Below are 72,089 nucleotides of genomic sequence, written 5' to 3' on the forward strand. Positions count from 1 at the left end.
ATATGTATATGTTATATAGATCTCTCTCTCTCTCTCTCTCACACACACACACACACACACACACACACACACACACAAACACATACATATGACATATATAAAACTCCACTCAGTGTGGCTCATGGGTATTTAGGGCTGCTCTCCTAGGATTGGACAACCTATCAGAACTCATCCCTGGAGAAGACTTGTTCTCCCTCCCCCAGCAACCATTAATTGCCTACAGCTGTTCATCTAGGGATGGAGTCTTGCAAGTGTTACCCCATCTGTGTTTGTATATCACTTGGTGATGTAATGTTTCAGGTTTTGTTTAGGCAACCATACTTTTGAGATTTCATGTCATCTGTAGAAGACTCTGTCTCCCATATATGTGATTTGAAGGTGGATGGAAGATTTTATGGGGCATATAAGTGGGACTAGCATGAGTGGGAGAAAAAAATGGGGATAAAATACATTATATACTTGAATAAAAATGTCCTTATGAAACCCATCATTATATTCAATGTCTGTAAAGTGATAATATATTTAGAAGACCAGTTTGAAGGATCACATGTATTTCTAAAATTGTCAAGTAACACATTTAATTAATAATAAAATAAGTAACAAATATATCCTTTAAATCTCTCTTCAAAATGTTTATATAGATATTAACTTTTAACACCCAAGTTATTAGAACCATTAGACATTTTAGCCCTAGATTTCATTTATATGTTGGGTGAGCATAGTTTGAATTAGTTTTTCTCCTTTTGTGTATTAAGCCAGAAGGCCTAACCATCAAGCATAGACACAGGGTAAGGACAATGACAGTTGCTTTGTTTTCATTTTTACTACTTTTTTGTTTGTTTATTTCCTTTAAGGTGAATGAAGTAAGCCATGCATAGCTACAAGGTCACAGACTTCTACAATTTGGTAAACATATTAAAAACTATATTATTTTCCAATTTTGAGTGTTGCAGACTTTTGTATCATTGTGCACTGAAGAAGGAGCTGAGAAACTTGGTTTTAAGTGACTAACTAGTAGATGTCTTTGGCTTTGCAGGAACGAGACAAGATCAAGGCACCATAGTAGGGCAAGGTCTACAGTTACCTTACAGAAGAACTTCAGAATATGTAACTAGCTGAATAGAACACTTTACAATACATATCTATTAGTAAGATGAGTGGAATCATTTATTTCATGCTATAAAATTTCACTTAATTGGGTTTCAAAGTTAGTGATTCCTCTCAAATTGAATGTTCATCTGTAGAGCCATGCTGAGCTTGAGGGCTGTAAAACTCAGGCTGCCATCTGTCCTTACTCTGAAGAAATGATTATTGATGCTTAGCTGTTGTTTTTCATTGTGATTCTATGGAAGATTGTCACAAGTGTGGATTTCTGGGCCACATAGAGAAGCTTTTTATTTTACTTACCTGAAAGCCAAATAGACTGTAGTATAAGAGGGCTGTCTGAGTGAATGGGACATCCTCACACGATAACTCAGGAGGGCAAAGGGCTTCAGTCTGAGATGGCTTTGAAGTGTCTGTGTCGGCAGAAGTGAGTAGCTGCAGTTTTGTAAACCTTGAGTTTGAAGCTTCTGAGTCTGGAGTTTTTACTGTGTTTTTGAGCAGAAGCCCCACTGGACATGCCACCACCAATGTCCCCATGCCCTGCTGCTGTTCCCATGCTCATGTGTCTGTGTTCACTGTTTTTCTTTCTGCTTAGGAATAACTCTTCCTCTTTCTGGTGTTGAGTGGTGGCAACCGTAGAAGTCTAGCATGTAGGTGTATGAGGTGAACACATCTGCCCTAGTGCTAGGATTCTGCCCAATTATGATTCTAGATTCTATAATCAATGTTTCTACCTCTCTCCAGAGTGTTGCAACATCCTGTTGCTAGGAAACCCAACTAAAGATGCTATTCTTGGGTATGGGATAGTAAAATAGTCAGTGAACAGGACACAGGTAAATTCTGTGAAGAAAATTCCTTATATTACAATCCACTTAGGATGAGTTTATGGAGGCATGTTGAATGAGTAAAGAAGTGGGTTCCACAAAGATGTAACAAAATGGCTGTGGAGCTTAGTGGCAAGCAACATGGTGTGAAGTTACAAGGAATTGGGGTTACTTCCTGAAAGAAGAGGCATCTGAACTAACCCTTTAGAACAACGGTTCCCAATCTGTGGATCACGACCCCCTTTGGGTCAAACAACCTTTTCACGAGGATCACCTAAGACCATTGGAAAACAGATATTTACGTTATGATTCATAATAGTAGCAAAATTACAGTTTTGAAATAGAGATGAGATAATTTTATGATTGAGGGGTCACCACAACATGAGGAACTATATTAAAGGGTTGCAGTTTTGTGGGTCTGGGGTCATTTGGAGATTTACCAGTCTGACTCAAGTTTTGGTCTTAGTAAATCAGAGGCTTTATTAAATAGTGGTGATAGATACCCACGGCACCAGGACTGCAACCAAGGGTGCTCCCTAGTTGCAGCATCTAGTCGTGTCAGTCTAGGGCTTTAAAGTCAAAACCCACAAGATTGCGTGTATTCTGTCTACCAGTAGAAAGGATCTCATTTTAACATATATGTCTGAGCATTATCCCAGTCATTGAGCAGAGTAAGCAAGTTTGATTACAAAAGCAGAAATAGCAGTTAGTCTTATGACTTATGTTGCTAGAACAACAGATTTTTACAAGATTGGTCAATTTAAGAATGGTCTTTAACTAAGTCTGGGAAAAAGGGAAGTGGGCTGCTAAGGTACAGTCTGTACAAGTCAGGGGCCTACTTGTTAGAAGCATTGTTTGCTTTTTTGTCTCTCAAGCATGGTGAGTCTAAATGTAATGAGAAACACCATAGCAGCATCAGGGAAGCTGAGAACCACTGCTAAAAAACATTTGCTCTTCCCCTACTTATTAGAAATAGATTCTTTTCTAACTCAACATATACTGATTATAGCTTATCTTCCCTCCACTCCTCCCAGTTCCTTCTTCCCTCCTCTCCCTTCCCCTCTGGATCCACTCCCTTTCTGTCGCTCATTAGAAAAGAACAGGCTTCCAAGAGACAACAAACAAGCATGATAAAATAAAATAAAATAAGATGAAGCAAAAACTGTCATATTGAAGTTGGACACAGCTACCCAACAGGAGGAAAAGAGCCCCAAGAGGAGGCACAAGAGTCAGAGACTCACTCGTTCCCACAGTCAGGAGTCCCATAAAAATACTAAGCTAAGAGCTATAATATACATGCAGAAGACCTGGTGAAGACCCATGTAGGCCCTGTGCTTGCTGCTTCAGTCTCTGTGGGTTCATATGAGCCTTGCTTAGTTGATTTAGAGGGCCTTGTTCTCTTGGAGTCCTCCATCCCCTCTGGCTCTTACAGCCTTTATGCCTCCTCTTCTGTGGGGATCCCTGAACTCTGAGGGGAAGAATTTGATGAAGACCTGTAATTTAGACACTCTCTCCTTAATATCTGTCTATGGGTCTCTGCCTCTGTTCCCATAAAATGCTTAAAAAATGTTCCTGAGTAAGGAGTCACCATGTTAATATCCGTATGGTTCAAATAGTATAGCAAATCAACATTAAAAAACAGAAAAATAATCTAAGTGGCCCCACCCCTTCTCTGCTTGGCCAACTAGTAATGGACAAATTCCAGAAAAATAATTTGACTATAAACAAAATCACTATATGAAATTGTTTAATAATTTACTATTTGAATACATTCATAAATCAAATCACCAGTAGCTTTTAATTTTCCACATCATATAATTTATTTCAACTATGTTAACACAATTTATGAGAAAATATGTATACTTTGAATTATTTTTTTCTTGGACTTATTTAGTTATTTCTGATTTTCTGTGAATTGTTACTCTAACAAATTGTAAATGTATATACTTCAATTTTGTAAGTAAGCATTCCAAGGATGCTTATATTATTAAGGAAATAGAGTAGTCTCATTATTTTTATATTTTATTATACTAAGCTTCTTTTGTTATGACTAGTACTAATAAATTAAATATATATATATATATATATATTTTAAAAGGTAAACATTTGCAGATCATGGTGATGCAACCTATAATTCCAGCACTCTGAAGGCTGAGGCAGCAAGACTGTCAGTTTTAGGTTACTTTGGGTTACATGGCAAAATAAAAATTATAAAATATATAAAATAAATGAATTATAAAAATTATAAAATACAAAAACTAGCTGGGTGGTGGTGCCACATGCCTTTAATCTCAGCATTCATGAGGCAGAGGCAGGTGGAATTCTGAGATCAAAGCCAGCCTGGTCCACAGAGTAAATTCCAGGACTGTCAGTGCTACACAGAGAAACTGTGTCAAAAAAATTTATATATATATATACACGTGTGTGCATGCGTGTGTGTGTGTGTGCGTGCGTGTGTGTGTGTGTGTGTGTGTGTGTGTGTAATAAGTAACTAAATAAATGAAAGACAAGCATTAGGGATGGATACAGCCCAGTGGTGTATTGCTTGCCTAACATTTGAAAAACTCTTGGTTCCATTTCCTAAACTCACAAAAAAAAAACCAGAAGAAAAGATAAATGATGACTTTAAATATGTGAAGAAGTTGGTGAAGAGGGATTTCAGGAAGAAAAAATGAAAAAATGAGAAGTATTAGAATAAGTAGCAATGTAAGCAAATGGTCCAGTTCTCTAAGTCTCATCTAATACTCTAAGTCATGTTGATTATATTCGTCTGGAGAATCCTGAGTAATGTAATCCTCAAGGGTTAGTTTCAGTCCTTGATGAACTGACATCAGTAATCAACACTCATGTTTCAGAACGGAAAAGTGAGTGATGAGAACTTCCATTTCCTGATTAATTTTAGTCTTTCAGCTTCCTCCTCCTCTTTATCAAGTGATTCATATTGGAGCCCAAGCACACCCAATACCCTGTCTTCTCAGTACAGCTCCGGAGGCTGTTTGTTCTGTATTCCACACTGATGCTGACTTAATTTCCAATTATCTGGAAACTTCTGTTGGTATAAAAAAGAACATTCAAAAGTCCTATTTTCCTGTGACAGGGATATCAGGTGTGTCATCGCATGTATTTGGATTTTGGTGACAGAGTCAGAGATTAATCTGTCCTTTCTGTTTCTTTCAGCACCAACCAGGTTCAAGAAGGTCAGGAGAGGGTATGAGGATCAAAACTCTTCTGAACATCACCAGCTGCTATTAGCAGCTTACTTCTTCTCTTCCTAACTCAAACTCACAATCTCCTGGGATTCCCTTAACTTGCCTTCTGCCCTTCTATCATGAGCCTACTTATTTGTCAAAGTTTGACATGAGTAGACCTGTGTCCATGCTCATAGAAATAACACTCATCCTTAATAATTCCTCATGAATGATTTTCCAAGTATGTTTGAGGCCCAGGTCCTGAACTACATTCCCTCTGCATCTCACAGTTCCATCATCACATTTGGTATATCTGAATGTAAAGTGATCATCTTTGCTACAAGCAGATTTGTTCCTGAATCTCATTATCAGTTACTGTCTCTGTCTAACATACTCCTATAAATAGTCAAGCTCTAAGACATGCTCTCAGATCACCATGCAGTATTTAAACACCCTTGTTGGCTTAGCAATAAACTTTTACTCCTGTTACTGTAGAAAGTGAGAAGTCCAAATCTAAAGTGCTGAGGATCTGGTGTTGGGTGTTGGCCTACCTCTTGAATTGTGGATTAGCACCTTCTTGTGGTGTCCTCATGGGGTGTGCAGAAAGAGAAAGAATACAAATCTAGTGTTTTCTCCCATAAGGGTCCTAATCTCATCATTTCATTGGATTGTGAGATGTTTCGTGGCTTATTGCCTTTTAAAGGTACCATCATTTTGGATTCAGTCTATGACAATGGCCAATCATTCCTCAACAAGTCTCCTAGTCTAATCTGTTTCTTGTCCTCATTCACTGCCTTTATTTCCTTTTCCAGATCTCTTCATGCTTGGAGAGTCCCCCCAAAATAGCCTGGTTATCATGTTTCATTCTATACATTTTCAGTCTGCATCAATTGTTCCTGTTAGGGTAACAGAAGTGTCATGTATATAGTTGCTTTGACTACTGTGCCCACATTTCATTTAGAGGTAAAGCTTGGATGTTTTCAGCCCCAGAGACACTGAAAGAATTCCAAATTAGAGGCATGGTATCTTCAAACACCGAGCAGTTGTTCTGTGCCACAGGCTGGGAAGATAGGATTATTTTCCATCTCCACTTCAATTTATTGGCTGTGTCATACGGTGGCTGCTGGTTGATTAGGATTAGAGTGTAGCCAGAAACTGCTGTTAGGAGATCCACTGGGTCTCTTATTATAAGGTTACCTAGTTGATCTGTGAAGCCCATAAGTTTCCTTTGAGAATTCTTTTCAACAGATGTGCTTCTTTACCTGTGGGGTCTGCTTCTCTATGTTCAACAAGCCTCAGGCTGAGTGCTAGTAAAGAAATTGATAAATAAATAAATAAACAAACAAACAAACAAATAAATAAATAAATAAATAAATAAATAAATAAATAAATGTGGTTTATGCCAAATAAATACATCCTTGGTATTATTTCTTAAATACAACTATTATATATAACTTATATTCTATTAGGTATTATAAATAATCTAGAGATGACCAAAATATACTTAAGGAAATACAAGTACAATGTAATTTTGTAGGGTCATAGGGCACTTGTGGATTTTGTACCGACGAGTGACTGAGGGGTTGGATGGGAGCCTAGAAGTTATCCCTTGGTGTTACTGAGAAATGAGTGTTTATACTTCAACAAATGGAAGGAAACAAAACTTATCTCTTAGGTTTGCTCTCTAAGATCACAGTAAATAGTACAACTTGCTCTCTTAAGAAAACTAGCAAGGCTCACTATTCTAAAATTAGAGTAAAAGTAACTGTCCAATAGATATTACATGTCCTTTGCTGAGTGTAATATCATAGCCCTGTGTTTATAGTCTGTTTAGTCATTAAGGGTGTGATCCATGTTTTGTTGTTGTTTCCTTTGCACCAATATTAGGTCAGATGCAGCAGAAAAATGCTGAATAAATCCACTTGCACTATGGCAGATATATGATGGGCTCCTTTCCTGACAGCCTTTTATTCAGTTTACACTTATTCTGAGGGAACTGCTATTCTTTCCTTGGGTATTTCTTCTTACTCAACTGAAGTAGTAGAACAGGACATACCAAAGTTAATTATCTAGGAGTTAATTATCTATTAGCTGGACTTATTCTCATTGTGTCCACTCCTCTCAGTTTTTTACATACACAGTTTCAATTTCTTATAAGATTATGATTCTTTCCAAAATGTGACAGTATGTGCCTGTGTATACATGTGTATACATGGTATAGATGTAAATGTACGTGCATGAATTAGTGTGCAAGCATACACCATACACTCATGCACATGTGGATGGTATAGAAAACAGACACAGATTGACAAATGACCTCCTAGCAAAGTTCTACTTTTAATTTTCATTTCTTTCTGATATAAAGAAGTATCAGCTTTGGTAATTGTGGACTATTAACTGTTTTTGGTAGGAAGGACAGCATACTCCCTACGTGAGTCCTTTGAGTTGTATTAATTACAGAGTCATTACCAGGCTTCAGCACAGTGCTTGAAAATTTTGCTATTGACAACACAAAATCAAATGCAGCCTCATCAGATACTCCTCTAGGACCATCTAATTATACCATGTGACCTGGTAGCCAGTCAGAAATCTGATCAATGAGAGCTCCAGCGTAAGTCAGTTCTGCTCAAAGAATATGCATATTGTCTACCTGCCTATAGGTATAGTTGTGACTGGAGAAATCAACAAATCAATGGTGAAAGCAATCACTGCCTCAGGTCTTTCATAATGCACTCAGTGTATTTTCTACTTGTTACATTTATAAGAAGAATGGAAAGATAAGCTAACAGAAAAAAATGAGTAAATGGAGATTCGAAGATGATTTAAGTGGATTGATTTTCTTTTTAAAAGCTTAATGTTAAATTTGTGCAAATGTAAGTTACTTATGTTCAAACATGTGAACTGGTTCTTATAATCAGAACACACATATTCAACAATACTTATGCCAAGGATGGAGCTCTGTCCTTTGTCTTCTTTCAGTCATCACCCCTGTACTCCATCCCATATAGTTAGTTCCCAATCCATAAAGTTATTTTGAGATCAGTTTCTTTTGGAAGGACAATTGCAGATGAAGTAACAAGGCAAAATGAATATTCAAGTCATTTGGGCTAAAAAATATTTAAAGCAAAATTTATTAGGTAATTGTAAGTTGATTTGGCTTTGACAAAGTGGGAGAAATGGAGAGACATGGAGAGAAATTGATATAAAGGAGCATAGAATGACTTTACAGAGATCTTGTTTTTAAACACACAGGTCTGGGTTTTGGTGAAGTTGTTTTTTTAAAATGCATATGTAACTCTCTTGATAGGTTATAAACACTTAAAATGAAAAAGACTACTGGAATACTATCTGTTCATGATAACTTCTCCAAAGCCATTTGGATAGGGGTGATATTTTATGTAACATCACTAACTTTTAATGATCATGATCAAATTATAGGCAGCAACATGTTTGGCACACTCTCCGCCACTGATCTACATCCCCAGACCAACAGAACTGTCTGTAAATATGGCCAGAGAAAAGCGTTAGGGGATACAGAGGAAATGGCAACACCAGCAGCGTCCTGTGGGGATGACAGCATCTGTCCTCACATGGAGCCCTTGAACTACATCTTGGCCTTGAGTGTGAGCAGGAGGGAGAGGCACAGTGGGGGAGCACTTCTTAGAGTCTGAGGTTGGGATTCTGAGAAACGGTGTTAAAGCTTGAGAATGAGAAGGTTCAGGAAAGTGTCAAATTTATCATCTTTTCTTAGCACACTTCTTACTGCTGTGGCAGACACTTGATGGAAGTGACTGGTGGGAAAAAGGGGCTCCTTCTGGCTTACAGTTCATCATTGGGAAGAAGGCATGACTACAGGAGTAATTTAATCTGTGAGGCCAACCAGGAAACAGAGAAACAGAATGCTAGTGTTTAGCTGCTTTTCTCCTTTTCCTCTTCTTATGAGTTCAGGATCCATGCCTATTGGATGGAATGGTGCCAGTTACGTCTCTCTGGAAATACCTTCACATGTACACCCAAAGCTGCACCTCATTAATACCCTGGGCAGTCATTAAAACAGTTAAGTCAACAATTGAAATTAACCACTGCCCAGGCTACATGAAGTTCCTATGGAATGTTGGCTGTAGAAGAAGAAATCCACAACCTTAGCAGGTGTATAGGAGACACTGAAGATTAACTAATATGCAGAAAGTTATATTAGTAATCTGACATGGGTGAAATATTGCACATATTCATACCCCTTTCACATTTACCAATGATACGTCCTATTGTTCTTTTTCATGTAGAGAATATACTTGACATTATTAAAAACCTACTTCACAACAGTATATTTGCACAACTGGGTGGCAAAATGTAGATTCATTTTGGTAATTGTTCATCTGAAGCACTTACAGCAGTCATCTTAATATAGCTCATTTAAGCACTCTCTAAAAGCAGTGTCAGTTAATGCAGTTTATAAAATCACTCTCCACAGCCCATTGAACCCACCCTTAGTACAGAAGAAGCATGTCTGCAGATGCTGTGGTGGAGGAGCCCTGTTGTCTGATGACTTTCTGCATCCTGGGTGTCGGCATGTGTGTAATAGACTTGTCAAACCTCTCTCCTTCGCTCTAGCTGTGATTTTATACCCCACTATGAGGAAACAAAATCAGTGAGGCACAGCACAAGCAGCTTGGTGAAGGGGCCAATAGCAGCAGGCACCGCCAAGCCCACCATCAATAGTGGAGCAGTTTGTTTTCAAATGGCTTTTGTGCTGATCATGCAGAACCCTTTAAATGTATATGGCTTTCTGCACAGTGGTCTGAATTCACGTGGAGGATAGCAGTTGGTGAGCAGCGGGATGCTGGTATGTTTTGTCTGAAGGGTATCTTATGAGGTGGTTTGCATCTGATTGTGGTGTGCCTTTGACAAAGTATGCTTGTTGAAGCACGAAGGTAAAAAGATAGGGCACATCAGGGGTTCATGCCTAAAAATCCACAATTTCACATCTAAAATACATGATCTTATCTGTTAAAATGGACTAACAGCTCACAAAAGCTCCCTAAACTCTGTGTGTGTGTGTGTGTGTGTGTATGTGTGTGTGTGTGTGTGTGTTTATTCACACAAATACAAAATTCATATGAAAGCGAAAGCATTTAACTGCGCTATGCTCCTCTCCTAAGCCACAAGTTGTCAAATAGAAAGCCCAACAGGAGGTGTGGATAGCCCTCTTTGAGTTGATGATCAGAGATGTCCTGTAGAACCTTCTCCCCAAACAATACAAACAATTGCAATTGTTCTTGGTTACCCACTGGAACCTGGTAGCAAACAGTCAAATATAAAAGCCAGTTGGCTGCATTAATGGTAATGTGAAATGAGTATCTCCCAGTTTAGAAAACACTTTAAGAACAACTCCACACATGGGAATATAAACTAAAGTGGAAATAATGTCTTAGGACCAGTTTTAAGAACAAATGGAAAACTATTACATTGTCTTGTTTGTACATGAGTGTCAGTTTGTGTTTCTTTGAGCCCTTACTGTAAGTTATGGTTTTTTTTTTTTTTTTTTTTTTCCGAGACAGGGTTTCTCTGTGTAGCTTTGCGCCTTTCCTGGAACTCACTTGGTAGCCCAGGCTGGCCTCAAACTCACGGAGATCCACCTGGCTCTGCCTCCCGAGTGCTGGGATTAAAGGCGTGCGCCACCACCACCCGGCCAAGTTATGTTTTATGTAGTTGTAGTTTTTTGTTTTATGTAATGTAGTATGACAGAGTTCAGTTAGAGGGACAGAATCATTAAGATATTTATGATATATATTATGTTAAATATCGTAGTAGATTGTATGTGACATGTGAATTATGTATGGGGTACTCACTGTATGATGATATAAAGTACAAGGGATTTATCACAGAACATATGAGACCTAATTAAGTATTATCTGTAAGGCCTTGGCTTTTCAAGGGACAGTAACTGGGAGGATCAGATGAGAATGGGGAAGGGAGTACAAATGTGACCCACGCACATCAACTGGAACCCTCCAGAATGGCCTGGACCGTGGGTTAGGCTTCCAGCATGTCTAACTGCATGAATGGCCTGCAGGAGAAATAATCCTTCTAGAAGTACAACATAAACATGGACAGGACTTGGAAAAGCACCTGGTACACACATGGCTGCTGCTTCATTTCTGCCTTTTAAACCTTTCGTGAGATGTTTTCCAATCTATCTCATGAGAAGGATTCTGGAGAGGGAACTCTAGACACCATGCTCCATCTGGACAAGTGGAAACATTACAAGGCCACCACACTCCATATTTTTCAACCTTGACACTAATAAATACTCTTTATTTATGTGCACATGTATGATGGTATGTAGATTCCAGAGGTCAACACCGAGTATCTGTTATTGCTTTTCTCCTCATCAATTCTGGAGTTCCTTGATGTGAGTTGAGTGTTTCTCTGTTGCTGGGATTGGAGACACACCCTGCATGCCCAGCATATTTTTTTTTTTTTTTTTTTTTTTTTTTTTTTTTTTTTTTTTTAGTTTTTCGAGACAGGTTTCTCTGTGTAGTTTTGGAGCCTGTCCTGGATCTCACTCTGTAGACCATGCTGGCCTCGAACTCATAGAGATCCACCTGGCTCTGCCTCCCAAGTGCTGAGATTTAAAGGCATGCACCACGACCGCTCAGCATGCCCAGTGTTTTTAAATGGGTACTGGGGATTAAATGTGGCTCCTCGTGCTTTTATAGTACATATTCTGTTAACTGGGCTGTCTCCCAGCCCCTCCAACCATACTTATATCCAAAAGAATAACATAAAATTTTCATCTAACATGTTATGGTTATCTCGTGTTAAAAAAAAGCATGCTATAACAACACCCCCCCCCCACACACACACACAAAAGGATGAGATATTTGTGTTCTTTCTTTGGATGAAGCGCTTTCTTCTAAGTCACAATTTTCAACAGTAATACTGAGACACAAAATTGAACTACTATTAATACTGTATGACAACTGATAGAGGAATGAGAGGAGGTATTAATATCTACAGGCATATTAATATCACAATAATAAAAGTAGCAGACTCAGGAGGCTCAGGAAGGAGTATTGCTTGAGCCATAAATTTAAGGGCAGTCTTGGCAAAACAGAAAGACCCATGTCAAAAAACTTAAAGATGCATCAATGTGTCAGTTAAGATGACATCTGAAGCTTTGACTCCGGTGTGTGGAAATACATGTATGCAAGGAGGTGAGGTAATGGTAAAGGGATTGGCACAGATCAATTGAATGAACAAAGTCCAGAGATAGATCTACAACACATGCATGATGAAATTATTTGGGGACAGTTTGTCAACTTAATTCTACAAGAAAAAGAAGTAGAACCAGACTAATTGGCCATTGCAATAGAGGAAAAGGTAACTTTCCTTTTGCCGTACTGCATCATAATAAAAATTACATAAAATGCTGAAGTCAAAAAGCAAAAACCATAATATTTCACAAGAAATTGAAACAATATCTTCAATATTGTTGTGGGTAAATATTTTTTAAGATACCACTGAAGAAAGATGAGACAGTATATTTGATAAAAATCAACGGTACTTTTAAGAAAAGAAGAAAACGGCTCATGATGGGAGGAGTATATAACACACAGATCTAACAAAGGACGTGTGCAGATCATAAAAGGGCTGATGAGCTTCAACAAAAACCACACTATCCTCTAAGGACTATAAAACACATGAGCAAACCTCCTACACAAGAGAGATCAGCAGAAAACAAGTCCATGAAAATACATTGACTACCTTAACAAGGAAATATCAATAAGAAAACACCATCCATGTCTGACAATGGATACAACTAAAAAGACTTGGTGCTACCAAATGTTAGGGATGTCACAGAATGGTGATACCTTAGACAGCACTGGGAATGACCAACACTACCGCCACTTTGAGAAAAATTCTGTAGCTTCTTCCAACACTAATATATCTATAATATGAGCTGGCCTTTTCCTTCTTACGTATTTATTTAAGAAAATTATAATTTAGCTATGTAAAGACTTAACTACAAAAGCTTATAGTAGCTTTATTTATGATAGCCCCAAACTAGAAATAACGCAAATGCCCGTCAACAATGGGTGAGTAAACAAAACTGGTATGACCATACAAGTGGATCATTCATCAATAAATCAGAATAAATAACTAATGAAGCAAAAAAAGAAAAAAAATCCCCAAATCATCATGCTAAGTAAAATAAACAAATGCAAAAAGTATGTGCTATATAATTTCATTTATATTCAACTCAAAAAAATGACATTAATGGTGACCATAAGCAAATAGCCAATTTTTTTTTTTCCAGGAACTGAGAGGGAAGGATTACAGAGAGCCACGAGGACAAGATTGATTAACTGTTATGTGTTTGGCTTTGGGAACAGTTTCAATAGAGAACATAGATTGGAAAAGTGAGTGGTCCTCAGTAACAGAGATTTACCGTCTAGTTATGGTAGATAATCAAGAGCGCTTCCAACAGCGTCTGTTTTATGTGCCTTTGAGGACTCCCTGACCAATACCTCATAGTGAGGTACCCTTGTCCACACACATACAGACACACACACACACACACACACACACACAATTATAGCTATTTTATTTATTTTTTAAAATTAGCTTTCAAGCTAGCAAATTCTCTATTCTTTAAGACTTTGTGATGGCAAGTGTTTTTTTTTTCTCATTTTTTTAAAATTTTTATTTTGCAATACAATTCAGTTCTACATATCAGCCACAGATTCCCTTGTTCTCCCCCCTCCCGCCCCCCTCACCTTCCCCCCAGCCCACCCCCCATTCCAATCTCCTCCAGAGCAAAGCCTTCCCCACAGACTGAGATCAACCTGGTGGACTCAGTCCAGGTAGGTCCAGTCCCCTCCTCCCAGGCCGAGCCAAGCGACCCTGCATAGGCCCCAGGTTTCAAACAGCCGACTCATGCAATGAGCACAGGACCCGGTGCCACTGCCTGGATGCCTCCCAAACAGATCAGGCCAATCAACTGTCTCACCCACACAGAGGGCCTGATCCAGTTGGTGACCCCTCAGCCATTGGTTCATATTTCATGTGTTTCCGTTTGTTTGGCTATTTGTCTCTGTGCTTTATCCGACCTTGGTCTCAACAATTCTCGCTCATATAAACCCTCCTCATTCTCGCTAACTGGACTCCCAGAGATCCACCTGGGGCCTAGTCATGGATCTCTGCATCCAGATCCCTCAGTAGTTGGATGAGGTTTCTAGCACAACAATTAGGGTGTTTGGCCATCCCATCACCAGAGTAGGTCAGTTCGGACTGTCTCTCGACCATTGCCAGCAGTCTGTTGTGGGGGTATCTTTGTGGATTTCTGTGGGCCTCTCTAGCACTTTGTTTCTTCCTATTCTCATGTGGTCTTCATTTACCATGGTCTTCTATTCCTTGTTCTCCCTCTCTGTTGTTGATCCAGCTGGGATCTCCCACTCACCCAAGCTCTCTTTCCCTCGACCCTCGCCCTTCACTACCCCCACTCATGTCCAGGCTGTTCATGTAGATCTCATTCCATTTCTCTGTCATTGGGCGATCCCTGTGTTTTTCTTGGGGTCCTGTTTTCCAGGTAGCCTGCCTGGTGATGTGAGTAGCAGTCCAGTCATCCTTGTTCCACATCTAGTATCCTGTTACGAGTGAGTACATATCATGTTTGTCTTTCTGAGTCTGGGATACCTCACTCAGGATGATTTTTTCTAGATCCATCCATTTGTCTGCAAACCTCATGATGTCATTGTTTTTCTCTGCTGAGTAGTATTCCATTGTGTATATGTACCACATTTTGTTTATCCATTCTTCAGTTGAAGGGCATCTAGGTTGTTTCCATGTTCTGGCTATTACAAACAATGCTGATATGAACATAGCTGAACAAGTGCTCTTGTGGTGTGTTTGAGCATTCCTTGGGTATATGCCCAAGAGTGGTATAGCTGGATCTTGGGGGAGATGGATTCCCAATTTTCTAAGAAATCGCCATATTGATTTCCAAGGTGGTTGTACAAGCTTGCATTCCCACCAGCAGTGGAGGAGAGTTCCCCTAGCTCCACATCCTCTCCAGCATAAGGTGTCTTCAGTGTTTTTGATCTTAGCCATTCTGACAGGCGTAAGGTGGTATCTCAGAGTTGTTTTGATTTGCATTTCCCTGATGATTAGGGATGTTGAGCAATTCCTTAAATGTCTTTCAGCCATTTGAGTTTCCTCTGTTGAGAATTCTCTGTTTAGTTCTATAGCCCATTTCTTAATTGGACTGTTGGGCATTTTGATGTCTAATTTCTTGAGTTCCTTATATATTCTGGATATCAGTCCTCTGTCAGATATGGGATTGGTGAAGATCTTTTCCCATTCTGTAGGCTGTCGCTTTGCTTTGTTGACTGTATCCTTTGCCCTACAAAAGCTTCTCAGTTTCAAAAGGTCCCATTGATTGATTGTTTCTCTCAGTGTCTGTGCTACTGGTGTTCTATTTAGAAAGTGGTCTCCTATGCCAATGCGTTCAAGACTACTTCCTACTTTCTCTTCTAGCAGGTTCAGAGTAGCTGGATTTATGTTGAGGTCCTTGATCCACTTGGACTTAAGTTTTGTGCACGGTGATAGATATGGATCTATTTGCAGCCTTCTACATGTTGGTATCCAGTTTTGCCAGCACCATTTGTTGAAGATGCTTTCTTTTTTCCATTGTGCACTTTTGGCTTCTTTGTCAAAAATTATTTGTTCATAGGTGTGCGGATTAATGTCAGGGTCTTCAATTCGATTCCATTGGTCCACATGTCGGTTTTTATGCCAGTACCAAGCTGTTTTTATTACTGTAGCTCTATAGTACAGCTTGAAGTCAGGAATCGTGATGCCTCCAGAGGTTGTTTTATTGTACAGGATTCTTTTGGCTATCCTGGGTTTTTTTTTTTTTTTCCATATGAAGTTGAGTATTATTCTTTCCAGGTCTGTGAAGAATTGTGTTGGTATTTTGATGGGGATTGCATTGAATCTGTAGATTGCTTTTGGTAAGATTGCCATTTTTACTATGTTAGTTCTGCCTATCCATGAGCATGGGAGATCTTTCCATTTTCTGACATCTTCTTCAATTTCTTTTTTCAGGGACTTAAAGTTCTTGTCATATAGGTCCTTCACTTGCTTGGTTAGTGTTACCCCAAGGTATTTTATGTCATTTGTGGCTATAGTAAAGGGTAATGTATCTCTGATTTCCTTCTCCACTTTTTTGTCCATTGTATATAGGAGGCCTACTGATTTTTTTGAGTTGATCTTGTATCCTGCTATGTTGCTGAAGGTGTTTATAAGTTGTATCAGTTCCTTGGTGGAATCTTTGGGGTTGCTCAAGTATACTATCATGTCATCTGCAAATAGGGAAAGCTTGACTTCTTCCTTTCCAATTTGTATCCCCTTAATCTCCTTATGTTGTCTTATTGCTCTGGCTAGAACTTCAAGTACTATATTGAATAAGTATGGGGAGAACGGACAGCCTTGCCTCGTTCCTGATTTTAGTGGAATTGCTTTGAGTTTCTCTCCATTTAATTTGATGTTGGCTGTTGGCTTGCTGTAAATTGCCTTTATTATGTTTAGGTATGTTCCCTGTATTCCTGATCGCTCCAAGACCTTTATCATGAAGGGGTGTTGGATTTTGTCAAATGCCTTTTCAGCATCTAGTGAGATGATCATGTGGTTTTTTTCTTTGAGTTTGCTTATATGGTGTATCACATTGACAGACTTTCGTATGTTGAACCATCCTTGCATCCCTGGAATGAATCCTACTTGATCATGGTGGATAGTTGTTTTGATGTGTTCTTGGAGTCTGTTTGCCAGTATTTTATTATTTTTGCATCAATGTTCATGAGGGAGATCGGTCTGTAGTTCTCTTTCTTTGTTGTATCCTTGTTTGGTTTGGGAATCAGGGTAATTGTAGCCTCATAGAAGGAGTTTGGTAATGTTCCTTCTGTTTCTATTGTATGGAACAATTTAGAGAGTATTGGTATTAACTCTTCTTTGAAGATCTGGTAGAATTCTGCACTGAAACCATCTGGTCCTGGGCTTTTTTTGGTTGGGAGACTTTTAATGACTGTTTCTATTTCGTTAGGGGTTATTGGACTATTTAAATAGTTTATCTGGTCTTGATTTAATTTAGGTATGTGGTAACTATCCAGAAAATTATCCATTTCTTTTAGGTTTTCCAGTTTTGTGGAATAGAGGTTTTTGAAGTATGACCTGATGATTCTCTGGATTTCCTCAATGTCTGTTGTTATGTCCCCCTTTTCATTTCTGATTTTGTTGATTTGGATGCTCTCTCTCTGTCTTTTGGTTAGTTTGGATAAGGGCTTGTCTATCTTGTTGATTTTCTCAAAGAACCAACTCTTTGTTTCATTAATTTTTTGTATTGTTCTCTTTGTTTCTATTTTATTGATTTCAGCTCTCACTTTGATAATTTCCTGGCATCTATTTTTCCTGGGAGACATTGCTTCTTCCTGTTCTAGAACTTTCAGGTGTGCTGTTAAGTCACTAGTGTGAGATTTCTTCAGCTTATTTATGTGGGCGTTTAGTGCTATGAATTTCTCTCTTAGTACTGCTTTCATAGTGTCCCATAGGTTTGGATATGTGGTGTCTTCATTTTCGATGATCTCTAGGAAGTCTTTAATTTCTTTCTTTATTTCTTCCTTAACCCATTGGTGATTCAGGTGGGTATTGTTCAGTTTCCATGAGATTGTAGGTTTTCTGTAGTTTTTGTTGTTGTTGAAATCCAACTTTAGACCATGGTGGTCTGATAGAACACAGGAGGTTATTTCAATTGTTTTGTATCTGTTTAGATTTGTTTTGTGACCAAGTATGTGGTCGATTTTAGAAAAGGTTCCATGGGGTGCTGAGAAGAAGGTATATTCTTTTTTGTTAGGATGGAATGTTCTGTAGATGTCGATTAAGTCCATTTGAGTCATGACATCAGTTAAGTCCTTTATTTCTCTGTTAAGTTTCGATTTGGGGGATCTGTCCAGTGGTGAAAGTGGGGTGTTGAGGTCTCCCACTATTAATGTGTGGGGTTTTATATGTGATTTAAGCTTTAATAATGTTTCTTTTACATATGTGGGTACCCTTGTGTTTGGGGCATAAATGTTCAGAATTGAGACTTCATCTTGGTGGATCTTTCCTGTGATGAGTATGTAATGCCCTTCTTGATCTCTTTTGATTGATTTTAGTTTGAAGTCTATTTTGCTGGATATCAGGATGGCTACACCCGCTTGTTTCTTAAGACCGTTTGATTGGAAAGTCTTTTCCCAGCCTTTTATTTTTAGGTAGTATCTATCTTTGAATTTGAGATGTGTTTCTTGTATGCAGCAGAAAGATGGGTCCTGCTTTCGTATCCATTCTGTAAGCCTATGTCTTTTTATAGGTGAATTAAGTCCATTGATATTGAGGGATATTAATGTCCAGTGATTGTTCATTCCTGTTATTTTTTGGTGGTGATGTGTGTGTACTTTTCTTTGTTGGGGTTTACTGCTGTGGCTTTATCTATTGCCTGTGTTTTTGAGGTTGTATCTGACTTCCTTAGGCTGGAATTTTCCTTCTAGTGCTTTCTGTAGGGCTGGGTTTGTGGATAAATATTGTTTAAATCTGGCTTTGTCATGGAATGTCTTGTTCACTCCATCTATGATGATTGAAAATTTTGCTGGGTATATTAGTCTAGGCTGACATCCATGGTCTCTTAGTGTCTGCAATACATCTGTCCAGGACCTTCTGGCTTTCAAAGTCTCCATTGAGAAATCGGGTGTTATTCTGATAGGTTTGCCTTTATATGTCACTTGGCCTTTTTCCTTTGCTGCTCTTAATATTCTTTCTTTATTCTGTACGTTTAATTGTTTAATTACTATGTGGCGAGGGGACTTTTTTTTGGGGTCTAGTCTGTTTGGTGCTCTATAGGCTTCCTGTATCTTCATAGGCATTTCCTTCTTTAAGTTGGCAAAGTTTTCTTCTATGATCTTGTTGAATATATTTTCTGTGCCCTTGAGTTGGTATTCTTCTCCTTCTTCTACCCCTATTATTCGTAGGTTTGGTCTTTTCATGGTGTCCCAAATTTCTTGGACATTTTGGTTCATGACTTTGTTGACTTTAGTGTTTTCTTTGACTGATGAATCTATTTCTTCTATTGTATCTTCAACGCTAGAGATTCTCTCTTCCATCTCTTGCATTCTCTTGATTATACTTGCATCTGAAGTTCCCAATCATTTTCTCAGATTTTCTATTTCCAGCATTCCCTCTGTTTGTGTCTTCTTCATTTTTTCTATTTCCCTTTTCAGGTCTTGGACTGTTTCCTTCATTTGTTTCATTGATTTTTCTTGATTTTCTTTCAGTATTTTATTGTTCTCTTCCAGGACTTTTTTGATTTCTTCTAATTTGTTTGCCCTTTCCTCTAGTTGTTTACAGCGTTCTTCACATTTTTTTGTCTTTTCCTCTACACGAGCCTCTAGCTTCTTCATGATGACATTCATAAGGCTATTTTCTTCTGCTTCTTCCAATTTCTGATGTTCAGGTCTAGGTGTTGGAGGAGGGCTAGGGCCTGGTGATGGTGTATTGCTATTCATTTTGTTGTATGTGTTTCTGCCTTGACGTCTGCCCAACTCCTTGTGGTTCGTTCTTGGCCTTATCCACACACTTGGTTCAGACAGAGCTGACAGATTCAGGAAGTCTCTCTCTCTTGTCCAGATGGGAGATCTCTTGTCCAAATTGGAAATCCGGGGCAGGATGGGAGCTCTGTGCTTCAGAAGGGAAGTCCGGGGCAAGATGGGATGGCAAGTGTTTTTTTTTGTTTGTTTTTGGGTTGTTGTTGTTGACTTGACACAAGGAAGGTCGTGTGGGACGAGGGAAACTCAACTGGGAATCCCTATATAATATATGTATATATATATATATATATATATATATATATATATATATATATATATATATATATATAATCCCTATTATCAGACTGATCTGTAGGCATGTCTGTGGGGCATGTCTTGATTAATGATTGATGGAGGGCCCAACCTATTGTATGTAGTGCCACCTCTGGGCAAGGTGAACAAGCTGTAGAGAGGAAGCCAATAGGTAACATTCCTCCTTCAGTTCCTGCTCCAGGTTCCTGCATTGAGTTCCTACTTTAATTTCTTCAATGACAGCATGCAACCTATAAGCCATGTAAACTTTTCTTCTCCAAGCTGGTTTTGGTCAGTGTTTTATTATAGCAACCAGGAAGTAAACTATGAGAGATATCTTCATACATCCTTAGTTTTGGTTAACACTCTCCATACTCGGTGGTCTCCTTCACTAATTTGGTGCCATCCACACTTAGACCTTTAATCTGGAATACTCCCACATTCTTTGATATCACTTATGTTCTACTATCCCCTCCAACTATATTTTTGCTTCAAGATCAGATGTTTCCATATAGCTTCTTCATACATTCTTCAGTTTTGTTAGCCTTCCTCCACCCCATGATTTCTCCATTTTCCATCTCCTTCCATGTTTGAGTCTTTCTGTCTGCAGTATCCCTCATCCCTATTAGTGCTGAACCCTGCATGCTATATATAATACTGACCTGCCTGCCTGATAGATATACCCACTGTACAGCAGTGGCAGGATATTGTGGAGATAATCAACCACTTCCTGCTTGGATATGAGACACGCTCCATGGGAATGGTTTTATTTCTGTTACTGTAAACCTGTTTTTTTTTTTTTTTTTAAAAAAAAAAAACAAAAAACAACAACCTGTGACTATAAGCCCTAGGAACTAATTGCTGGTGTTATGTTAAATGGTCATGTGGTCAAACTGCCTTCTGACTATTTCTGTTTACACTCATAGATCTGTGTTGCTTTTGACTTTGGTCAGATATGATTCTTTTTGCAGTGGGCCGTTGTTAACGCAGAGATTCAAATCTGGTCAAAGTGACAAGTGTAACAATGAGTGCTCAGCAGTGGATGAATCATTTGTTCTGACCTTCCAAATTTGAATCTCAGAGAACATTGCCGAACAGTGGGCAGAACGAATGTAAGAGCTGAAGGAGTAGAAGAGCTCTGAAGCAAAGACTTCTGATCAAACACACTTGCTGTGCCATCAACTCATGGCACCGAAGTGATTTGGACAAGATCAAGCTAGTCCAAATTGCATCATGCACTGAGAAGGGGCTTCTGAGGTTTCAACCTTGGTAGAAGAGCTATTAGCAGTTGATGGTTACTGAGAGACAGAAAGTCACTCTCCTTTGGGGATAGAGCTTCAGGTGATTGTGTGCCCTAGTGAATGGCCACACACTCATGTTCACATGTGTAACACTAATTGTTACTAATAACAAAGATAAATAAAAAGTGGGCATGGGGCTGGGAGGGTGACAAGGTGGGGTACACTAGTGGGAAATGGAAGGAAGTAGTGCTAGATAGATATGATCAAAATACATTGTATAAATATACAAAAGTTCACAGAATAAGTGAAATATCATTTCAAAATAAAACATAAGATACCTAGAGGGTGTTTGACACACACTAGGAGACCCATGCAATTTATACCATTCAAATCAAGGAGTGGTAATGGTGATGCAATTTCCAAAATGTAGGAGTTTCCTGTGGCTATGGAAATGGGATTAGCTGTCAGTTAAGCAGCCTCTGCTAATTTTCAGCCATATACTCATAAGCCATTTACTACGTTTTAAAACTTTCACTATTTTGAATAGATGAATATATTAGTACATGCTTATAATTAAGCACTTAGCATTTACCAGACATCATGACAGTTAATTAATTTCTATAACCTCATTTGTCTATGTGATTTCTTCCTTGAATTAAGGCTTTACTGTATAAAAAAATAAAAATATATACTGCTTGTTGTCTCTTAGAATTCACTTTTTACCTAAACTTTAATGACCTTGCAGACACCCTCATGGGCTTCAGCTGTCCTGGGCACAGGAGGAAAAACAAATCAACAAGCAAAGGCTACTGTCTGTTCACATGGCTGTGAAGTGGGCCCGAGCCTTTACACTTAGTCAAAGCTGTTCATACAGAATCTGTTGTTCTTCTTCCTTTCTCGTGTTTACATTTAGTGGATTAAGACCAGAAGAGATTGCACACACACACACACACACACACACACACACACACACACAGAGGTATGTGTGTATGTGTTGGGGGTGGGGGAGGGTTCTGGTCAGTTGTAATGCAGTACATGTAGAGATACACACACAGGTGTTTGTGTGTCGTAACTTGTAATTTGCAGAGAAGCTGGACTTCAGTCTTGGAGTGATTGAACAGAGTCTTCTGAAATCATTCTTGTGTAGCAGAATAGAGAAAAGGGAGGGATTGAGAGTGAATCAGTAATGGTAGCAAGCCCCCAGAAGCCATTGGGGATGACTGAAGGATGAGTGGGCAGGGAACAGGGCAGGGTTCGCAGCCCCGAGAGTCTGCAGTGAGTTCCCTGTGTATGAGTCAGACTGTCTCTGGATTTTCCGTCCTATTTTCAGATCAGTCTTCAAACTGAAGCAAGTGCTTTTGTTAGGCTCTGGTCCCCTCCTACTTCTTTATCCCGCATTCACTGATCACACCAAATGACGCTTATTAGATGCATATCTTCAAACATAAAATTTTAATCTCCTTAGCACAGGGCATATGCCCTCCCCCTAATGTTCTATGTATTTTCTACCTATGTTTCTGAAAAACTCTCAAAACCCCTTGAATGGTGTTATTTATTATATATGCATATCTATCCATGTATGTTTTATATACAGTTACACACACTGATTTGCATTCTGCTTCTGCACAGCTGCTTTGCCTTTCTGGAACACGTGCTTTTATTTAAGATGTGAATTTTCCTTACATTCTAGCAGAAGTACTTATAGAAATACCTTTCAAGAGAAAATTGACTCCCTCTTTTCCATCATGTTATTGCCAAGCTTATTTGAACAAGTTTGATACATTCTGGGGATTATCTCCACCCTCAAGTCTAGGGGAGTTCAGTTTTTCATCATTGTACTTTCGATCATTTAAAGTTAGCATGAAATTAAATTGTCAAGAAATCAAAGGACACTGACAGTCTCAGTCAACGGTGTATAAAACTACATTCAATTCATCTGCCTCTGGTTTCTGAATTGCAAACTAACATTTCTAATTGAATAGTTCATTTAACTAGTCAGATTTAAAGTCTGGTCATGAGGAAATTTTAATGTTGGTTTGTATTTAATTCTCCCTGAAGGAAAAGTGACTACTTTGTGGTTTTTCATGTTTCTCTGAAGTCAAAAAGATCTACCAGAAAAAATTAAGAGCTGTCAAAAAATAAATGTTCTAGCAAAACATCTATTATTTATAACCATGGCAGAGAGCAATGCCTCATCCCTTCACTGAGTTATTTCGAGATACCAGGAATGAGAGATAATAGACAAAATGACAGGCAAACTGCAAATGAAAATACTCACGTGTTCAGCTGGCTAAATCCAATGTAATTCATTTTTTCCCTTTTTGTAGAAAAGATCTTAAAAGCTCATATTAGTTTAAGTTACTTTTGTGAATTCCTTATCTGATGAGGATTAAATGAAGTACATTGCCTTATAAAACTGTTTCAAATATTTCATTAGAATTTGTGACTTTGTATTTTCTATAGAAACTTAAAAACATACAAATCTTTAAAAACTGATCATGTATGTATGAAGAAGGAAAAATAAGAATAGTTTTGTTGCTTTGGAAATATTTACTAAAAGTAGACAAATAAAAATATATTTAATATAACTATAATGAAACCCTTTTTGTATGTTAAACTTACATTGGCAATTTTTAATCTCATGATTCATTTGGCATGAATCACGGTATAATACTGGAGAATCAGGATAAACCAAACTTTAAGTTCAGTGTTAAGTTTTGCAGAAAGTTTTAAGACTTTTAAAATTGTAGCTTTTTTTATGGCCATCTCTTGTCACTGAAACAGAATTCCAGTACTGGGACTGGGTTGCACTCAATTCCTAACAACCCAAGCTGTTGATAAGACTGTGGGTTGCTCTCTACAAACTGATAGCAAGACCCCATTGCTGAGGACAATAGCAACACAACCCATTGAACATGCAGAAGTCAAGCTGGTGCCTACCTGGAGCCTTTACCCCTACATTCTAGCATCTGGTATGGGAAGGTAATCTTGCAGGCTGCCAAAAGAGAAATGTAAATGCCAACCCAGTCACAAAACCTTTTATCTACAACTTGTCCTCCTGCAAGATATGCTAGGACAACGTTGGCACAGACCTCATGGGAGTAGTCAATGTCTGATTTGACTTAAGGCTCACTCCATGAGATGGAACTCATACCCAACACTGCTTGGGTGACCAAGAACCAGACCCTAGATAGCCCAGAGACCTGGGGTAAAACCAAACATTACTGATCTTTAAAAAAAAAAAGAAGTATTAATAAAATGACTCCTAATGATATTCTGCTATACTTATAGATCAGTGACTTATTCAGCCATCATCAGGGAAGCTCCCTCTTGCAGCAGAGTGCAGACACTCACAGTCAGACATTACATGGAGAGAGAGTCCTTTGAACACACAGCAATAAATGGGATGTCTTCATCAAATCCTTCCCCTCAGAGCTCAGGGAACCTCACAGAAAAGGAGGAAGAAAGCATGTAAGAGCCACAGGGAATGGAGAACACCAAGAGAACAAGGCCCTCAGAATCAGCTAAGCAAGGCTCATATGAACTCACATAGTCTGAAGCTACAAGCATGGGCCTACAGGGACTACACCAGGTCTCCTGAATATATCTTATACCTTTCAGCTTAGTATTTTCATATGACTCCTGAGTGTGTGCACAAATGGACCTCTGAATCTTGTGCCTGCTCTTGGGCTCTTTTCCTTCTGTTGGTTTACCTTGTCCAGCCTCAATATGAGGGTTTTGTTTTATCTTATTACATTTTACTTAGTCACATTTGGTTGTTGTCTCTTAGAAAGAAGCCTGTTCTTTTCTAATGAGAGAAAGGGAATAGATCCAGATGGGAGGGGAGAGGAGGGACTTGGAATAGTAGAGAGAGGGAAATCTGTAATCAGGATATATTGTATGAGAAAACAATCTGTTTTCAATAAAAGGAAAAAAGGAAAAAAAAGTTCTTCTCAGTGATAAGCTAAACTGCTGTTCTATTTATAAACTTCATATCCAAGCTGACATGACATGTGTGTATCTCATCTACCAGTCCCATGGCCCTGACTTATATATTTAACTTCTTGGAACTCAATTTATTTTAGTGAAAGAAAATGACTGTTGTTATTTATAAGCAGACTGTACGTCTCTGTCCGTTATCACCTGTACTGAAGCCCCAAGGGCTGGATACCAACACATGCTAGACTCCAGCCAGTCTTCCAAGGAATAGATTAGCCACAAGAATCAGCTCGAATATCAAAGGCATTGAAGTTATTTTTATTCTGCCAAAATTTTTGGCATATTTAATGGAAATTAAATAACTAATTAAATTAGTTGTTGCCATTAGATTACATTAAAGCTGTACTCAGAGATGCTATCTAAACGTTGATGAACTGGTCATGGAACTGGAAGTTAGTGATTTGTAATAAACATCAACATACCTGGCTTTTGTATTTTATAATAATGTAATGCATGTATATAGAATAAGGTCAGCATGCTCTTGGTTTCTATAGATGAGTCTCTTTAGCATCACTGTAATAAATTGTTTTCAAATAACATTTCTTTGAGTGCTGTGGGGTTCCTCTGGGGGTCTATGGACCTACCACTCTTCAGATTCTGTTCAATATCTTAGATAAAGTTTTCATGTTGTTGACATGAAGCATGTACCAGAAATTTCCATGTTCTTAATAATTTTGGAACAATACTGCCTTACCTAGGAGCTCAGGCGTGGCTTCCCATAAACTTACTTCAGGCTTATTGGTTTCCTGTCTCCATTAAAATAACATTGGAGTGTATGTCAAATGATGAATAGAGAGTCTTCTGATTGATCCATTCTGTTTTGCATGTCTATGATTCTAAACCGTTTTCTTCACTTGGGAACATTATGGAGAGGTGAATTTATGTAGCTAATCACCACTTCAGATATTCTTGGGGAGATATACTAGTGGGCTCTGAAAATGTATTTTCCTGTGTTAATTCTAACATCCTAAAATACTATTAATGTCTATTGGCTGACTACTTTGGAAAAATAAGAGAGAAAAACACAATCTCATTTTTATTTTTCAAGGAATATTTCTCTTCAATGTACAGATGAATAAATTAATATTTGGGTCTTTTTGTTTTAAGAAAAATATATTTCTTTCTTGCCATTTTTAAAGAAATTCAACCTGTGTTATACAGAATAAATCAGTGGGCAGAAATACAGCTATTATCACATTTTAAAAGACAGATAAAATTAATTATATGTGTAACAAAGCAGAAGAATTCCATAAGGAAAAAAATAGAATTCATCTCTCAATCAGAGTCAAGTTCTCCACCAGATATTTTCTAATTACTCTCAATAAAGGAGCTGCAATGTCATACTGAGGAGTGATGATAGCAGACGTTTCCTCTAAGAGCTGCTGTAATTACAACCACTCAGTCAGGCAAGATTCTCAGATCACAAGGACACCAGACAAATATCTGCAATCATTCGGTTACCAAGTGTTTTTTTTTTTTTTGTTTTTTTTTTTAATGTATTTGAGGGAGACATGCAGGCCCAGGGCAGCCAGCTCTGAGCACTCCATTGTGCTTGTTCCTCCTGGACGGGTGGGCTACAGCTGAGCCTTGCTGCTTAGGAGATATGCATTTGGTATGGATATGAGGATGCATAGTAGTCACTGCCATTCTTGCTCATGCCCTGGAAGCACAGTCACCTTTCTAAAGTGGACATAAAACCACTAAAACACAGGAGAATGGGTATGCAGTCATCGAGCAGCTATAGCTGTCATGAGCCAACAGTCCTCACGAAGGAACTCTTGTCCTTCTCACAAGAACGCAGCATCACCATTGTTCTCCAGACTCTTCTGTGACACAGACATTCCAAAGGTTGTTTACTTGTAATTTGACAAAACACAGCCCCAAATCCCTTCTTTTACCCAGAAAGTGATGTTCGAGAAAATGACAAACAGGATACAGAGGAGTTTAGATGGACCATGAACAAATGAAACCACCATAAATATTTCTAGAGAATGAAATATTTCTTCAGAGAATGAAGGGAGAAAAATCTGAGAACTGGGACCAATATTCAATGGATAGATGTTTGGATATACCTTTCTGCAGCTGGGTAAGAGACTGGAGGTCTTATTTGCCAATCAGAGGCATGGGTAAAGGCCAAGGCTTCTGTTCAACATGCTGTAATGTTCAAGGCAGCCCTCCATCTCCAACTATACCCCCAGCACACACACACACACACACACACACACACACACACACATCTTTCAGTACAAATGTCAACAGAGCAATTGAGCTCATGGTGTTACTATTCCTCTCCCTTTTGTCTAGATACTTATTTATCTCCTTTTATTGCAGTGTTAATAAAATTTCCTTTTCCTTTCTTCCAGCAGGCTGCCCTAACTTTTCCCTCTGTGCTTTGATTTGGAAAACATGTCTCTTATTTTGTTGAATTAACACACATAGCAGCTTTGCATTTTAAAGTATGAGTCTTCCCACCCAAATGCACTTATCTCCATGTGAACTTCATAGTCGGCCTTTTGAGGAAATAATTGCTGGTAACTCCTCCTAAGAAACTCGCACTGCCCTTACACTTCAGGTAGATACAGTCAAGGGTTTGCAGAGGGCATAGGAGCCTATCCCTTCTCTAGCCTCAGGCAGCCTGTGCCCTCTGCAGGGCCCCAGGAGCCAGTGTGCATACTCTTATCATCATCTGTTCACATGTGTGTCAAAGACCTTTGTGAAACATGAAGTCTACAGACCTCAAGAGTTTGGGATGCTTACCTTCAAATTAGCATTTGATTTGTTTGCAAGTACCTCTTTTTAAAAAAATTACGCTATATGGAGAATCAGTAAGATAACTAAGAGTGTCTATGCATGTGTAGTAAAGATTCTTTGGACTCTGCATTATCTGACAAACTCCAAGTGTATGCTTGGCTTATTTCATTTTTGTGACATGAAGCATTTAAATATTATCTCATTTCCAAGTTCTTGTTTTTCACATTCTTCTAAGGTCTTGTTGACCTGTTGATGTTTCCTTAATGTATCAATAAGCCACTTTATTTCTAGAACTGATATTGGTATCTTTTCCTTCTCTTAGTCACCACATCCCCTCTGAGAGCTTTCTTGATTAGCACTACCCATTGAAGTAACATACTGTCTCTTAGAGAACCATTTTCAAATGACTCACAGTACCACATATTCTATTTTAAGGCAGGGTAGGCTGGGGCACAGAGGGTAGAGTTAGGGCACACTGCTGCAAGACTAAAACTTGGGGTTGCTATGCAACTCATGAGCATATTCAGAGCCCTGCAGATCCTGCCCCACATGACATGTGACCAGCGACTAAGAGAACAGGTGTGCATTATGACTGATTTACTATGAAAATAACAAAAGCAAAGGAAAAAGGAAAAACAAATCAGCTTGTGGGCTGCTTCTGATAAGAAACAATATGTATTGTCCTCTCTTTCTTTCTCTGAAACCCGCATTAGCCAACAAAGCCCCAAAACATCTTCAACAAATAAGGACCTGGCAAACCCTCTACAGTACAGCCTCTGAAAAATATGCTGAACTTTAGGCAAAAATGGAGAGAAAACACCGAGAGCCAGTGCATAGTTCCAGGTTTTAAGTGGATTATGGCACCTATCACTTCAGTATACATACAGACCAAAAGAAACGGGCAACATTCTCGGAGCAGAGAAGAAGAGGCACAATGTCCTATTACCAAAACCCAGAAAAAATGATTCTTAAGGCAGAATGATGTATTTTCTTAACTACCTGAAAACTAATTTATTTATAATGAGAAATGTTCTGGAGGTGAGGCAAGACAGGAGCCAAAAAGGTGCCACATGCCCAGATTATACAGGTATATATCTAGAGCACTGGATACTATCTACTCTTCTGCCTTGATGTGCTCACCTGAAAGCAGATAACATGGGTCTCTTGAAAACAGACACACACAGTCAGAGGATGTAGTAGATAGCGTGCATTGAGACATGCTTGAAGGGGTATACACATGCGTGTGCACAACACACACACACACACACACACATTGAAAGGTAGATAAGAGGAAGGGAGGGAGGGAAGGAGGGAGGAAGGAAAGAAGGGAGGAAGAAGGAAGGAAGAAAGGAAGGGAGGGAGGGATGAAGGAAGAACCAAAGAAAGAGGTGGAAGAAGAGGCTTCATACCCTTTGCTCACTCAATGTCTCACACCAAGTCCTCCACATCTGGCTTGAGCAAACAGCAAGCAGACTTAAGACCTAGATGAAATACTCTAAGTTTACTAATAAGAAATTGGTAGGGGAGATTCCTACAAAAGTTCTTATGAATATTATTTGGAAAAATTGTTAGGAATAAGCACAGCAAGTAGAGAGATCACGAAGAATATATGCTAGAAGAACTATTCCAGAAATTGAAAAATAAAATATAAAAGATGGCTGATACAATCAAAAGGTGTTTATGAAACATTTGTCAAAAATAATTCTTTAAGTTACATTTAATTATTTAAATTAACTTAATTTAATTAAATGAACAATTATTTTGTTTATTATTTAGCATTTTTTTATCTTATATGATCATGTACTCAAATTTGGTGGTAATGTTATCATAGAATTAAAAAGCAAAGAAAAACAGAGTGATGATTGGAGCAGAAAAAGGGGCACAGAGAATAGACTTGAAAATATTTTATTAGAACAACGCGGGAAAGAACAATAAAAGAAAATGTTTTAAGGTGAAATGTGGAAAATAAAGAAAACCCACAGCAGAATTATATCCCTCAAAATGAGAGAGCCAATGGATCTAACACTGATGCAAATGAGGAGAATATCTAAAAAATAAGGAAGTGAATTTGTCCAGCAAAGTATTCCTAGAAAAACCAAGAATGAAGTAGACTGGGCACCACTCGCTCTAAATCCCAATCACAGTGATGCTTAGGACATTTTCAGCTCCAGCATGAAACCACAGGTGAAAAGAGTGCACATAGGACTCTATCTCATTTATAGAGTTATTAAAGTGTGTGTAAAATTACCTCCAGGCAATTGTAAATAAAGTGTGTGTGAAACAAGTCAACCATATTTAAACTTGGGTCTCACCCTTAGATATTCTAAAAAACCATATGCAAGTATGCCAAAATGTGAAGAAAAAAAAAAAAAACCAACAACATTCTAACCACTTCTTGTCTCAGATCTTTTGAATAAGAGCAAATCAATCTCTACACCCTTGTAAGGTCAGTGAACTTGAAATATCAAAAGTTTCTGAAGACATAATAGGATGAAGAAGTAGCCTGGACAGCGTTCATCCTGGCAGACCGCAACAGCTTTCATGGCCAGAAGACAGTAGGAATGTGAGCCTCGGGTGACATAGCCAGGTTACTCAATATTCAGTGTTAGGCCACCACCAAAGTTCTGCTCTGCTTGTAAGGATTTGGTCAATGGAAAAATCATGAAAGGAAAATCATTGAAAATAAGGCAAAGGACAGCTAAAAAGAATTGAGGACAGAAGGGGAAGTGGGCAAGGAGTGGGGAATGTCAATGAGCAGAGAACTACCGAGAAGCAGAAAGGGTGAAAGCTTGTGGAGCATATCATTGGTTAATGTAAAGAAAAATAGAAATTTCAGCAAAGTACCAGAAGTTATTGTTTAAATTCTAAAATGAAAAGCAATTCATAAAGAATCTTTGTTAAAATTAACTTACCAAGAGTTCCAGATATAATTATAAACATTTCAAATTAGTGTGATGAAAAACACACCCAGAAATATAAAAATAAAATAAAAACTAAAAAGGAGAGAGAGAGAGCTAGAAACATCGCAAATGTTGGGGAGGTGGGGAGAAGGAAGTCATAAAACCTAGAGTCCATGTTATAAGAGAAACCTACAGTGTGATAGTCAAATCATACTGTAACTATAAATCAAACACCTATATAATAAACTCAGAAAGGCAAAACAGAATCAAATCATGCATTATCTAAAAGAGATATAGCTGCAGCAAATGGCAGAGAAAAAAATGTAAATATTTGTTAAATAAAAGCAAACAATATCAAGTAGGAACTATGATGTTTTAATAGATTGAAATAAAAGATTAAGGAATTCCTCAAAAGTCACTCAGGAGTGCTTTAAGTAATGGGTATAAGTCCTAAGATTGAGTCATTACCTGTTGTCTTTCCACTAAACAACAAAATATTTCAAAGTGAAAATTACAGAAAGAATAAAAAAAGACCACCTAGAAAAGTAATATTAGTTAGTAGTTTGCTCCATTTATTCATTAAACTTAAGTAGTTTTAAAAAAAAAGCTATGAATCTAAGTGGTAAGATTATTAAGACTGACCACACACATAAACACACATACTACACATGTCATACACCACACACACACACACACACACACACACACACACACACACACAGACACACACCACATGCTCACACACACACATCACACATGTCATACACCACACACACAGACACACACATACACACATCACACACAACACATACACACACATACCCCACACACAGACACACCACACACACACATCACACACATACACACTCATGCACAGAGCTTTATATACTCTTTATATACTATAACCAGAGCAGTAAATTCCTTTTGCATTATTGTTTGATTTTAGCAAGACAAGTGTGCTTTGGCCCCATGATTTTTAATCTCCACTGTCAACTGGACTTTATTTAGGATGACGATTCTTGGAAATAAATCTCTGGGAACATTTGTGAAGGCATTTCTAGAGAGGGGGAACTGAGAAGGAAAAGCCTGCCGTTCTATGGATTGGGATTCCCGATTGGGCAGGTATAATGTGAGCAGTGCCATCGCATCCCAGGCTGCCACAACAAAGCCACTTTTGTTGTGTGCCCACCTTGACACAATGGGCTATAAGCCTTCACCTGGAGCAAAAACTAAGGCCTCCTTCTTAAATGGGGCTCTGCCAGCTATTTTGTTATAGAAATAAGAAAAATAACTAATACAGGTATCAAAGAGGGCAAGTATGGCAAGAATTGTAAATCACTTGTTAAATTAAACACTGAGATGAAGGGCTGCTTATCAAATAATGTTTTCTTACAGCTTTGCATTCCAGAAAAGGAACTGGCCTTCTGGGTAGATTCTTAGTGCTGGCTTCAATGGACAGTCCCAAGTCTAGAACCCCATCCTGGACCATGTGAGCAGAGAGCCGATGTTTCATTACTGTGGCTGTAATACTCTGATTCATGTTACACAGCCATAACCTGAAGGGATGGGCTCCAGCCTCTACTCCTACCTGTAACATTGTGGGTGATGCCCCAAACCTAAATATCACTTAACAGAACAGCATAAGTGATTTTCTGTTACATTTTTAATATGTATATATGTGTATCTGTGTGGAGGTATGTTCATGTGAGTGCAGGTGCCTGTGAAGGATCAGAGACCTCACCATCCCCTGGAACTGGAGTTACAGGAGACTGTATAAGCCATATGACCTAGGTGCTAGGAACCGAACTCAAGTCCTCTTAAAAAGCAGTTTGAGCTCTTAAGTGCTGAGCCATCTCTCCTCTCTTTGTACACCATGTTTAGTTGACCGTACTTTCACTGAGACTCAGGTGTGGAATTTCTGCTTGCTGCATCATGTTGGAATTCAGACGTTTCTGGATCTTTTCAGATATTGCAATTAAGGATGTTCCACCTGTGTAAATTGATACCATCACAAATGGAAGAGATTTTAAGAAAGTGGATCCAGAGAACACAGTGTTGGAGAGGGTTATATTGAACGTGTTGAAATTAGGATGTTCAAAAAGTACCAGACTGGGGTGGGGGGGATGGTGTTGGCTCAAGACACCTGAAGACCAAGTTCTCAGCACAGTGGAGATGTATTTGCCACAGAGATACAAAGGGCAGGGAATAGGAGACAAAGTCAGGAGATACAGGATAAAGGGGAAGAAAAAAGGGGCAAGGGAGAAGGGGAAGGGGTACTTGGTGGTTGCCTCTTGTTGGAGTGGAGACAGATGTGGCCCATAAGCAAATGGCTGTTTATAAAAGTGAAAAGAGAAACCCTGTGTTAGGATGAGGTGTTTAATTTTAATTGGGTGTGGTAATTAGGTGAGCCAAACAGGGGTTTTGATTGCTGGACTTTAATTCTTTGGTAGCTAGACTTTGGTAGTCAGTCTCAGAAGGATTGAGTGGTGAAATAAGGGAATAGACCTTGGTGGCCAGCTTTAGGAATGCAATCTAAAGGGTTTTAGTGAGGCAGAGGGAATGAGGGAGAAGGACAAGGCCTGCCAGAGTCATGTTTGCCATGCTTGAGCTGGTCAGAGACCCTTCAATGTGTGTGTGTGTGTGTGTGTGTGTGTGTGTGTGTGTGTGTGTGTGTGTGAATCACTGGTTGTGGAACTCTGGAGTTCAGAAAAGAGCTAGAGTTGTCAGAGATTGATGAGCCTCAGCATGTGATGGTCCTCAAAGTTCTGGTGCTACAATAAGGTACCACAAGCAGAAACAGGTAGAAAAGAGACAGAGGAGAGAGACATTGGACACTTAGTGTTTTGGAGTCAGAGAGCATGAGAAGCCAAGGAAATATAGAAGTATCAGTTAATGCTGTGGGAAAATCCTGGGAGTCGTTGGTTGTGTTGAGTCTCTTAGGTAATAAGAGAGGACTGAAAAATCTCCATTATTGATCTCAACCAAAGTTGTTTAGCAAAAATGGTGGAGTGAAAGCCTGAGACAGCAGGACCAAAATAGTATTAAAGCATACAAGTCAGACACAATAAATGTGGTTTGAATGTGAAATATCCCTATCAGCTCAGGTGTTTGGACATTTGGTGCTATTTTAGAATGTCTTTCAGAGGTAGACTGTTGGTCAGTAGGAGTGGGCCTTGGAGTTTTATAGCCTGACCTGCTTCCCTGCCCACTCTACATCCTGCTCCTCCAGGATTGGAGCAGTTGAGTGGTCTTAGCAGTGCACTTCTGCCACTGTGGACTACCTGTCACCACATCTCCTTCATGATGGACTGTAGAGCATCACCCTGATCCAAGATGACTATATTCAGCCACTTTTTGCCAGATACTCCAGCCACAAGGAAAGTAACAAATACCATAGGTAACTCTTGAATTTTTTAGTTCAGGAAGAAGATGAATTAATATGAGCAGTGAGCAAAATAAAATCAAGGGGATTAATTTTCAAATTAGGAGACATAATATATGTAGATCAATGGATAAATGAATAGAAAGAAGAATTGGTGGGGCAGCGGAGAAACGGAGAAGTATTAGGATCATGTCCAGGGAGCAAGGACAGGAAGGCAGGCAAACCGTCTACAGGGATAAAGCAGGGACGAGATGGAGCAAGAGGGCAATGTTATAAAAAGCTCCTCTTAGGAGATGTGTGATAGAATCTACTGGCTAAAAAGGAGGCTTCCCTAGAAGGGAATGTATGAAATAGAAGTGGAAATATGTTTGTGTATTCATCAGGCAGGCATAAGACATCCACAGTGGTGAGTGGTCCTGAGCTAAAATAGAATCTTCTCATTTTTTCCAACTAATGTGGCTAAAGGTGGGTGTTTGGGGATCACATAAATTAGAGATCCTGACTGAAGGTGAGAGATACAAAGGCAATGAAGGTGCTTGCCAGGCGAGGGTTTCACTGCTTGGCCGTGGATGGAAGCAGTATGGACTAGGAATGAAATCAGAACATAAAACGGCATTTACAATATCCGACCTTGGAATTTGGTGCCTCTTTGTGTTTTTAGGTGCTTTATCTTTATACAGAGACACCTCAGCTATGATGTGATCATCTCAGAGATACAACATCCATCACAAATTTGAAATGGGGGGCTTAAGGGGAGTGGCTGTTGACTGCAGCTGGTGAGTTTGCAGTGAAGTAGTGACATTTATCCACAAGGTTCTACTCTTTCTTATTTGGAAGCAAGAATATTTTGTTTCTTTTATATAGTTTTTTCTTTACTCCATAACAATGCTCTACTTATGTCTTTCAATGGTTATATAGAGAATGGTAATTTAATGTTTCTTTTAAAATGCGCTAGAATTTCATCTTTAAGAACCATAGCCACTTTTAAAACACAGGGGCCTCAGATTTGTTTTAGAGTTAACCTCTCTTATGACAAAGCTGTATGGATATGTGACAAGTTGTCTGAGTTGGTGTTGTATGACACTATTCTTGGAGAGATGTGAGTGAACAGCTGCTCACCCCAGATAGGGAACTGACTACAGACTGAAGTACAGATGCTACCAAAATCCTATATGGTAAACCAATGAGCTTTATCGGGGTTAATTTCAGGAACCACAATAAGTAGGGAGTTACTTACAGGAGCAGAAATGACTCAAAGACAGCTACATCACCAAAACCTACCCTAGCATGGGTGACAGCTTGCAAAAGCTGGGAACCTGGAGTACACTGCACAGACTGCAGGCCTCTCAGCAGCAGGTCTTCATTTCTTCCAGGCCGCTCAGCTGCCCTCTGCTTCTTCCAAGCAGCTGGTCTGTGTTAGAGTCTTTTTGCGTCTGCTCATCTGAAAGTGACTCTTAGTCTTTTTTTTTTTTTTCAAGACAGGGTTGGGTTTCTCTGTGTAACAGCTCTGGCTGTCCTGGAACTAGCCATGAACTCACAGAGATCTTCCTGCCTCTGCCTCCAAGTACTGGGATTACAGGCGAGTGCCACCACCGATTGGCTTTCTTAGCAATCTTTACTGTTTATATTATTCTTAGGGAGGAAGGGTTCTAGTGAATTCCATCAGTTTCAGTGACTTCCTGAAGTTTTTCTATGTTGTTTACGCTGTCTTAAGGAATTTCCCTGTAGTATTTCACCTCTATTTAGGTCATCCTGCTGTTTCATCTCCCTGTAAACATCTTGTCTTAATAAATTTCCCTCCAGAATGGAATATTTTAATCTCAGATTAAACTTCTTACACAACAGTTGGACAAAGCTTGTATGTCTCAATGACTACATGTTTTTATAGTTGTTTTATTTAGTCATTAAAGCACATTTCAAGCAGTAGCCAGAAGATATATTTGCAAAACCAGAACAATACACTGTCCAGGACGATCATAATTCAAGCCTATTCTTGGTTTATTTATACTCAGACACAATTTTTGTGATATATATATCTCCTATATTTTACTGGAAAGTTGGCCTGGATGACATACATATTTATACATTTACTTTCTGAGGGGTTGAGGCTAAAGTTGGACAATGCTCTGAAGAAACCTCTGATGTATGTTCACAGGTCAGTTCCTGTACATTATTTCAAGCAAATGACATTCACTGTCTGAAAACAAAGGAGCTTTCTGGGTTCTTTGCAGTGTAATGATAATCTTTGTCATTGAGTGATGATAAGTTAATCGATCACAGAACTGTGTAGATTCAACTTATCAATTCATGTAACCAGCATAATTGTGCCTTTGTTGTGATTATGAGTCAGGTACTGCACTGCACATGATAAACAAATGTGAGACACAGACATATATTTTTTTAACTGGGCGTCAGTGTGGTAAATGTCTTTGCATTCCTTTGAAATGTGACACTAGATGTATGAAAAGGGCCATGAAATCCTTCCTGGAAAACTAATTTGATATTAATGTGTAACAATTTTTATGTATCTAACATTTTTACCAAAGCCAGCAAAGCATTGAAAAGACACATGGTGAGAATACTTTGAAAGCAGTGTTGCCTTGCAAATAAGATTGTAGTGACAGTAGCCGCTTCCAGGGGATGACACACATATGTTGGAAAGCACTGTAGTACAATCTATCAGCAGAACGGGGGGGGGGGGGGAGGTGGGTGTAAATGTGGGAGGTGTAGTCAGGAACTAGTCAGAAGACCAGGCCCGAATTAGAAGGAAGCTATTTAAAGTGGATGTAGAAAATATAATCTCAGGATCTGTCCCCTCCCCTGTGATTGCCACCATGTGCTCCTAGAAGCTTCACAGAGAAGACCAACATATGTAAAAGGCTTTAGAAAGTGTTCTAGATGTAGTTTTACAGTATATTTTATCTAACTCTCAAGGTGCCGTTCTTGTCTATACCAAAATCTGATAAAAAGAGAGTATTTAAAAAATAAATATTATAAGCCAATTACAAATATAGAACAATTCCTTATAAAATATTTACAAACAAAATCAATGTATTAAAATGCTACCACATGCACTAGGAAGTTTTACCACTTCAATTCTATCAATAAAAGCCTCTGTAAGAAAAAATTACTTGAATTATTAAAACATTTTATCAACTACCCTTTCATAATTTTAGTCATTTCTGACTTAAATAAATAAATAAACTAAGTGAAACAGAAAATTGAAATAAATGTTCTCAAACACAAACTCATAATTTAAGCCCCAAACTCAAAAATTTTAAGTTGAATAGAGATTTTCTTATAGTGAAATGAGATGCCTATAAATAGCACCATTAATCCATGAAATTTGACATTTCACACTGGCGTGATGGATATTTGACATGGAATATTATTGAAAGAGACAACTTGAAGAGACTGATTGTATATTGAAAAACCACAGTACATAATCTAGAAGTTACTAGTGCACATGGGTGTGGCAGGGAGCTACGAGTCTTATATATGTTGGAAACACTTTGCTCAGAAAGACCATTGTGAGTAAAAGGATGCTCCAGAGAGGAAATCTGCAAGCACCAGCCAACGAATCAAAAGGTTGCTTTGCTGACAGGTGAGTGAAGATGTCAGTGCAGATTATCAGAATATCTAGATCAAACACCGAATTGCATTTTAGTTATTTTCGTGTTGATGTGACCAAAATTCCTAGCAGAAGCAACTTAAATGAGGAAAAGTTTATGTTGGCTCATGTTTCAAAGAGGTTGTACTCCATTTTGGTAAGGAGGCTTGCTGGGGGAAACAGGGGTGGCTGTTCACACGGCAGAGAACCAGAAAGGGTAAAGCACAAAAACAAAGCTACTCCTACTGCCCTGCCCCAGCTAACCAGGCTCCACAGCCTCTCACAAGACATCACCAGCTGTGGAATATGCATCCCAAACAGGAGCCCCTGAGAGATATTTCAGATACAAATCATGAAAACAAAGAAGTGCAGATAGTCTCTGGCTTTTGCAAGAAGGGAGCTTGCTGTGGCCAGCTGGTTCCCTGCAGGGTCAGTAGATTGTGTGTGTTCAGGTTTGAGGAACAAGGGCAATTGAAAGGCTTGCAAAAGAGAAAAGCCTGGAGGTTTAGTTAAGACACACAGAGACTGACAAATAGGCAATTTAGTAATCTGTGGGTTTACGTTTTTTTAAATACTATATTCTGAGTACAGCAAAGCATAATCATATATAAAAACTGCTTTAGTAAAGCATGGGTTCTAGATGATGACAAGAATAAAACTGGTAATTAAGACTGTAAAAGAAAGCCAGAATACATGCTATGCTCATGCATGATTTGCTCAAATGCCACAAGGTGCAAATTCTATCACATTGCAATATATATTGAAGACAACCATAATCCACTGTGCTTTTGCAGATTATAGGATGTTTTAAACTTTACATCAAGGGACTAGAGAGATGATTAAGAGTGCCTGCCTCTCCTGTAAAGGACTCAATTTCTCAGGACCCACATTGCTCATCTCACAGTTGTCTGTAACTCTGGCTCCAGGGGCTCTCATATCCTCTTCTGGGTTCTGTAGGCATTCATATGTACATAGCAGGCATATGTACACACACACACACACACACACACTTATTTTTAAAAATCTTTAAACTTTATTTTTAAAAATACAGATAATTTATTTATTTATTTTTGTTTTTCGAGACAGGGTTTCTCCATGTAGTTTTAGTTCCTGTCCTAGAACTCATGCTGTAGACCAGGCTGGCCTTGAACTCACAGAGATCTGCCTGGCTCTGCCTCCCGAGTGCTGGGGTTAAAGGCATGTGCCACCACCGCCCAGCTAATTTTTAAAAATCTTTAAACTTTATTTTTAAAAATACAGATAATTTTAAATTCTCAAAAAGGTTAGTTGGACTTTGTCTTACTAAATAATAAAATGTCTAAAATCAAAATAGCATATTGCACATTGACAACATTACATTTCAATATGAATGACTGAAATATTTCATAATTAAAGATCAAAATCAAAAGCAAGGATACACACTGGAAAGTTATTTAGAGAGTCATATGTTGAAGGCTTAGTTCCCATATTCAAGGGTGACCAGAGATGGGAAGTTAAGTGGATGATTGGATCTTGAAGGCTCTGACTTCATCAATTATGAATTCACTGATAGGTCCAAAATTCCTTGGCAGTATTGAGAGATACTAGAAATTTGAGTAGGCAGCGCTCATTGGAGGAAGCAGGTCTACAAATACCTGCCATGGCAGGATATACCTGTTTCCATCTCCTTCCTCACTCTCTTGTGACAACCATGTGAACACAAGTTTTGTTGTACCACACCATTCTACCACCAAGTTCTGCCTCATCACAGTCTACCCACATGGACTAAAATTCTGAAGTCATGAGTGAACCAAAATACCCATACCCCACAGTCTGATTAGGTAGGATTGAAACCAGAAATCCTCCTGCCTCTGCCTCCCACATACTAGAATTACAGGTATACATCACCACAATTGACTGCTTTCCTTTTTTAAATTTATTTGCTCACATATATTTTCTTTACAACAGTGAGGATTTAATGCTCCAATCCTACCACTTCAATAAGCATTATACTAGAGTGTCTAGTTAGAGCTATCAAGCTAGAAGATGTCAAAAGTATCCAGATTAGTACAAAATAGGTAGAAAAACTTTCTTTTGTAGGTTATGTGATTCTGTATGTAGAAAATCCTACACATTTCTAGAGCTAATAAATGAGCCCATCATTGTTACAGAACACCAGACCACTGGGTACAACCACCCACAATCCACACAGCAAGAGCAGACCACTGGATAACAACCACCCACATCCAGACACTAAAGGTTATACAGATATCAAATTTAAAAATAATTCTGTTTACAGTGGCATCAAAATGAATAAAACATGTAAGAATAAATTTAAGGGAGAAATAGGAACTATAATATAACACTGCAAAATATTGCTAGTAACTAAAAAGACCCAAATAAATCACTACATAGACACAGTCATGAATTAGAGGACATTATGAAGCTAACTGTATGGTACTTGTCAATTTATCTTAGATTAAGCACAGTCCTGTGACAATACTAGGTAAACTGACTCTTTTTTGCAGAATGTCAAGTTAGGTGCTGACATCCACATGAACTTTAAGACATCCAGAGCAGTTGCGCAGTCCTAAGAAGATCTGAGCATTTTAAAAACAATGTAAAGCTATAATAACCAAGACTATGTGATGCTGGGTTAGATCTGAGTATCCCAAAATGAGTTGGTTTGTTTGTGGAGAATTGACTTTCAATAAAAATCTCAAGATAATTTGTCAGTAAAAGAAGTCTTTCTACAAGAAGTCAAATTCTTTAAACCACTTTTAAGAGAAACAAAAATAGCTCAAAGTCCTAAATGAATAGTAGCAGATAATGAAACAAACACTATTAATTATTTTTTATTTAATGACCCCCACCAAGAGAGTAGAAATTTGTACAGCCTCTATGTACATACATGAAGCAGTTCTTCAGGAAGATGGGATTTAATCTATCTCAAGGCCCTGCTATTCCTCTCTTGGGCATATGCCCAAATGATGCTTCATCCTATCATAGAGAATCTTTCTCTATCATGTTCATTGCTTATCTGTTCATAATATCCAGAAATTGGAAACAACTTAGATGTCCCTCAATAAAAGAATGTATTAAGAAAATATGTGGTGCATTTACATAATGAAGTATTACTCGGCAATTAAAAAATAAAACTATGAAATTCACAAGTAAGTGGAACTAGATGGAACTAGAAAATATCCTGAGTGAAGTATCATAGACCCAGAAAAACAAATATGGTGTGTATTTGCTTACACGTGTGCTGTGGGATAATGCTTTTGTACACTGGTTTAATAAAATGCTGATTGGCCAGTAGCCAGGCAGGAAGTACAGGCAGGGTGAGCTGACTAAAGGAATACTGGGAAGAGGAAGAGCAGAGTCAGGAGTTGCCAGCCAGACACAGAGGAGGCAGGATGACAAGGCAGAACTGAGAAAAGGTACCAAACCACATGGTTAAATATAAATAAGAATTATGGGTTAAATTAAGTATAAGAGCTCGTCAGTAATAAGCCTGAGCTAATGGCTGAACAGTTATAAATAATATTAAGCCTCTGTTTAATTATTTTACAAAAGGCTGTGGGACTGTGGGTAAGAGATTTGTCCCAACCACAGGCCAGGCAGAACACAGGAAATCTTCCAGCTACAATTGGCGTACCAACAAGGGCCTCTTGAATTTCCATAAGGCCTAAAAGAGTTTAAAAAGGGCTTCCAAACACACAATAATGGAGCCCAAATCAGCTTTCTACTTCATGTCTCATGCGGGCCGATACATAGAGACACCAAGGCACAGAGACGCCATGGCATGCGGACTTGAGCTACACTATGGTGGGATCACATGAAATTAAGATTCTCATGCTCTACCGACTGAACTAGCTGGGCTTGAACTAAGCAGCATGGCAGATTCCCGCTGCGGTATGCGTTGGTGTTTCCAAGCCATGCAGTGCACTGCATGGTAGATTTAGCTTTTGCTAGTTGAGAGAGAGAGAGAGAGAGAGAGAGAGAGAGAGAGAGAGAGAGAGAGAGAGAGAGAGAGAGATAGAGATATTGCTAGGCAACATGCTGCTTCTTAGAGACATAAGCACACTGCTTCCTGGAGTTGGTGGTAGGCATACTTCCACCATGTTGGGAAGCTGAGGTGGGCGGAGTCAGCAGCCAAGGCTGTCATGTTGGTACTAGCCAAGTGGTTCAGCAGTTTAAAATCTCTCCTAGTCAAAAAAGGATTATAGATTCACAATAAAACAAATTCAGATGAAATAAAACCCTAAACAGTTTACAATGTGTTTAAAAATGTACGGAGGCTTGGAAGAAAGAGGGAAAGGAGGATAGACAGTTATATAAAGAAATAGATAGTTTAAAAAAATAAAGTCTTTAAAGAGACAGTAAAAGTAATATAAAAAATAAGCCACATAAAGACGGATATTACACAGAGAATCTGGATTATGTTGTCTTTGGATATGTTGGATTTTTAATTGCAGAAAGATATTTGATGGTAAAAGCTATTGAGTTAAGCATATATGTATATACAAGGTATCTGGACTTCAAATGCCTTTATTTGAACTCTAAATTTTTTTATGTTTAAAGATATATTATTTTGGAAAAGAGGTTCCGCTTTTGTTTCCACAGAAGATGAGAACCTGTGAATTGCTTCCAGGCTAATATGTTTTGATCAAGGAAGACCCCCTGACAGGCCCAGATGATCCAAGATCCAAACAGCTTCAAGGCAACTGGCTCAAAAAATACGTCACAGACTATTCCAGTCACGACTTGACCATAATTCTTAATTTTCTCAGGATCCCCATAAGAATACAGCACCCTTTGTCAGCAGGAAGTAGCCTAGAAAACTATGCCCACAGCCCAAAAAATGGATTATGCTTGTCTTTGTTTAGGCTGTTGGCTACAAATTGTTATTGGTCATAGTCAATATCTTTCTAAAAGAAGAAAAGGGTATATTATATGGAAATATAGGATATAGATATGATAGGATAAAAGAGTGGATTGTTGAACCTACTTTTAAAGAGCAACTTGTTTAAAATGTTTTATATTGGTATAGACTATAGTTTATTGATACAAATTTAAAGTTAATTTTGTTATACTGTAATGGGAAATTCATTAAGGCAACTCCACATAGTTAAAAGGGAGGTTTATTTTGGGGTAGCTTACAACAAGTATAGGGATAGGTTACAGGATCTGGGAGAGGTGAAGTGCAGTCCAGCAGTGTTGTCTGGAGAACTCTACTCAGTCTACCATCCAGCATCCAGGATCACCAGGAACCAAGAGAGCTGGCACATCCAGATCTCAGGTCTCAAGGGCTCCCATCTCGGCCCTGATTCAGGAGCAGGTCATAGGTAGGTGTGACAGTTACCAGAAGCCTAACTGGGGGTAGTACTTCCAGGTCAAAGCTGGAACAGCTACCCAATGTACCCAATGCAATACTGTATGTATATTTCTACTCTTGTTTAAGGTATTATGTTTGTTCAGCTCATTTAAATTGTAATGGATAACTAAGAAATACAGATTAATAATTAGTCTTCTATGATATATTTATAGCCATGTTAAGTTTTCTAGGTATACATAGATATAATTCAATTAGGAAGATAATCTTCACACACTTCAAAGACCTACAGTATATGGCATTTAAAAGGTTTTAAAAACTTAGACTTTCTGGACAATGAGACACATCTGCTCCTGGCAGCACCAATTTATTTCAAAGGGAAAGGTGGGCATCAAAGACACTCCATATGGAGTTTATCTTCTTCGTGGCAAAAATAGCCATTTGGGCAAGAAACTGTTTTTGCCTAGATTGCTTGACAAAATGTTGAATTGATTGGACATTCGGATGAGAACACAGAGGCTTTCAGTCCGAGGAAACAGGATCAGCCGAGGAACTGGCAAAGTGAGGTGGCTGTGGCTTGTTCTGCTTCTCTGATCTTCCAGCATTCACCCTAATACCTGGCTCCAGGTTTGTTTTTATTAATAAGACCCTCTAAGATTCATGCTACACCTCTCCTCAGGGCTCAAGGAACCCAGTGGAAGAAGAGGCAGAAAGAGATTAAGAACCAGAGAAGATAGAGGACATTAAGAAAACAAAGCCCTTTAAGTCATCATGAAGAAAACACATATTAACTCAGAGACTGAAGCAGCCTGTACAGGGCCCACACAGGTCTGCACCAAGTGCTTTTCTTATATATTATGGCTTCCAGTTTAGTGTTTTTATGGGATTCATGAATGTTTGAATAAGTACCTGGGACTGTGAGACATCCTGCTGCCAATGTCTCTCACGATGGACTGTACCTGGAACTATGAGAAAATGAGACTCTCTTTTCTAACTTACTTTTGTCAGGTGTTTTGTCAAACAAGACACATGACCAGGTTACTTGTCTTTTCAGGGTGAAAAATATGTGCTGATATAAAATAGATGGAGACATTCTTAAATTTATTTTTTTTGGAGGGAGGGTTCAAAACAGGGTTTCTCTGTGTAGTTTTGGTGCCTGTCATGGATCTTGCTCTGTAGATGAGACTGGCCTCGAACTCACAGAGATCTGCTCACTTTGTTTTTGTGGAATCTCACTTCTTTCTGGCCAAGGAGTTTTATTTAAAATAAGTTGTCATCTTCTTTGTTGGAGTTCAGAAAATAGTGTCCATGTTGCTGTGATTAGCTAGTAAGAGCAAAATATTAATGATTATATAGCTTAAACATCAACATATTATTTTCTCATACTTCTTGAGATCAGGAAGGCCAAGATCAAAATCCTGACCAATAAGATTTTGGTGAGAGCACTCTAGATAGCAGATGACCAACTTTTTGTGTAACAACAATCTTTGGTTGAAGACTTGATTCTTCATATTTGAAAGAGTATTGGTACTCTTCCTAGTGGGTGGAGAGTACATACCCCCAGGTGTATCACGCTGTTACTATTCTTAACTCAAACCAGAAGAAAAATAGAAAATCTTTGAGAAGATGTTCATAAAATATTAAACAAATCTTAAACCTTAGCAAATGTTCCTATAACCTGTCGACTTTGAGAAAAATTTGAAATATCATTCCCAAGACTTGATAGTGTTAAAAGCTCATATTCCTATTTGAAAAATCCCATATGGCAATTTTCAGGAGACTTACTTTTGGAAATAGAAAGAAAATTAAATGGTTTGTGATTTTGAAAGAAATTATGTCCAAAGACAAGTGATGAGAAACTTGGGAAATGTTACAGAACCCAATGGGCATGCAACGAAAATTCCTCCTTGGGGCTTAGCTGTTAAGAGCACGTACTGCTCTTGTAGAGGTCCCAAGTTCAGTTCCCAGCACCCAGACTGGGTGGCTCACAACTACCCCTATCTCTAGCTTGAGGGAAACTGACTCCCTATAGTCCCTATGGGCACCTGCACTTGTGTACACAAACCCACACACAAGCACACAACCATACACATAATTAGAAAGAAAAGAAATTAAAAAAAAAGAAATTCTTCCTGTTTAAAAGCCCACTTCCCCCTTCTCCATGGCTGCATGTACAGAAGGAAAGACCAGTTCACTTTTTAAAAGTCTAGGAGCAGTGGTCTGTCCACTGTGCTGTTAAACCTGAATAAGCCAACCCCTTACATCTTTCCCTGTGTGCTACAAGGTATGAAAAGTAAGCACCATCAAGCTGAATGACAGCCTTTTGACAAATATTTGGGCTGCCCAGCAAATGAAAATATGAATTGACTGCTGCTAGCAAGGAAAATATCCGCTTGTCTGGAGAGGCTGTGACCCACTACAGCTGCAAGATGACAGTAGCAGTGCTGTGCCTCCATAAATGTTCAACTCCCACTGCCCTAAGCCAGCAGTGTTCCCCACTCAGATCCAATGCCCCTGCCCTCCCCTCCACTAAAACACTGCTTCTTGCTGTTTCCCGTCTCTCGGGCATCCAGCAGGGGCTCTTGCATCTTTCTACTCTGTCTGTGTAGTGAAGTAGCCACTAACCACATGTGGATATGTGCTTAAAATGAAAGAAAAATTAAAATATCACACCCCCACTGCATCAGAGAGAGAGAGAGACAGAGACAGAGACAGAGAGACAGAGAGACAGAGAGAGGGAGATATTACACTTCATAGTCCTATAATGGCCAGTGGCTTCAGTTTGTACAAAACAACTTTTCTACCATGGAACTTTTATCATGTAGCTGGATCAGAGGACATTTCCATTCTGTTTCTCCTGGTGTGTGAGAATATCCATCAAACCGAGTGTTTGGGTAGCTGTGTCCTTAAAGTACAGGTTCGGTTCTTTATACTGGTAGGGCTGAGTCACTTCATGAATAAATGGTTGTAATGATAAAGCCTGCTGAATGAAGGAATCGTAACTGTCATTAACAATGGCTTTTATTGTTTTTTCTAAAGCTCCTCATGAATTATTTTATTAATCTTGAATGTCTCAGCTTAGTTGGTTTGCCAGGGACCCTGCCTACCTGACATCCCAAACTGAGCTAAGTACCCTCTCATAGCATCTGAAAACAATACTTTTTATGACTCTTACTTCTCCTAAATAAACATTTTCTGGAGAGTAGGGCTTGGACGTATCTCTGCACTCATGCAATACCTGGAAGGTTAAGTGAGGAACCGAAGCAATCTTCTCTTTTGAAATTTTGCTTCTCGTGTGCTTGGAATAGAATCTAAAAGTACATGCTTGCCTTTCAGAATTTTTCTAGATATACACAAAATGCACAAAAAGCTAGATTATAAAATTACAAAGAAATGAGAAAGTATACATAAAAGCTGTAGTACACTGGGCGTTGTAGTGCACACCAGTAGTTCCGGCAGTGGGGGGGTTCAGGCAAGATTAGTAATTTGCTTCAATCCTGAGCTAAATCGACAAACCAAAGCAAACCAACCTACTGAACAACCGAACATTTGTCATAATTCGAGTCTGCCACTGGTTTTCTTCAATGGGTTAAGGCAACAAATAATCCCACCGGGCAGGAAGTGGTTCCTGGTTACTTCCTCCCAAGATTTAGTACAAACTAGCAAATGACTTTATTTTTCTTCCTGTACTCTTCCTTTTCGTTGCCCCATACCCACTCTGTGACTGACACACACACAACAATGCTGTGAAATGTAAAAATAAAGCCCAGTCTGTTTGCTGTTACTTATGATCATACACTGTGGGTGCTTTAAATCTGTTTTCTCCATTCGCATTTGTACTAACAGTGAGCTCTGTCCAGGCAGCTTGGCTTGAGCTTTGAGTTACTCCAGGTCAGTGTTCCCCAGAGGATGGTACAGAAAGTATCCACATGCAGCATTTGTGGGCCCAGAGTGTTGAGCCTCTCTCTGAGAGGTTGATGTAATAAGTGGGCATGGAAGAGTTTAGAGTGACATCTGTCAATCAAGCTCCCAGGTGAAGGTGCAGCTAATACGAGCACTGAGCATTCTGTAGTCAGGACTGATTTTATTCTACTGTCTCTCTTGAAAAGGAAGTGATTTTCACTTTGTGCTTCTTTGGAGTGGCATGAGAGTTTGAGATAGCGTCTTGCTATGTTACTTGGGCTAGCCTTTTACTCATGGTTCTTCTGCCTCAGTCTACCTAGTCCCAGCACTGCAGGTGTGTGCAAATGCATTTGGTTAACGATGCTTCTTATTTCATGGTTGAGTTGGTAATTATCTTTATGAACAATGTCTGAATAATTCAAATTTTCTAAAAGTTTTATATTCCCATGTTTGGTCAGGCCAATGATTCTTAGCTGTCTAGTGCCCCTTGGTTTTTAAGTTTCTATGTAATGAATGTACATGAAGGTTGTAATGTTATATTAGTTTGGTTCTATAATCACTAGACTCATAAACAAAGTATGTCTATGTCCACTTGGTACCATTATCCCCTATACCAGTCATGGGAGCACTCTCAGATTCACTATCCTGTGCAGAGAGTCAATGAATGTTATCACCATGGCAGCCACTCCAGACCACCTGTTCATTCACCTTGGGCAGGTTTTTACTCAAATTTCAGAAAAGTTTGCTTTGGCTTATAAGGACACTTTATGGTTTTTCTTTGTTTGTTTGTTTGTTTTGTTTTGTTTTTTGAGACAGGGTTTCTCCATGTAGTTTTAGTGCTTGTCTTGGATCTCGCTCTGTCGACCAGAGCTGGTCTCGAACTCACAGAGATCCACCTGGCTCTGCCTCTCAAGTGCTGGGATTAAAGGTGTGTGCCACCACCACCTGGCACTTCATGTTTTTTTATATTTTCTCAGTTTCCCTCAGAATGTTACATTTTTATTAGTCATTCTTTTAGATTCTACAGGAAGAGTCAAAACATTGGGAGAATATGGAAGGGGGGGTGATTTTCATTGTACCAAAGAAACTTCCTGGACCCATAAGTGGGGGGCATTTGAGAATGTGGATGGGGGAAAGCTTTGGACACCAAGCATCCATAGGCAGCTGAGTGTCATGTCATAAAATATAATTCCTGAAAAGTTATATTTACTTTAAATGAGAGGGTCAGTGCACAGAGAAATTGTCGCATGCATTTTATTATTCTCTCTCAAATAGTTAGCACGCCTTAGTCTCCATTTATACAAAGCATAAAAACAGAATGAATTTTATCCCACTTTGTTTTCCTCATCTTAAACACAAAATAACTGTAGTTGTAGGAGTCATTTTACATCATTTGAAAAGTTCCATTTCCTGTATCTAAGTAGCATAAATGCAGAGGCCAGCTAAACATACCTTTGAGAGAAGAGAACACGGATACCATCTGGCTGCAGAAGCACCAGGCTGTGGACTCCTTGATGTCATTTGAATGTTCTTGCCTCAGTGAGTCTGCTGTCTTTGTTGTGCATCAGAGAGTCAATTAAAGTGCAAGGATTTATATACTGCTTTCTTCTCCAGGAAAACAGAGAAAAATACCACATGGAGTCTTCTTCTTCCCCCATCTATATGGTTTTTCTTAAGAGCTGTTATAAGCTGAAGTTTTTTAAAAATTATTTCTTTACTTTTCAAGATTATAATAAAATTACATCATTTTTCCTTCTCTTTCCTCCCTCCAAATCCTCCCGTATCCCCCTTCATGCAGTTTCTCAAATTCGTGGTCTCTTGTCATTAATTGTTGTTACATGTATTATATACTTGTGTATAATTATGTATATTTATGCATCTTTGTATATGTACATGCATATGTATATGTGTATTCCTAAACACTAGCTGAGAAGTTTTAACATAGCAAAAGATATTTGGTCTCTATCCATCCCTTCAATAAATTGTCCTCCTAAGATTACTTTTTAAATTCATTTTATAAGAGAATGACAAAGGCTTCTCTGATGGCTTTGAATGACCAGGGAAGACAGCCCTTGCTTTGGTCTAGGACAGTGGCTCTCAACCTTCCTGATGCTGTGACCCTTTAACACAGTTCCTCATGTTGTGCTGACCCCCATCCATAAAATTATTTCCTTGCTACTTCATGACTGTAATTTCGCTACTGTAATGAATCACAATGTACATATCTTATATGCAGGATATCTGTTATGTGACTCCTGAGGGAATCGCAACCCACAGGTCCAGAAATGCTGGTCCTGGACATGTACCAAGGATATACTCATTCTAGCTTTCTTTCAAGCTATTCATTGGTGCCTTAGCAGTCCAGGCCACAGTGGTCAAGCAGGTCTGGCCTGGATTTTAGCATTCTCAGAGAGCTTGCGAGAGAGTAATGAGACTGTGAGTTTAAAGGCTGTCAGTGTTAGATTTTGGAGTGCAAAATAAAGGAACAAAAGGCAGAAAGGAGATCAAATTCTGACCTCAACAGATGAGACTGCGAACACACTAAGGGGCATCAGACTTCCTGCACAGGATGGAATTGATGTCAGGGAAGGAAGCCAGGCAGGATCTCATAAAGGTTGGCAGGTGTTTGGTATGAGGAAGAAGATGCAGCTGCAGAGGATCCTGAGAAATTTCCCCACACCCTATCCTGGGACTGCTTGTCTCAGCAAAGCAGGTTGTCTTGGAAACTATCTGTCTAAACAGTCTTGGATGTGGCTGACAGATTAACAGTCAGGCAATGACAGCAAGGCAGTTGCAGGGGTCTTCTGTTTTTTTTTTTTTTTTAAGTCAGGATATTTTATCACCTAGGACTTGAGGAAGTAAGATCTTTATGAAAATTGAAGTGTAGAAAGTGAGTCCGATGTTTTCTTTCGACTAAACTTAGAAATATATATTATCATTGTTTGTATATGTGTGTGTGCTGGGGTGCATGGTGTGGAGGTGGAGGTCAGGTGACAACTGTGTGGTGATAATTCTCTCCTTCCACCTTTATGTGGGTTCTAGGGATGGACTCGGGTCACCAGGCTACATTGCAAATGCATTTATCCACTGAGCCATTTCAATGGCTTGAATCTGGTGTTTTATTCTTCAACTCATCTTCAAGACTTCTCCATTTTCTACACTGCTAGACCCATCAGGACAGATGTGAAACAAAAATCAGAGCTTTCAGTTATTTAATGGGCAAATAGCATGAATGTTTGAACTGAGGCTGACCAGGAAGGAGATGGCTACTAACCACTCTGAGCAGTTATTATACACTTTGAACATAAACACACCTGGTCACTGAGAAGAAACTAATATAGACAAAACTTGACAAAGAATAGAATCAGAAATCTGTAGCTGGAGTTTTCTCTCCAGGTCCCACCAAGCCCTGGCAGTCCGACAGCCCACTTATAAAATAAACACACATACACTTATATTATTTACAAACTGTATGGTCATGGCAGGCTTCTTGCTAACTGTTCTTATATCTTAAATTAACCCATTTCTATAAATCTATACTTTGCCATGTGTCTCGTGGCTTACCAGCATCTTCATATGCTGCTTGTCATGGTGGCGGCTGGCAGTGTCTCTCTCACTCAGCCTTCCACTTCCCAGAATTCTCCTCTCTCCATGTCCCACCTATATTTCCTGCCAGGCCACTAGCCAATCAGTGTTTTATTTATACAGAATGATATCCACAGGAGAAATCTTCTCATTACATCAATAAACCCATGTTCTCTCTGCTCAGTGCCTGGACAAATCATCTCTAAAGAAGAAGAGAGTTGCCAAAGTCTTGAATCCTTTCATATGTAAGGTATAGCATTCAAGGAAAGAATATCTCAAGCTTGTTCTGAACAAGCTTGTCCAGGTGTGAAGGAGTTCCAGCACATGTCTTCTGGACTCTAAGTAGCACTTCCATTACGTACTCATCTTTGGCTAGAACCATAGACTCCCACCATTTCATCAGTGTTCATTTTGGGCTAAGCTCTGTGAGGTGGCAATGGCTATGTACTAAGAATGGCTCTCCATAAAAGAAGAGAGAGAAAAAGAAGAGAGAGTTTCCCTCTGTCCTTCTTCAAACCGTTTAGCTACACAAGGTTGACTCTACAGAAGAGATGGTTGGAAAGCAGATGGTAGAGTAAAAGAAAACATCCACATTGCAAAGCCTGAAAACCAAATGGTAAGTACAGACACAGGGCAGGGAGAAGATCTACCATGGTTATTGGAAGAGAAAGATGGGAGTGATATGAAGAAATATGAGACAAGATTTCCAAATGTGAAAGATTGAAACTATTCACTCAGTAGTTCCGTGTGGCCCAAACAAGATAAATAAGTCGACACACAAACAGTCTTCTCATGATAAACTGCCAAGTATTGAAGAGGAAAGAAAATGTATCTTTTGTGGGCAGAAGAAAAAGTATTAAACTAGAAAAATAAATATAAGTGAAAAGATAAACTATAACTCTGTGATGGTTTGAATAGATATGGCCCTCATGGACTCATGTGTTTGAACGCTTGGCTATAGGGAGTAGCATTATGTGTCACTGTGGAGGTGGGTGATAGGTTTTATATAGCCCAATAATTGGTTTCTCTGCTAATGCAGTAAGGCAGATAAAGCAGAATTAAAAAATAAAAGACCAGGTTTATTTGGGCAAACCACTCCAGGGTGACCCTCCAGCTCCCAGAGAGCGATGAAGGGTCAGCAAGAGAAAAATCACATGGCTGGTCTAAAGGAGGAGCTTAAATACCCTGTAGGCATGGGGGTGATGATGTGTCCTCCGCAAGCTGGGTTTGTGACCAATTATGGTGTACTTTTAGGCGGGATCTTGAGCCACTGCCAAGAATGTGAAACTGGGCTTTTGGCAGCTTTTCTGAGAGGGCGGGGTTTGGAGAAAGAACTGGGGCAGAGCTGGAGATTCCAGCGGATGGGCTGGGCTTTGAGGTCTCCTGCGGACCCAGATATAGAACTCTCAGCTCCTTTTCCAGCACCATGTCTGCCTGCATGGCACTGTGTCCCACCATGATGATGATAAAGAACTAAACCTCTGAAACTGTAAGGTAGTCCTGATTAAACGTTTCTCTTTGTAAGAGTTGCCATGGTCCTGGTGTCTCTTCACAACAATAGAAACCCTAGCTAAGACAAATCCTAAATGGCTACTGACTACACAAAAATGATAGTATGTTGCAAATCTTAGAAGTAAAATTTGTACCAACAATAGCTATGGTGATATCCAGAATCACCTGAGAGAAGGGCCTCTGTGGATTCCTGTGGGGTGTTATTTTGATTACATCAATAGAGGCAGGAAGGCCTGCTTACTGTGCATGGTGCCATTCCATGACTGGGATCCTGGACATAGACAATTGAGAAACTGTTCAAAAACCATGTCTGCGTCCATTGCTCTCATCTTCTGAGTGCTGACATAATGTGACCAACTGCTTCAATATCCTGCAGCATTGGCTTCCTTGTCATGGTGGACTGTGCCATGAACTGTGAGAGGAAATAAACCCGGGCTCCCTTATGTTAGCTTTGGTGAGAATATTTTCTATCACAGTGACAGGAAAAGAAATGAAGACAGAAGCTGATTCCCTGGAGTGGGGCCATTGGTATGATAAACTAGATTGTATGGTTGTTAGGCCTTTGGAAATGGCTTTCAAGATGAATGTGAAAAAATTTGGAATTTTCCATTAGAGAAGCTCTAAAATGCTATAAATAGAGTTTAGTGGATATTCTGATGAGAGTTTGAAAAAAGAATACTGAGAAATGCAGAAAGTGGGGTCCTAGTTCATGAGGTTTCAGAGGGGAACAGGAACTCTTACCAATAAGTGGGTAGAACCATTTGTGTGATTAGTTGGCTAGGAATCTGACTTCATTCTGCCAATGTCTTGAGACCATGAGTAAAGCAGAATTTTAGAAAATGTGAGACTAATTTCTTTGGCATAAGAACTTCAAGACAAGAGAGCATTCAGATTGATACTAACAAAACAGCTGTGTTAAAGAAAGTGACACATTGAAGAGAAGCCACTTGTGCTGCATTGAGACAACAGGAAAAGTGTCCCAAGTCCAAAGCTTCACCCCCTAGAGGCTCCATGTAGTGAGGATTCAGATTGATTTTTAAGGAATAAAGACTGAGTTGTAGTACTTCCCTGCTCCTCAGAGCAGATGCCTACAAAAGTATTTCCCTGGAGTCACTGCACAGAGATCAATATAACTGTGGTCTAAGGAGGCTGGTGACACAGCCAGCTGGCAGTAGAACTTGGCAACACGGTCCGTATTGTACTTGCTTTGCGAGCACGAAAGATGTAAGATGCTAGATTGGGGACGTCGTGGGGAACAGTTGATGCCAGGCAGTGTGTGACATGCACAGGGAGGCCCTGCGAGGTCTTCTGTTAGGTGAACCATTAGTTGCAATGGAGACTCTAGGATATTAAAGATGCCTGGGTTATGGTACATCTGCCTAGGAAAGCTGCAGTTATGGCCAGGAGCCTGGCTAGGGTAGAATCTGTGTACTGCAGGAGGCAGAGCTGAAGGGATGAAGCTCCATAAGACATCTGGAACCCAGAATTGTCAGCCCCAGATGCCTGACAAAGCGCTGTAGGAGATGGTCTTTGCCAGTCTCTATTTTGGTGTTTCTTTCAGGGGATTCTTCTTTCTATTCCCTGGTTCTTCTCTTTGGGGATAGCAATATTTACTCTGTGCCATTGCATATTGAGAGGATGTATCCTTATTTTATAGGAGCTCACAGTTAAGAGATTTGAACTGTAAGAGTTTTGGAATTGTTAAGAACATGAGAACCATTAAAGTTGGACTGTATTTTACATTATGAGATAAACATGACTCTGTGGAGACAAGAAGCAGAAAGTTATGGCTTAAATGTGATGTGTTTGAGTGTTGACTTGACAAGGCGTGTAATTGTGATGGCTAATGTTAATTGTCAGCCTGGCAAGAATCTAGACTCATTTGGGGATGGGTCTCGAAGCATGCTTGTGGAAGATTGTCTTGGTTATGTTACTTGAGGTGGAAAGGCCTGCCCACTGTGGGTGATTCCATCCCAACTGGGATCCTGGACTGATAAAATGGAGAAAGTAAGCTGAAACTCTCCGCCTTCACTACTCTTCCCGACTGTGCATGTCATGTGACCAGCAACTGTAGCTCCTGTCACTTTGACTTCCTGCCCTCATTTCTTTGATCAGAGTATTTTATCACAGCAATGGGGAAAGACAAGGACAGTATTTAAAAAGAAAAGAGAAAGAAAGGTGTGAAGCAGCAGTGAAGTGAAGGGTTGTGTTTGCCTCTGAACTGGTTGAGAAGTGATTATGCATACATTAAGTTTCACATTAGCAACTCAAAAATAATCTTAAAGAAAACACTAGCTAAGTTAACTATGCACAAAGGAGATTTTCCAATTTTAAAAGATTATTTGAAAAACCAGTTAATATAATTCATTATATATTTGAAACAAAGGAAAAAAATAATCCAAGTCAGCCTATCGGTTGGTTCATAGAAAGCATTTTCTAAAAGTTAACATCTGTTTATTATGAGCGTGTCAGCACCCAGTAAGAAAAAAGAAACTCCTTAGTATGCTAACATGCTATTTACAAAAAGATAATAAAAATATAATCCTATTTAATGATTTTAGGTTTTAAAGAGTTCATTAAGGATATAGGTAGGATCTTAATCAATGTGATAAAGTGAAAAGCAAAAAGTTACTAGGAATAGGCAGGAAGAAATATCACCAATTATTTTCTCAGAAACTGTGAATAGGCACACAAACAATACAATAAAATTTAGAGGTAATAGATTAAATTAATAAGTAAACTTATCATGGATAGTAAGGCCAAATGCACAAAAGTCAATAGTATTCTGTTCACTATCAATACTTACACAAAAACCATTGTGCATCAGGAGCAGTGGCATTTGTCTTCCTTTGGGCTGCTGTAGCAAAATGCTAGAAACGAGGGAGCTTAAACAATTTCTCACAGTTTTGGAGGCTGAATCTCTGAGAGCAGTTGCTGGCACAGCTGGGCTTTGCTGAAATTCCCCCTGCCAGGCTGCTGATAGGTGATTTCTCATTGTGTCTTTACAAATCAGGGAGTTAGACGTCCTTTTTAATTAGGGTACAAATCCCATTTATGAGAAGTTCCAACCTTGTGACCTTTTACCACCTAAAGGTCCCTTCCATCTCCTCATAACATTGCATTGGACATTTAGGGGTGCTGCAGTCACTCCATGACAAACCAACATAAAAGTGCTGAACTAGATCTGGTAAGGGCACATGGAAACAACTCACTCTAGGACGTGCAGCCTGTGCTGTTTGGTGAAGTACACATGGTGTGTGCACCTTTAGATGCAGAGTCTTCTCTGTGTGAATAACTGCAAAACGTGCAGCCTGGTCATCTACCTCGTAGCCAGTAAACAGCTTTTTCACAGTTAATTCAGGGCCATAGCATTTCATCTTCTGCATGAAGCTGACAAAAAGCTTACTCTCTGTAGAATGTAGAATCTGGGTTTGGGTAAAAAAAAAAAAAATGGGGAGAAAGTCAGTGTGTGCTGTTTTGTTTTGTATTTCCAAAGATTAATGCTGCTGCTTCCAAAGAAAAACGGCTAATCAATCTGAGTGCAGCTTACTTCCTAAGACATAGTAATTAATGTTGAAAGACTAAAATTGGGTTTCTGTCATCTGGTACCTTTTGCATTTCAAATTATTTTTAATTTTAAAAAGTTTAAACTTCCAGTCATTTGCTTATCTATTTAAATTCTTTTTTTTTTCAGTTTCTTTGTGATAACAACACAATTTTTAAGTCCTAACAATAACTGTTTCTTGGAAACTCTCTTAGAATTATTACATACACATCTGAAATCACATAGGCAGCAGACAATCTGTGAAAACAGAGAAGATGTAGTACCCTGCCATAGACAGGACTGAGTTCTTTAGTGACATTTGGGTTATTTTGTGGTATTGATAGAATGCTTGCAAAAGTTGTAGGCTTTCCATTCAGACACTTCTTCCCCTCACTTATAGATAAATACAATTTTTCATTACTATGCTGTTTTCTATATGCATTTTATTCTAAAGGGGGGTATTCTTGTGTTTTTATTCTGCTGCTAATAGTGTTTTTTGTTGTTTTAAACAGAGAAATCAAGGGACTTGATGGGAGAATGTCTTTGTGTATGCTGTGAATATGTGTTGCTCTGATTGATTGATAAATAAAGCCATTTGGCTTATGGCAAAGCATCTTAGAGGCAGGCGGGAAATCCAAACAGATAGATGGGAAGAGAAAGGAGAGGCATAGGAGACGCCAGTGAGCCGCCCAAGGAGCAACATGTAATGGGATGCAGGTAAAGCCACGAAATATGTGGTGATACATAGATTAATAGTTATGGGCTAATTTAAGATATAAGAAAAGGGGATGGAGATATGGCTCAGTGTTTAAGAGCACCTGCTGCTCTTCCAGAGGACCTGGGTTTGAGTCCCAGCACCCATGTCAGGCATCTCACTTCTGCCTATAATCCAGAAGGAGGAGTGGGGATCCCACTCCCTCTTCTGGCATCCACACCACATACACATTGCAAACCCTCATAAGACACATACAGATGTCTGGATGAATAATAAAAGTTAAAAATTATTTTAAAAAAAGATATAAGAACTAGCTAGCAAAAGGCTTGAGCCATGGCCATGCAGTTATAATTAATATAAGCCTCTGTGTGTTTACTTGGGGCATGCAAGTGGGAGAGATTTGTCCCAACTGCCGGCGAGCTGGGACACAGGAAATCTTCCGGCTACAGGGGCTAGAGAGATAGCTCAGTGGTTGAGTAAGTACCACTCCTGCAGAGGACCTGAGTTCAGCTCACAGCATCCACACAAGGTGGTTCTTGATTAACTGTTAACTATAACTCTCAAGGATCTGACAACCTCTTCTGGCCTCTAATGTACACACACCTCTTCCCACATAATGACATAATTAAAAATAATATAATAATTCTTTTTTTAAATAAAGGCAAATCACGGTTTTTCATATGTTAGAAAGCTGGTTCTGGTGCCTCTCCACCTGAGTTCTTTTCCTTACGTAGGGAAATGGTGACACATAAATCAACAGATGGAGGTCCCACTTCTGAGATGCTCTCAAATCTCCTGCTAACTCCTCCAGTCAAATAAGATGAAGAAGAGAAAGGAGACAGGATGCTCTACTCAGTCTTATCTGTATTAGACTCTTCACAGGAATTCTGGCTTTGTTTGCTTAATGCACTCCCACTAATACCATATTTGATGTCTGATCAGAAAGAGTCTGGTTATTAGCATATTTAACTATAATCAAACTAATAACATTACAATGGTTTGACTAGGTTTTTAGTTTTTGCTTCTGGTCTCAAACTCAGGTCCTGTCTCAGCCTTCTGAGTGCTGAGATTACAAGTGTGTGCCACCAGGACAGACTTCCTGTGTGCATGAGCTCATAGGAGTGAGACTCTGGAGGGAAGAGAAGTTTTCCTTCACATGAATGTTCCTTGACTTAAAATCAGCCTTTCCTTCCCTAGAAATCAATGCAACCATAGATCTCCATTATAGTTTCACCTGATTTTGAATTTTACCTAACCAGTGTCACAGGGTAAGTGTTCATTCAGATGTAGTTCCTGTCACTTGCAATATTCATGAGAACTGTTGTTTCATGTACCAGGACTTTATTCATTTTTGTTACGGGGAAGTATTCTATTGTGTGACCATGTCAATACTTTTACATGTCTCTTCATAATAGACAGTTTGGTTATTAGCTGTTATGAAATACAGTGCCAAGAAATCATGTATCTAATCTTTGGTGAACCTGTGAACAAGTTCATGTTGGTGTGTATCCAAGAGAAAAACGTGACTGGAGCATAGATTGTTTCCACATTTCAGTCTTGAAGATGGTACCACACATTTCTAAAGAGATTGTGCAGGTGGAAGTCAGAGTTCTCTCTGCTCCGTGTCTCCATCATTGTTTAGTCTGGACAGACTTCTAAGCAGCCATTGTACTGTGTGCAACAGAGGTCTTTCCTGGAAGACATCATTAGCTTTCCTAGTGACTAATATGGCTGAGAGGCACTTCCTGTGCTTATTGGCAATTTGGACATCATCCTTCATGAAATGCCTCTGTTTGTGGCTTATTTTAAAATAATTTTAATAAAATTTGCTATAAAAATTTCAAGTAAAAAACATCACACACCAAAATTAACAAGCCCCAAAGTCTATACAACTTAATGAACTTATATACAGTAAGAATTGATATTCAAACAGATGGGAAGCATCACATTAAATTTTATACTTTCAATATGTAATATATTTTATTCACTTCTACACCACAAAACCAAAAAATCCATGACAGAATTAAAACTAGAACACAATTTATAACCTCTTTCATAATTCATGAAATGTTTTCTCAAGTCCCTATTCCATAATTTTTCTGCTTGGTTTCTGTCTTTTTTCTTACTTACTCATCATTTTGAGTATTATCAGTCTTTTTTAGTTATACAGGTTGCAAATAACTCCTCTGATTCCATAGTTCTCCTTCCATTTTATTGTTTGATGACCAGTGTTTTCAACTTTAATACAGTCAACTTGTCAGCCATTTTCCTTTGCACTTAAGTGCTTCCTGTGTTTTATGATGAACTTGTCTTCTAGTGTCATCCATGAAGGTATTTCCTAAATTGTATTATAGATGGATTATGATGCTTTTACTTTGAGCATCATGCTTATAATCTATATGAGATTAATATTTTGATTGAGTAAAAATGCTGCTCTTTATAGTTATTATTTTTCTGTGTCAAAACCAACCAAGCCCAGTGTGTATGTATGAAGAGATCTGCCACTGAATTTTTTTTTTTTTTTTTTTTTTTTTAACTGTGAAAACACCTTTCCTGCCCTTCCTCCATCACAGTCTCTTGGAAACACTACAAGGGTGTGCTCCTGCCTGTTCTCACTGTTGGGTTGCCGTTTACCTTCTCTATTCTTCTCTAACATCTTTTCCACAGACAGGTCAAAACCAGCTTCTTGTGTTTGCTTTACTGTCGTTTTTCTTTTCTTACAATATATGTACAAGTTTTTCAGTCAGGATAGCTTTCTGTGTATCAATTTGTACAGAATCAAAACTCCTTAAAACACTGAACTTTCCAAACACAGTATAGCCATCATCTAGTTATTGAGTTTGTTCTCATCTCTTTGCCTTTCATTTACTTTTCTAACCTTTTAAGTGAGAATGCTGATCTTCAGGCATTTTTCATTCCTAAGAACAAATGTATACATTTCCATCAGCATGATATCTGTGCATTTAATTTTTCAAGGTAATGTTATTGGTTATAACTCTTGAGCTTTTTTCTTTGATTCATGAAACATTCTGACTTGTATTACTCGGCTTCAGACCCATTCTGATTTCCTGTTTCTTGTTTTGTTTTTGACTGCCAAAATGCATTATGGTGAGAAACATTTTGTGTGACTTTACTCAATTCAGCTTTGTTAATATTTCCATTATGGTCCAACAAGTGGTAGCCAACAATTCAGAACTTGAAAATAATGTGTATTCTACAATCATTTGACTCAGCATTCCGCATTTGTCAGTAGTTACTTGAGCACTGTCAGTCAAGAGAGGCCTGCCTCCACAAGGGACCTCAGGACTAAAAGAAGAAAGAATACAAAACAGAGATCCTGCTGCCTAGGCTGGTTTCAAACTCATTATGCAGCAAAGATGACCTTTAAATGTTGATCTTTCTACCCCTACCTTCTGAGTGTTAGGATTAGGCATGTGCCGCCACACTCAATTTATGCAGTTTGGGGATCAAACCCAGGACTTTGTCCATGCTAGGAAAGCACTCTGTCACTGGAACCCCCCACTCCCACACACCACCACTTTCCTATTTCTTGAATAAGGGGCCTCATATTTTCATTTTGCATTGGGTTGTTGGCTATGTCTCCCAGCTTAGCTAATAATGTTGTTTGATTAGATATAAAACTTCCACTTTATTTTATGCCTCAAACATCTTCTGAATATATTCTTTTCTCTTTAGTATGGAAAATACATTATCTTTTTGTTCACTTTACACTTCACTGTGGGTATTTACTAAACACAGCTGCATGCCCCCCTTCACTACTGTCTCTTGAGTCTGCAGTCACAGGAAGAAAATATTAGCACCTTATTTTGCTGAGAAATAAATAGTTACTCAAGGTGGAAAACTGAACAAGTGGCTGAATTTGGGATTGAGCATCAATGTTCTAATTCCACAACTTTCTTTCCATTAAACCATAACTAATTTATCAGAAGATGTCTTTATCGGAGAGGATGATTCTCCAACATTGGCTGTGAAATTTCTACTTTGGTTCGTAGCTACTTATTAAATACAAGCTGTTCCTGACATATTTTATTCACACAATACTTGGTGTCAGTTTTACAATGTTTTCAGCCACGAGCAAAGAAACAAGTAGCTGCAAGTGGGTAATTAGGATCTTACTGGGAGCTTGGGAAGTGGGTGGAATGTCCTTAAAATCTGAACATCTGGTTGTTATAGTCCATGAGCAATAAGTGATTAAAGTATCGCTGGCGCCAGCTAGCAGAAATACATCCTGAAGCTTCAGTTAATGTGGGTTTTGTTTCTCAAAGGACAAGTGAATTTTTAAACATCTAAAATGTGACTAACTCACATGACTCACCCACCTTGTCAGTTCACTCGGGATCTCACACAGTATATTGAAATGCTCGCTTAGTGTCAAGATTGCTACCTCGACAGTCCCTCAAAAACTCATGCAGATCCTTCTTCAGAAAATCATTTTGAAATATTTCAGAAGGAATATTGGACCCCGGCAGTGAGATTACCTTCTCCTCAGTGAGAATGCCCTAGTACCAGTTATCTGCACTTGGGAATTGGATTCACTGCTTCCTCCAATGCTACATTAACGTAACAAAAGCACATTATTTGAATAGCAACTTGGTGGAAATTATCCATACTGAAAGCAAATGGCAAGAACACCTTGGTTCCAAAGCTGATGTTTTCCTGTGTTTCCTGCTTATTTCAGAGCTTCTGCCTTGCATGGGCTGCTTGATGCTCCCTGTACTGTTTAAAGGATGCTGGGAGGTGTTCCTGCAACATGGAGAAACTGCAACATGGAGAAATCAACAGAAATGCTTTCCAAGGCTCTTGAAAGTTCCTCTCTTGTTCCATGGAAGGAATTGGGGTACTAAATTTAAACAAAACAAAAACAAAATGGAGGTAAGAGTAGAACTATAATGAAATTTGTTTGTAACATATAATCCAAATTCCAAAAATTCTCAAATTTGAATCAAATACTCTGTGGAGGATGGAGGGAAGTTTTGAAGTTAGGTTCATAAAAACCTGAAAATCTGGAGATGGCAATGAATGAGCTTGGTTGGTTTTGCAGGGTTTGGAAGTCACAGCACTGTAGGGTGTGGCCCCTCCACCCTGGTGTTTTGTGTGGCTCCACAGGTTGTTGTGTTTGGTTTATTTGTTGTGGCAGGATCTTGCTATGTAGCCTGCTGACCTCATACCAAGGCAGTCTTCCTATCTCTGCTGTCTTGCTGGGCTGTCAGGACCCACCTGTCTCCCTCTCAGTATTTCTCTTTCTGTCTTATTCCTGAGCAGACCTGATTCTCCATCTCCCTTCTCCCAAAGAAGGCCCTTTCTAGCTGGAGCCACACAGACAAGAAGACGAGTTTAAGGAAAGGGAGCTAAGTCCCACCATGGGGCCTGTGTCAGGAGATACAAAAGCTGTTTGCTTCTATCTAATAGATTTTCTGTAAAAACTAGATAATAGGTTTCTCCACTGATGCAGTAAGCCAGATCAAGCCAAATTAAAAAGTAAAAGACCAGGTTTATTCTGAGCAAAGCAACTCCTGGGTGAGTCCTCCAGCCCCTAGAGATCGAGGTGGGGGAATGGGCGGGAGAAAATCACATGGCCAAACTGTAAGGATTCTGTATGTGTGCAGCTGGGTACTTTATTATGTCATCAGTTTGCGACTGTGTCCCAGCCTAAAAGGCCGGACATGCACTCTCACATCTCTCACGTTCTCTCTCTGTCTCTGTCTCTGTCTCTCCTTCTCTTAATAAAGCTCTAAAAGGTATCACTGGGTCCTGTCATTGTAGATGTAATTCTGAATGGTTTTATTAAATAAGAAACATAGAGCCAAATGCAGAGTTAAAAGCCCCAGAGGTCAGAGAGCAGTAGCTGAGAGCTGAGACCAAGACCGCCCTCTTACCCTTCCTGCTGCTGCCGTCCTTCCTCTGAGAAAGAGACCTACTTCCTGTGTGTCTGTGTTTTTATTGACTTTCATTCTGCCTTCTCATTGGTTGTAAACCCAACCACATGACGTCCTCATCACTGACTGTCTATACAGACCTCCAGGTCTCTATGGTTGGTATTGAGATTAAAGGCATGTGTCTCCATGCTGGCTGTGTCCTTGAACACACAGAGATCTGCCTGTCATTGTGATCGGGGGTTAAGGGCGTGTGCTACCACTGCCAGACTTCTGCTATGGTTTGCTATTAGCTCTGACCCCCAGGCAACTTTATTTATTAACATACAAATAAAGTAACATTTCAGCACAAATAACATATCACCACATGTCATGACTGTGACCTTTCTACTCGGTAGCCGTGGCCAGCCACAAGTGCTGCTCTACACCCTTACACAAACTGAAGGGGGGTGCTTATGTACTCTGTAGGCAAGAAGTGATGATGTGTCCTCCAAACTAGGTTTGTGTCCAATTATGATGCCTTAGGTGGGGACTGGGCCGCTGGCAACTTCAGGGGAGGGGCCACCACAGTTGCCAAGAATGTGGAACTGGGTTTATTATTATTTTTTTGGCCATTTTTCTTTGTTGGAGATTCTCTGAGGGGGTGGGGATTGGAAAGGGAGAATGGGGCTTTTTCAGGGTGAGCTTTTCCAGCCCAACACCCTAACCTTCTTCAGCATTGGCTTAGGACGATGTGGGGAGGGGAAGTTGGGAGTCAGTGGGCTCATGCTCGGCAGGAGGTGTGGGTGAAGAAACATTCGATTAGCTGCCGTCCTGGAGACTCTGGCATCTGTACCTGGGGGAAGCAGAGAAGGAAAGTTACTAGGAGGAAAAAATAGATTGTTACCACCAGCCCTGTGAGTGGGGCAAGCCATGGGAAGAGTGAAGACTGCTAGTAAGAATGAGATGGAGAAGTTCTTCAGACAATTTGGGACTGACTCAGTATTAGTTTCCACCAGGCTAGATTCCTTGATACAGTAGCAGCATGCTTTCCTCAGGAACATGCAAGTGTCTGTACAACAGCTAGAACAGATTATATACACCTTGGTGTCATAGCAAAGGTATTAAAGGGCATTAACATTTTTCCTATATTTATAGGCCTGAGTTTAGCCAAATTAAACACACCTCTTTAGGTCTATACTTAGAAGACAACCAGAAGAAATTTAAAATCTTGAATAGTAAGTAGTCAGTGCTTTATCAGTTTATCAGAACTCCATTCACTAATGGCAAAACTCTGAACCTCCAAAATTCTAGTGTAATAATAGCATAGAAAGGGGACAGAAGTCCAAAACATCTTTACATACCTTAAATCATTTACAACTTGCATTTATATATCTTAAATCATTTTCTGTGCTCCTTTAGTGGAAATTTACATCTGAAAACTGTTTATCCTTTACTATGAAGACTGTGAACAATACAAACCTGTCTGTATTCTTAACAAGAAACTTAATTAATAAACTATCAAAGTGGTCGTAGCCTTGGAGGGGGAGAACTGGTAACTGGCAAAGCTATCAGTACCCTAGTCATCAAACACCATCAGATCTGAGAAGGATAAATTTCACCTGAGTAAGCGGAAGTGAAACAGTTTCCTAATGTATTAAAAATGACAGGGGCTTACTGGATACCTAGACACCTACCCCAGGTTCCTCCATGGTCATTGAGGACAGAGGTCCCAGCATCAGTCTTCAGCTGCCAGGCTCAGAAGATCTGACAGACTTTCCTGTGGAGTAGGAATTTGGGGAGAGTGGCCTACTTGTCTTGGCAAAGCAGGTCAATCAATTTAATTCCCTAGCGTCCTGCTTGTCCACAGTCTGGGCAGGTTCTTGGTAGCAGTTGAGGTGAAAGAGAGTTTCTTCCACTCCATGACTCCATTACTTTTAAAGCAAGCTCCAGGTAGAAGTTCTTCTGCACCCATCCATCTTCTCCGGAGGAGGTAGGGGGGCTGCCATGGACTGGCATGTCTCTACCACAAAAAGCTTCTTTATTAAACATTTTAAATGCTATATTCTCAGATCTTTGAAGCATTTCAGGATCATTATCTGTTAGGTATATCTAAACTAGATAAACATTGTTTGTTTTTAGTTTCTAGTTTTAAGCTTAACTTTGAGAACACACACACACACACATATATGCTAAATCTGAACATATCAAATAAGTTGATCCTTAATGAGGTAACTGATGTTTAACTTGTATGTTTTATAAGATTAGGATTTTATAGTGTTATCCTTGTTAAGTTTATCCTTAAGGAATAACAATTTCTGAGTTGAAGCTCTTTTAATATCAACATAAGACTTTTAACTCATAAACACACTCCACAAAGAGACTGGGATCTTTCCTGATCCTTTTATAGTACACCATTATAGAACACAAAGTTTACCAAACTAGCTACAGTTTAACAATGTTAGTAAAAGCAAGGAGGTTAGACATAAATTCCTTACTCGGTCTTTGTTAGCCTGAATAGACTGTAGGCAGAGAGACTCTTTACCAGGTGCTTAGGTCACCATCTTGCTGTGTCATAAGATGGGAATACTTCAGTCTCTGGTATTCAGCTGTGGTCCTAAGTGTTTATTTCATGATTGAAGGCATAGAGCACAACCATAATTTGTGGAAAGCAAAACCAAGTTTCAAGAGTGTAAACAATTCAGTGTCTCTAAAATCAATACCAAGCAGATTACTCTTATATTACAAAATCTGGCTGCCAGCAAGATATGTCCCTATATATGAATGCATGGAGATGCAACTTTAATACCTCATTAAACCAGCATTGTTTTAAATCATATCTTTTATAAACCTTGTTTTCAGGACAGGACAGGAATTATATAAAAATCCATCCTAATACAAAATATCCTGGAAATCTATTGTTGCCTCCTTGATAGGCCCATTCCATGTGGTCACCTTTAATCAAGATGGTGGTGAAGTCACATGACCTCCCTCTTCTCCAACATTAGTCTAAATGGTGGCTGCCCACATGGCTGTACTTAATTAACATAGTGGTGAACCACGTGTCATTTCCCAGAACAGTTCCAGTTTGGAGTTACAAATTTTGAATTAACTTTTTGTTACAGATTTTTTTTTTTTTTTTTTTTTTTTGGTTTTTCGAGACAGGGTTTCTCTGTGTAGCTTTGCGCCTTTCCTGGGACTCACTTGGTAGCCCAGGCTGGCCTCGAACTCACAGAGATCCGCCTGGCTCTGCCTCCCGAGTGCTGGGATTAAAGGCGTGCGCCACCACCGCCCGGCCTTGTTACAGATTTTTAACTGGACTAAATTCCGTAAGCTGTTTTTTTTTAATATGATAAAACAGCATAATATGACTTTAATATTACTTACACCCAAATGATATATAAATCTCTGTCATTATATCATACTCAGTGGCCAGAAATCCCAGAGGCAGATTCTGAACCCAGACAGCTAGTTGCAATAGTAACAGCTGAGCTATCACCAAGACATACAGAACATGTAAACTCAGGCATCCAAGACCAGTTAGAAATAAGCATGCAGTGGCCACACACATTTATGCACCCAACTGAACCTGAAGTAATTCTGTGTGGCTCTCATGTCCACAAGAAAACATATAGGCACAGATCTATCCACCCATACAAAATAGAACTTTTCTAACAATGAGACAAACAAAACTTTCCATGGGAAACAGACTTTGTTACAAATTATATAAATTTTTAAATCATGCCAGATGAGCATCTTACAAATCCTGAAATAAGAGTTTACAGTATAGAACAGCATGCAAGAAACCCTAGGAATAACAGATTTTTAGGAGTGAGGAAATAGAGCCTTAGAGATAAGAGACTTTGGAAATGTATCAGAGTAAATTTAGATATAAAATATTTGGTGATCCTTTGTCTGTGGCAGTAGCAGTTTTTAATGATTTGTGAGAATTCAGAAATCACAAGTTCGCCAATTTTGGTCATTGATTTGTATTGAGGCCATGCTGTTGTAATAAAATCTAAGTCCATGGAGGAAGATAGAGAATTGCAAAGTGGAACAGTGTGCAAGTGTTTTCATATAAGTTCCAAGAGGACGTTGAGAGTGAAAATGAGCTGCAGGACTGTGGGCAGAAACTGAGAGATAGCATAGTGGGTCTATAGTCTGACTGCAAGGTGAGAGAAAGCCAGAAAGGAGTAGAAGATAAGGGAGGTGTCCATGTGGGTCTGTAGGCTGCAAAAGCCAGAGCCACATGGAGAATACAGTGGGCCAGAGCTTAAGCTGTGGGTTTCCCAGGCTGCTTGGAGAGGGGAGCGAGCAGGAGAGATGTCCACGTGAGTCCAGTAGGCTGCGGGAGCCAAACAAGTACACATGTGTCCATGTGGAAAGTAATGTAGGAAGAATCAGACTCTAAAATTTGGAATTAGATTCAGTCACAGACAAATGATCCATACATACCTCATTGAGGGCCAGATCAACAGACACTGTAAGGGTGAATAGTCATGTGCTGGGTACGAAGAGCCAGCCTCTATGGCTCTGACTCCCACTTTGTAATAAACATAAGGAGAGGAAATTTATACAGTTTAGGGTGGGAGAGCAGACAGTGTTAGCATTTAGGCATCTGTGCTGGCCTACCTTTAGGGTCCTGACAGAATATACCTCAGCTGCAGCCACTAAGAGCAACTCCTGTGATCATTCCATATGTTTCCTTATAAAAGGTGGGCTTTGCCCACCTCCCATCTCCTTTCTCTTTCTCTTGTCCCCAGCGACTGGTCTCTGCCCCTTTCCCTGCCCCCTTCTCTGGCCCTTCTCTCTCCCTTTTCCCTCAATAAACCTCCTATGTGGGCCCTGTTGTATGGTGTGACTCCTTCCAGCTGTTTTAAAAATACAACAGACAGAAACAAAGAGAACAGATCTGTTGTGGGTAGAATCCCAGCAAGACCAGACCAAACACCCGGAGAGTGTAGTGAGTAAAAAGGCAAAGTGGGTACCATTTGATGGGCCCTGTCAAGGTGTGCCACTAAGAGAACACACCAGGAACAGCAGAGTTAGTGCAAGAGGTTATTAGGGCATGGGGAGAGTGAAAGAGTGAAAGCCTATCTCTGAGTAGAGACATGAAAAGCAGGTAGACAGACAAACAGAACAGGGAAAAGGGAGGGCCATGAGTGCAGAGCTCAAAAACCCTGGATAATGGCGCTCAAACCACTTGTCACATGGTCTGAGACAGCCCCAATTTTGATAAATTTTGTAGTAGACACCCCAGGGGTGACTGAGGATCAGGTTTCGACCTGGAGCTGCCCATTTCCAAGCCTGTGTTAGAGACTTAAGACTAGAGCAGTGCATCTGTTATGCCCAGATCGCAGGGACCACCAAAAGACCACCAAGGAGACCAAATCCTGTATGTAAAATGAAAAGCATTTATTTCAAGCTTGGAGCTTGTTCTCTCTGTCCAACACAGGGGTGAGAGCAAAAGCTCTGAGTCCAGGCAGGGTGGGATATTTTTATCATAGCAGAGGTTAAGGGGAGGAGATTTCCAGGGTTCAGGACCCTGATTGCCTGACATTTGTCTAGGTATAGGTGTGTGCAGGGAATGTTTGGAATGTCACTTATTTCCCCTTAGATACAGGCCCTTCTTGGTTGGGGTCAGCTTATGGCTCTTCCTGGATGTTGCCTGCTAGTAAGCCTGTCACAGAAGCTGTGTCTGGACCTCTAAGCCTGTCATATAGCTGTGTAGTCAAGCTGTCCTGGGCTTCCCACATTCCCCATTTCACAATTACCAATGACAAGACTCAATCATGAGCCCTAATTGCCCAGGGGTTCAAGGATATTCAACCATCAACTAACAGATTTCTCCAGGGCAGTAACAATTGCATCTATTACCATTCTTAAGGCCCTGCAGTTCTGATCCCTGAGTATAGCCAGATTGTAATCTCAAATGATTTATATAGAAATAATAATTTCTTAATGCCATATAATACCTCTTTGGTTCTGCAGAAAGAAAGCCAAGTATCTCATCTTATTGCAGAACCATTTCAGTCAGTAAATCATCAATTGACATTTTCCTGGTATGTCAATGGGCATTAGAGTTAGACATTTTTTTCCCCTATACAAGGGAGGTTTTTTTTTTTTTTTTTTTTTTTTTTAACCTAGCATTTCAATCTGTTTTGGGCAGGGAACAAGGGACAATGTATTCTCTTCTGGAACTGCTTCAAGCTGACACTGGGGTGCTGTTGTCAGGGTCCAAAAAGGTTGAAAAGCTAGTCAAAGGTTGGGCAATGGGGCATCTGTCAGAAACATGTGGCTATCTGACCCAGCTGTAGAGACAGGGAACAGTCACATTGACGTGGCTGGTTTACATCAGCTTTTAGCAAGTCCAGAGCTTGTAGTCATCTAGAGCAGTGAAGTCAGCAATTAAAGCTTAGAGGTGCCTGCCAGCCAAGTGGAAACCTATTGAGATGAATTTAAATTAGGAACAGAAATTAAAATTTATGAACTTATTTGGAACTTGAAGCCCATAGTCTTAGTAATTGGGAAGGGCAGGAGTCCCAAGACCAGGGAAGAGAAAAATACTATCCTTAGGAATAGACAAGTGGAGAAAACTTAAGCTGTACTTATCTGGAGTCCTTCCAACCTCTGTGAAGTGGATCCAAGTTTTATGACTCTTTTAACCCTCTCAGGCCTATATGAACTATCCTACAAAATGACATAACAGTTTTAGATCCATTAGTGCTATCAATCTGTACTGAAATCCATATCGTAGATAAGGCAGATAATGGGTATCTGTAAAACAGCAGAAGTGGACTCATACCTTTGAGTCCTAGCAAGAACTACAGATTTGGGTTAAAAGCATGTATATTTTCCTTCTGTCCAGAGAGCTTGGTATAAATTGGACAGAGTTTTGGTTTTGTGGGTTTTTTTTTTTTTTTTGGCCTAATGAGAAGCACTTTTAAGTTTGTATTTAGATAATAATCATAGCAAATCTAAAATGTTGAACAGTAAGTAGTCATTGCTCTACTAGTTTATCAGAACTCTATTAAATGTTAAGCTCTGAACTTTTATATCATAGAATGGGAAAGCAATCAGAAATATTTTTTATAATCTAAATTATTTATTAATATCTTTGTAACTTGCATTTACATGTTAAACCATTTTCTGAGATCCTCAACCCTTCTAAACTTTCATATCCTCAGACTTATTAAACCTTTATGAGTTATTTAAACTTTTATATCTTAGAACATTTTCTTCAAAATGAGCTAACGAGCTGGTTATAGCCTTATAGAAGGATCTGATTGTCTGATGCTGCCAAACTGACAAAGTCATAACTAGCCTAGGCATCAATAGTATCAGAAATCTGAGAAGGATAAATTTGAGTGCAGATCAAGAAGCTTCCAAATCTATAAAAAATGACAGGGACCAGTCCATACCCAGGTCTCCATAGCATTGGAGGCAGAAGTATCAGAACAGCATCAAACTTTGGCTACCAGGCTCATAAGAAGAGAGTTTTTCCTGTGGAAGAGAGACATGGGAAAGAATGATCTTAATTCACTAGGCAAAAAGGGGTGCAATCAATTCTCCAATGTCCTGCTGCTTGCCCACAATCTGGGCAGGGTTCTGGTGGCACAAGTTGCATTGGGGTATCTTGCCCTGTAGTCAGCATTGCCATAATCTAGGTGGAGTTATTGTGGTGCCCAGCATGTAATCTTCTTTAGAGACCTTGGGTCGCTACTAGGTTCTGGGAGTCTGTCTGATATAATAAGCTTTTTAATCAACATTTTAAATGGCATATTCTGCAGATCTCTGAAGTATTTGAGGGCTGTCCAGGTATATCTCAATAGACAAACTTTATTTCTAAAAATTTGTTTTAGGCTCAACCCTGAAAACATATACAAGGAGCTAAGTAAAGCTTATCCCTGTAATTAATTACATCAGTACTCAGTATGACTACAATTAAAGAACTTGATTATTTATAAGATGACTGACTATTTACTTGTGTTCTCTTACAGTCTACAATAAGTAGCCTTAAAAATGATTTTGGCCAGGCGGTGGTGGCGCACACCTTTAATCCCAGCACTCGGGAGGCAGAGCCAGGCGGATCTCCGTGAGTTCGAGGCCAGCCTGGACTATACCAAGTGAGTTCCAGGAAAGGCGCAAAGCTACACAGAGAAACCCTGTCTCGAAAAACCGAAAAAAAAAAATGATTTTGAATTAAAGCTCTTCTAGTATCAAATATTGATTCAATAAAGAAACCAAAACAAAATAAGCATATGTTAATGGAGGGGCCATAAGTTCCTTTTGCCAGAGATGAGGAGGATGACTCCCTTTTTAGCAAGCAGGAACTTTCTCTAAGCCCCTGAGGGAATGCGAGCTTTATCTAAATGCCTCACCTTGGGAAAGGGACTTTGTAGTTTTATCTCTATTAAGTATGAGCCTTAAATTTTTTTTTCTCAACTGAAGCTCCAGTTTATCCAAATAGCTTAAGTTTAACAAATTTAGAAAAGACAAAGAGGCTAGAAATATATTCTTAAGCCTAAATAGACCTTGAGTAAGGAGAAACATTCTCCAAGCTACTGGTTCTCAACTTTCCCAATGTTTTGACCTTTCAATATAGTTCCTCATGTTGTGGTAATCTCCCATTATAAAAATTTTCCCATTGTTATTTAATAATTTCACTTTTGCCATTGTTATGAATCTCAATGCAAACATCTGACATAGAGGTAGTCTTAGGCTATTCCTGTGAAAAGGTTTTTTAACTCATGGAGTCAAAACCTGTTCCAAGCACTTTGCCAGACTGCTTAGGTCATTGTCTTGCTGCATCACAAGAAATAAATATCTCAGTTTCTGGTTAGTACTTGGCGCTTATGGTTGTGACTCTAATTTTTCAGCCTTTTATTTTAAGTCCAAATATTAACAATATAGAACATTTTATAAACTTAAAATATCCCATAGCCTTATAAATTTAAACATTTTAAAAACCATTTTTAAAGTGGTTTAAAATCTCTCAAATGTCTTAATGCAATATCAAAAATAAAGTACCCTCTTTTATTTTCAGAGAGATAAAACATGGCATAATCATAATCTGTATAAAGCAAAACCAAGCTCCAGAATGTAAACAATCCCAAAGTTCAATATCTGGCATTCATTCACAATTATTTTGCTTTTTTACTTAGAGGCTTGGATCATTTCTTTGGCCCTACCCTTGGCAATATATACATAGCCTGCCTTCTAGATCACAGCCTGCTCCATTTCATTGTGGCTGGTGCTTCTGGTGACTGTCACCTGGCCCTGGCATTTCTAAAACGATCAAGGTCCACCATTGCAGCTGGACTCTCTTTGGAACTCTAGCCCTGCCATACATTTTCAAACCTCAGCAGTTCCCTGTGATCCCTTCCTGTCTTTAAAACCGTTATCACCTTATCACCTGGGTGACTCTTAAATTACAGTTTAGCTGCCAGAGCAAAGTATATTTTTGTGTATAAAAACATTGACGTGTAGCTTTAGTATCTTATTTATCAAATACCTTATTTATCAAACACATGTTGCCATTTATTTAAATTTTCTAAAAGCTTGCTGTTGAATATTTAGCAAAGAAATAAGTACTTAAGTGTAAATCTCTAAGTTAGCTTTTGTTAATCTGAATAGATCTTTATAACCTTAGTAAAAGATGGCTGCCTACATCATAATGAGGTCACCAGCCAAGATGGTGGAAAGCCATGTGGTTGT

The sequence above is a fragment of the Peromyscus eremicus genome, chromosome 2 (genome assembly GCF_949786415.1).
Source record: "Peromyscus eremicus chromosome 2, PerEre_H2_v1, whole genome shotgun sequence".
Lineage (NCBI taxonomy): Eukaryota > Metazoa > Chordata > Mammalia > Rodentia > Cricetidae > Peromyscus > Peromyscus eremicus.